This window comes from Pinus tabuliformis, chromosome 1_1 (genome assembly GCF_031772625.1).
Source record: "Pinus tabuliformis cultivar Carrire ecotype Pingquan chromosome 1_1, CPIR1, whole genome shotgun sequence".
NCBI classification, from domain to species: domain Eukaryota; kingdom Viridiplantae; phylum Streptophyta; class Pinopsida; order Pinales; family Pinaceae; genus Pinus; species Pinus tabuliformis.
In genome coordinates, this window is record NC_142297.1 from 629,031,611 (window position 1) to 629,103,699 (window position 72,089).

At 39.0% G+C, this 72,089-nt stretch overlaps 1 pseudogene; it reads right to left on the reverse strand.

The window, feature by feature from the left end:
- Positions 1-2,675: 2,675 nt before the first annotated feature.
- Positions 2,676-46,905, reverse strand: LOC149214893 (uncharacterized; annotated as a pseudogene).
- Between the last annotated feature and the right edge of the window lie 25,184 nt (positions 46,906-72,089).

A 72,089-nucleotide genomic window follows, 5' to 3' on the forward strand; every position in this document is an offset into this window, starting at 1 on the left:
TAGGAACCAAAGGTCCTGGCTCATATTTTTCATAAACTCCATTCTCCCAAGACTAAGGCACTAATCTAACAAAAGGTGGTCACCTAAAATCAACTTCTTTTCAAATTTTTCTAGGCCTAGCCAAGTTGGGTCACCTAGGGCATCATTTTACCGACAAACTATACCTCCAAAAGGTTTGATCTCCTTGCCTCTCCTACGATGGTGTCTCCTCAAGACCTCCTCCAAATTTGAGGTCATTCTAATGGTGGAGTTGTGAGAAAATCCAAGCCCTAGCTCCGAGACCAAACTTTGCCCTAGCATCCCTAAGTCTAGTGCCTCATAAGATCAATTTAACACCTTTGAGTGAATATTCTTTCCTTGATCCTTTCCCCCACCTTGTCTAGGTTAGGAACATCATTGATGCTAAACTCTAACCTCCTAACCTAAGTTGGGTCCACCTGGTCCTATGTGGTCCCACTCCTTTGAAAAGACAATTCTTCAAGAACCACCTGGGATACCAATTTCAATATGGATTTTAGGGATTGGGAAACTCTTTCACAAATCATATCCCATAAACCTAGCCCTCAAATTCCCACATCGTTCTCCTAAAATACATTGTACCTTGTTTATAAATCAAGCAAACACCATTCTTCAACCTCTTCTGGAAAGGGATTATTTGGGTCACTTTATATCCGTTTGTCGATTTATCCTTCATTTGTGACTCCATATATACCAAGTCTCCTCCCATCGGTGAAAATCCATAAATAGTAGGGAGCCTTAGCTGAGGTGACAGTGGTCTCAGTCTCCACTTGTTGCTCTTGGTCTAACATTTGACCCTTTAGGAATCCCCTTTAGGTCCCCTACTAGTTTGAGTGGTAACAAGAACCAAGCACTATTGGAGAAATAGGATTATGCCCAAGGAAGATAATACTATGTAGACAAATTGTGGAACCTACAGGCAGCGAAAAGACATCCAGCAAGATCCACCAAGAAAATTTCAAATGAGTAAAATAAATTGGACCAACAATGTAAGAGGTGGTTCGATAACTGGTACATAGCACAAGACAGTTGCTTCGTATACAAATAGAAGCTAAAAATCCACATACAAGAATGTCACAGTGAAGGTAAGAGGAAAATCAACCCCAAGGGGAGGCAACAATGCTACAAGCATAATTTCATCCTTTAGGGAATTCATGACTACTTGAAACTAAATCTCCAATGGAGAGAAAACCAAATTTTGCCCTGAATAAGCACCAACTCACACTAATTAATACGTGAGATAGGAAGATGGAAAGAACCCAATGGACATATGAAAAAAGGAGTAACATTTCCTACTGAATTGTGATGCATATAACTACATCCAAAAGGGAGAAAAAATAGAGAGCAGTAGTTCTAAGGCAACATTCTAGGAGCATGTGTAAAGGAAACACCAAGAGAACTTGAAAGATTTACCAAAAGCGAATCTAGCTGGGTTGGGAGACCTACACATGGGGACAAATCCAAATTACTAATCCGAAACTTCTTTGTACGACACATTGGATCATGGGCCTTAAATTTGTTTTTCTTTCCATTATACAACGGAATGTTTCACTAGTTCTAAGCCTTTCTTTCCCATAGGCTAGTTGTTGTCATTGACATTTTAGCAAACTTCACTCCCACTTTTTCTCCATGTATAAATTTAGTACATGTCAAACAAATGAAAGTTACAAAATCATTGCATTCAAAGGTTAATCATCTACTATCATAGAACTTGCTTTAATTTATTTGTCATGAAAAGTGGCTTTTGAAAAATGTATTTGTTGCAGCCAAAAGTCCCCATAGTCAGTAACGCAAATAGATACCTTCAACTTCATGGGTTTGAACCTTTCACTGAAAGTAAATTGAAGCAATTCCATGGACAACTCAAAAAATTCATGGCAATTTTATAGGACTTAATTTTATATATCTGCCAGTGAGAATTGACCCTCGCGGCTCGTAGTTGCTAAGTCAAGGGTTCACAAGTTTCTAGTGATTAGACCAATATTTCCGAAGTTAGTATTCATTAGTTGAAAGAATTTTATATATATGCCAATGAGAAGTGACCCTCGCGACTTGTAGTTGCTAAGTCAAGGGTTCACAAGTTTCTGGTGATTAGACCAATATTTCTGAAGTTAGTATTCATTAGTTGAAAGATATGAAACAACTTAACAAATTGATTCATTCTTCCAATGAAGATTTAAGTATTATAGGAGCCATACTATAAAACAATATTGCCTCTCTACCCCTGTAGATTAAAAGCATATTAATGCTCTCTCAATAACAGTGCATGCTTTAGGAAGGAATTCAAAATAAAATCAATATGCAAGGTGAGTTTTGGAGTTTAACTTAAAAAGTTCAAATAAACAAGACAAGCACGCATGTTAAGATATTAAACTATTTACCAAATCTAACAACAGACACAAAACAAAGTGATATGCTCATTTCCAATAACATTGATAGAACAAATAGAATTAATGACTTTGTTAATTGAGCTATACAATTTTTTATGGAATGGCCTTCTAGATTTATGGGGAAAAAAACTACATGCCTTGGAAAGATCCCCCACACAGCATTGTACTCATAACGTACTCAATTTTCCTTCAAAGAATGGCAGTGGTGAGAAGTTATATTTCATTTAGTCATTACTTGCTTCTCAACAAAAAAATTGTAGCTACTCATTACCTACTTCTTGACAAATCCGCACCCTAAATAGTTAACAATTTCAATGTAATCTGACAATAGTATGTCTACTTGAAGCATCCATGAAATGTAGTGACGAAGCTTCTTTTAAGGCTGATAAAATGTCCTTTTTTGCTTCAGGAGGTAGGTCCAGACAATCCGGACCATTACTTGCCAAAGTCAACAACCTGAATGTCCAAAATAAGAAACATAAGTAGGTTTACATTTAAGAGCACAAAACAACACATGTCCTCTTCAAAGAATAGGTTTGATTAAATGAATGACCTGTTGAATCCAAGGGTTTATGCTTCATCAAGAACTACACGATACTTTGCAACATTTCAACAATGGTCCTTTTTTACAAGTGCTCCACGACAGGGCTAGTCCAATTCATAAGCCTAAACAATAAGAGATCATCCCTAGTATAGAGGACTTCAACAAATGCAGAGTCTACATCTCATGTTTGCAGAAGCTTTACAACACATGTCCAAACACTCCAAAAAATAGTACCATGTTTTAATCTGCTAGAAGATAATTTTTTAGTGATAGTGTCCAAAGTATTTGGTCTTGAATATTCTTTTACATATCCCAACTTCGTTTTTCCATCCTTCCTCGCAACCCATATAGTAGAGATACCAAATATCCTCAATTTAGTCTGGAGATTGACATCCAATTACTGTTTGGGCAGATTCCGTTGCATTCGTCGGATATCCCATTTACGAAGGATGATCCACGTGAGTTATTTTGGGGTTCAAGGATTTGATGTAATGGAAATCCCCAACCAGTAGAGCAATAAAAACACACTTGTGAGGTATCGTGTTGGTAGTCGTAAGGGAGAGTGTCGAGGAAGGGATAACAACTATACAACCTTGGCCAAAGGTATTTGTACCATAGCTCAATTTAGGGCTATTAATCTCAGGGTCATTACCTAGGCCCACATTTTGTTCAACCCGCACCTTCCAGATTCCATTTGGGGCACAACAATAGACACAACACACGTCTTTTGGGGTGGGCCTCCTCTATCTATCATCCTCTCTTCCACTGCCCTCGAACAAGAACTAATGCAGCGTCGACCAGGGAGAGGCACAATCAAACGATAAATGCAAACCCCTGAAATACGAGATGAATTAAACCATAGAATGGTAGAAGGTGAATTTCCAACAATGGTAGAGGGAAAAATAACCCCTAACCAATGCCATTTCTAGAAATCAGGGCAATGGGAAGAAAATCCCACCTACAAACAACTTTTTCAAGGCAAATCGGGGGGACTTGGAACGAAATTTTGGAGAGGCAAAATATGTTTTATCAGACATATTTTCCATAATATTGGTGGCTAAAATAAATATTTATTTTTTTTAAATAATTTTTGGGCAAACTATAGAAAAAGGATGTAATATAAAAAATTCGCCCCTCCAAAATATAAAATCCCTTAAATTTTACCCTTGGGTTAAAATTTCCGATGGAGCCTTCCATGGAACCAAACCATCTCGATCCTTCCTGGCCCTTAACTTTACTGTGACTAAAAGTTTGACGATACCCAGAATGCAGAATCCAAGATAATCCCCCTCTGTCGCCATGGAAGAGAGTAATCACAACATCCTCTAACCTTGGTATCCTACAAGAGATGGCGACTTCGCTCCCTTGCTTGTGACCAACAACGACATCTAGCAAAATAACAAATGGGAACAAAAACCTAACAAAGCTTGCGTTCTCAATGATTTAGAATACCAAAAATGCTTAAAAATTAGAAAGGAAACTTTAATATAATGAATAGATTATTCAATATTAAATTTTAGATCAATGAGACTTTGTGAGGATATCTCTATTTCCCAAAGAATTGAACACCATTATTGTTTCAAAGATTGAACTTTCTTATGAGTTCATTTAGGTCTCAATGATAGGTTTCAGTGGCACATTGCCTCACCCATGCAGAAACACATTGCACGGTCCAGTTCTTGTTCCAACACCTCTTCCAAATAGTGTCTTATCCATCATTTCCTCCACTCAACCTTGAATGTTAAGGGATAGTTATAAAAAGCACTAACATATTTGCAATATATAACATAAATTTTGAATCCACTTTTTTCATTTTTCCCTACCCATTGCTTTAAATAAAATTGTAATGAAGAAATCATCTTTATAAATGAACCTAGATAACAATGAATAAAAAAAGAGCCAGCAAGGGGAATGACGAAATAGATACTTTTTAACAATTAAAATATTAATGAAGAAATAGATACTTTTAACAATTAAAATATTAATGAAGAAATAGATATTTTTAACAATTAAAATATATATTAATAACACTATCTACCATTTACACCACCTGCATATAAACATTTAAAAGGAAACATAGTAATTTAAAAAATATAATATTATAATAAAAACATTTTTAAAATATATAATTTTAATAAGCACCATCCACTATATACATCATTCATTCCTATGCTTGAAAAGAAGCATAAATTTCCTGCTTTAGATAGACTCCATTTAGATCATCGAAGGAGGAATCATTAAAGGGCTATCAGAGAGGGGAGAAGGGCAAGGAGTGAGTTAACATACAAACGAACCGGGTGAAGAATCTAAAAAATAAATTGGTGCGGTCAAAATTTTAGAAGATGCGAGGGAGGAACTTGTGGACATTGTGCATTTCCTACATCAAGGAATTCAAGAACAAGAAGGGTTCACTTGGAAGTCCACATAATCTGGGTAAAGTTAGGTTGTCTTTACACTATGCAAATCTTATCAATCAAATTGACAAGTTGGTTTCACGCCCAAGCTGTCCTTGTCCCTGCAAACACTAAAACACTAAAGACAACTTGTATCAAGAATTGCCACCAAGCATAAATTCATCTTTGTGTTCAAAATTAAATTCGACTTGTGTCAAAGAGGAGCTAACTATCAAACATTATATCCCAAATCATCCACACGGCAGTTCGTGGTGAATGGAACTGTGCAAAACATATCAATTTAACAATCAAAGCCCCACGCATATAATATAAGATAAAAATAAATATTTAGTTGATGTACGATTTATTCCTGAGAGAAAATAAAAGAAACTGCAACAGATGCAACATTCTAGCTTCAAGTTTGTGACAGATCGCACTATCCAGGAGGAGTCACCTGCAACATGTATATGGATGGACTATTTAATCTTTCCATCGTGGTGCTTGTTGCTGTGAACATCAGACTGATTATTGAGAGTATGATGAACTGTGGGCTTCTGATTCAAACTCGATACTGATTCAACTCCAAATCTCTAAGAGATTGGCCACTTTTCATAAAGGTGTCAAGGTTGTAACCGATTGTCATGGATGTTGTTTTCTTCAACCATGTGTTGATCACTCCTCTGGAGCACAACAAGATTGTTTAGTGACAGAAATGGATGCTTATGGAAATGTGCTAGTTTCGTGCCAAGTTGTAGAAATGGATGCTTATGGAAGCGAATTCTTTCACGTGCCAAGTTGTAGAAATAATATTCTATAATGTAATTAATATGCGATTTTGAAGGATTCCTTTCTTTTGGCTATGGAGAGGAAGCCTCGGTGGAAAAACTTGATTTAGAAGGCTACAACTTTTTTGTAATCTGGCAGATTTCCACAAAAATTACAGGACAGTTTAGATGAGCTAGTGGAATGGGATAGATGGTAGAGAACGTGGCAAGGAAGGGTTATGAATAGTAAAAAAAATTAAACAAATTCCTTGAAGGAGACAGTGCACAAACCTGACGTGTCAAGACTCCTAATTTTTTTTTACTTTTAATTCTATTTTCAGGAAATTCTTTCAGGAAATTAGTTCCAAAGAAAGGGATGCACTCCGCATTCAAGAAGCATAAAAATGCCAGCTTAAGACTCGAGAAAAGGGGGTTAGAGAATTTTTTTAGAGGCAACAAGGGGAACCTTTGTTTTGGAATGAAGCCCAAGGGGTTCTTTATAAATTTTGAAAATTAATAAATCTTCCTTGGACTCATTGTTTGTTTGTAGAGCCTTGTTTTAGATTTAGATTACGTCAAGTTTCTTAGGTTTTCACACCTTTTTCTTTCTTTACATCCTTCTAATCATGCAGTTTCAGAGTAGGTTCTTTATATATTTAAAGATTGACAAAGTCAAATTTGTGGTATTGATGTCTCATGTCATTGTTGGTTCTGTATAAAGTATTTATACAGTACACTGTGTATAGGGAAAGAACATTTATTTGAATTTTTCCTGTACCTTTTAAATATATATTAAAAACTACAAGTGTTATGTTCTGTATTTATTGGATATATTTGTTCAACGCCCAGTAAATCCATTCACAGATCATGAGTACCTGAATTTTCTGCTAACTTACAAAGTATCTGTGATTTTTCCTCATCTTAGATTAAGATGAAATTTCCTTGTTCACTGTCAAGTGAAAGATTCATTATCCTTCTCTTTTCTTCCACCGTCAATTATTAGGTGCTATGCTTTGCAAGCCAAGACACCAGTGCCCAATGGAAAGGCCTTTGACATGAAGTTTGCAGTCTTTATTCCAGTGCCTTGCCTTCTCTATCCTCAACCCTATTTCTCCTATTCCAATCTGGCCACTGAGCTTGGTGACAGTGAGCAACTACTTTCTTGAATCTGATGAGGAAGCTCCCTAAGACCTAATGGCCGGCTTGAGGTCAAAAGTAGGTTTATGATGCCTTTCATAGCTCCTAAAGAACCAAGAACATGTCAAGAAATAACAATGTCAAAAGAAATAGGTTGAACGTAAATCGAGAAGAGAGCATAATTTATTTTTATTACAATTTGTGATTGCTGTCCCATCACTGTGAAGAGCCAAAGACAAATAAGGACTTGATGGTTTGGGACAAGAATCCAAAGGAGGATAATTTGAAAGATGAAGTGTTGTATTTAGAGTAACTGGAGGATGCTCTTATCCAAGATGATATTGATCATGTTAAGATGTCATCCCCATCCAATGCCATGGTCCCCATGTCCAAGACTTTCATAGCAACATGAGCTTCATCTTCAATTCCACAATCACCATCTACTTCACTACCAACACCTGGAGGTGCTAGTTTTTGTAGCATTGGATGTGTTCTAGCCACGAAATTTTGTGGAGAAACTAGAATAAGCAGTGTTCCACGACGTCGCGTCCCCCCACCTACGGGTCAATATTCCTAGATCCTTTGCGCTCCAGGGACTTGGGGACGAGAGGGGGTCGTTTCCCCACGCTCCCAAAAAACAAGGTACCCGAGGAAACTTGAAAGGGGTCATTTCCTCCATTTTTGGGGTTGTTTCCTCCAATTGGGGTCATTTCCTAGGCGAAAGGGGTCTTAAGGGGTCTTGAGGGGTCGTTTATCGCAATTATTTTTTATGAAACAAAAAAAATTGTAATTTTTAATATTTGTTGACCGACCGAGAAGGGTTTACATAATGTTCATTTCACATTTGATTTTCTGTTTGCTCTTGATTTTAAGGGGCATTACCTTGAGCAATTATGCTCATTTATCTTTTGATATGTTCTTATGTTATTTTGACTCTATAAAATTAAAAGTTTTGACTCTTGATGTATCAGACTTGACTTTTATAATTTTATTTCAATATTGAGTATTCAATGTTCATAGTTGGAAGTGGAACATCAATATGGTTTAAAGTTTAAAGTTCAAAACTTTAAACGTTTACAATCTTAAAATTTATTTTCATTGTGCATTGTTAGTAAGTTAGTAGACTAATAGTTACACTGTACAGTTACAAACTTACATGTATGATGTATGATGTATGATTATAACTTATATGATAATGATATCAATGATCATGCTTTTCATTTTAAATTTGTTTCAGTTGTATCATTCATCAATTTATATTTTATATTTGCAAGTTTTTAAGACCCCAACGCCCCCCCACGTTTCCTAAAAATTGGTGGGGAGCTTTTGGATAGGCCACTCCTGCGTATCCCCGCTCCCTCACCTCCTCGTCCTGGAAACTTGGTGGAACATTGAGAATAAGTGAGATCTCCAAAATCCACAAATAATTTTTGGAAATTTTGCCAATAAGTGTCTCAATTAGATTAGTAACCAATTTTTAAATATTTCCATAGTCTAAACTTAGAGAATATGGTTCATTAATCAGTGTTAATTGAGATAAGACGCGAATCATCTAGAAACTCACACGGATCGACCTAGAAACGATCCTAGCCATTGATTATGTTTTAATATTGGTCGTTGGTGTTCCAACAATGGATTATAAAATAAACTCGATGTGGTGATGGAGATCATCTAGTGCAGATACTCAGTTGCCTAGGGAATTCGATTTTCTCAGTAGCAACAACTCAACAGAGAAGATAGAGCCAAAGGGTGAATAGTAGGGGGAACAGGAGAGCAACAACATTATGGGAGAAAGTTTTCAGTTCCCAGAAGAGTGGATGGAAGGAAGGCCGAAATCTTAAAAGGGCCATCGTAGGGACTACATAGAAGTTGACGCAAACATCTCACGCAGAGGTTGGGGAAGTTATTTCAAAGTCAAAAAATAGTTGTGGTTTGAGAGAAAATTTTCACAACATTTTTGCTAGTGTTTTCTTCAGATTAGATTGTCAGTTGGGCATCTAAATCATTGTACTCAGATTTGCTGCTGAACATTAATAATAAAAACCTCATTTGCTGCACTGTTTTCCCAAGTTGGGATTTTTCGAGGACAATTGTCCAAAAATAACTGTCTATTTTATTGTGTGTTGCTAGAATTTCTAAGTTTCTAGTATTTTATTTTCCGCAATATTTGTATGGTGAAAATAGCAGTTGTGATTTTATTCGTTATTTGTCGTAGTAAATAAACTACATAATTAATTTATGAGTTAGAAGAATAATCTCTAGTAGCTACAATATATAGGATTTTCACATGGTATCAAAGCTTAATTGATCAACCAGGAAGCTCAAAAGAAAAATAAGGAATTTCTTTGCTCTGAGGGAGCAGCAGATCGAAATTCCCAGAGAGACTGCACAGAGCCCAGAATAGGCAGTTCGAATTGTTGAAGCAACGGTTTGATTTTTTCGGTTGAGAAGAGGCAGGAAAATTGAATTGCCCAGTTAGTAATTCCAATAGTTAGAGGGAGTAGTTGCAACTCATTTTTTTTGCTGAGCAGAATACTGGTTGGGCGCAGAGAAGTTTTGCTGCGGGGTGCAGAATTCATGTGAAGAGGAAAAGAGAAATAACACACTAAATTTGTCCTAGTTTAGCCATGGACAAAAGTAACATCCAGAAGACTTTAGATTTGCCTTCCAGATTGGAAGACGAATTTACTTGCTTAGCAGGATCAGCTTCACAGGGACTCTGATACATACACAGTGGAACTTGAACTCACATGACAAGGTTTAGAGAATATTTCTCTAACTAAGAGGAGCAGATAGATTTCCAGATTACTATGGGAAACATAACAAAATGTACTCCAGTAGGGAGAGGTACCATAGATTTTCAGCAGGTGTCAGGAGCAAGCTCCAGTGCTTCAAATGTATTTCATGTGCCAGGATTGGGCATGAACCTGATTTCAGTATCCTACTTACAGGATAAAGGGTAGGATGTTCACTTCATAGGTAGGAAAGTGTACGTCAAGCACCTGAGCTGGAAGAAAGTAAGACAGATTGGAGTTTGAAGTAACAATTTGTACATATTACAAATCGATTCTCCAATGGCACTAGAAGGTAGCATCAGTAGCAGTGGGAAGAAGCTAAATGAATTATGGAACAAAAGAATGGGACATCTACATCATGGAACACTTAGGGTGCTCAAGGAAACCATGACAAGGGTTCCTAAACTAGGGACTGAACATGATGATGTGTGTAGAGGGTGCATACTTGGGAAGTATGCTAAGGCAACATTTCCAAGGAGTGACAACAGAGTTGATAGCGTGTTAGGACTTATACACTCAGATATTTTTGGTCTGATGTCCACTAGATCTCTCAACGGTGCCAAGTATTTCATCACCTTTATTGATGATCATTCTAAGAAAACTCGTATCTACTTCTTAAAGACCAAGGATGAGGTCTTCAATCGTTTCAGAGAGTTTTAAGCTCTCGTGGAGAATGCGATAGGGAAGAAGATCAAGGTACTTCGCTCAAATAATGGTGGAGAGTATATTGATAAAGACTTCACAGATTTTTGTGCGAAGGAAGGCATCAAGAGGGAATGGACAACCCCATATAATCCACACTAGAATAGTGTAGTAGCGCAGAAAAACAGAACCATTGTTGGAGCTGCAAAGGCTATGTTATATGACCAGGATCTTCCCAGATTCCTATGGTCAGAGGCATGTAACATGGCAGTGTATATTCAGAACATGACTACTCATAGAGCATTGAAGAAGAAAACACCAGAAGGAGACTTCATGGGAAAGAAGCCTGAAGTTAGCCACCTCAGAATTTTTAGCAGCATTTTTTATTATCACATTCCAGATGATAAAAGGACCAAATTGGATCAGACTGCCTAAAAAACATTCAAAATCTGCATTCTTAGCAGTAGGAAGATAGTAGAGGACCGAGCCTTCAGGAGGTCTTGAGAGATGCCTGCCAATGATCAGAACCAGTCAGTAGCAACTCTGCAGCCACAGGAGCAGATAGTGGGACAAGCAAGATCATAGTCACAAAGGTCAAGTACTGCGACCAGTACCAGTATTTCCTCAGGGGAAGGAAATCCGGAGAGTTCTCAGCAGATGGAGCAACAGAGACAGGATGAGGCACCCAGCGGAGAGGTTCGTCAAACATTAAGGGATGCAGAGGATTTTATTGGGATTCCTAGGACGAGCAAGAGACAACGCAGACAACTTGACAGATACCAAGCATTGGTAGCTCAGGTTACAGAACCTTCCAACGTTCAGGAGGCTGCACAACATCAGGTGTGGATGGATGCTAGGGTAGAAAAGTATAGTTCTATCATGACGAATGATGTTTTGGAGGTAGTGCCCAGACTAGAAGATAGATCAATTGTAGGTTCCAGATGGATCTAGAAGATCAAATATACGACAAACGATAGTGCGGAAAAGTACAAGGCTAGGTTCGTGGCAAAAGGGTATGCACAAAAGGAAGGGATAGATTATGAGGAAACCTTCGCCCCAATTGCCAGATACACTTCCATCTCATCAGTTATATCTCTAGCAGCTCAAATGGGATGGCAGATTCACCAGATTGGCGTTAAGGAAACCTTCTTGAATGGAGTGATAGAGGAGGAAGTGTACATAGAACAACCATAGCGATTTGAGACTCAGGACAGACGCACACGCGTGTGCAAATTGAAAAAGGCTCTATATGGGCTCAAGCAGGCTCCTAGGGCATGGTATGGTAGAATTGAAACCTACTTGCAGAAGATGGGGTTCAACAAGAGAGACACATATCCCATCCTCTACTATTTGATGGTATAGGATGAGCCCCTCATTCGAGTTTTGTATGTGGATGATTTATTCTTGACAGGATCATCAGGTCTCATAGAGGATTGCAAGGGGAATCTAGCAACATAATTTGACATGAAGGTTTTGGGGTTGATGCACTATTTCCTTAGGATTGGAGGTGTGGCAGAAGGATAGGGAGATCTTCCTTGGGCAAGGCAGATACACTACAGATATTCTGAAGAGGTTCAAAATGCAAGATTGCACACCCATGTCTACACCCATTGATTACCAAATGGAGGAAGATAGATGCATCATATGACAAGTATGTCGACCCCACTTTGTATAGACAACTCATTGAGTCTCTCATGCATCTGGTCAACGCTAGGCCAGATATTTGCTTCGCAGTCAATACCGTTAGTCATTTCATGGTGAAAATGAAAAGGGTACAATGGGCAACAATGTGGCATATTCTGAGATACATTCGAGGCACAGTCAAGTATGGGTTGAAATATACTCGAGAATATGACGTCATACTTTGTGGGTACACAAATGCAGATTCGGTAGGCAGTTCGGTGGACAGGAAAAGTACCTCCAGGCAATTTCAGTGTTGAATCAGGAATGGTTTCTTGGTGTAGAAGGAAGCAGAAGTCAGTAGCGTTGAGCTCTACCGAAGAAGAGTATATGGTAGCTAGCACAACTACGTGTGAAGCTATATGGCTTCAGAAGCTGCCAATAAGCTTGTTCAGGGAGAGGACGGAGGCAACCAATGTATATTGTGATAATCAGTGTTGCATAAATCTCTTTGAGAATCTAGTGTTTCATGATAGGTCAAAGTGCATCGATATTCAATGTCACTTCATCAGATATTTTGTACAACGAGGAGCAATCTAGCTATAATATATTCCTATAGAATAGTAGGTCGCAGATATACTCACGAAAGCTCTAGGGAGAGCTAAGTTCATCTATTTCAGAGAACATATGGGTATGGTGGAGAACCCATTTCAGTAGCAGGGGCAGGTTATTTTGGATATTGCAGTTGCAACAGCGATAGATGAAGACGGAGCTGCAAAGTTGGCAACAATTTTGCAGAGTCAGCAACAACACAAATGTAGCGTATATCAAAGTTGCGTAGTGGTTGGTGGACAATAGCAACCAAACATCAGCAACGTGACAGGAGATGATGCAGAGACAGGGTGTTGCTACAGGGCACAACAACGCGAAAATACATTACTTGCTAAGAGGGAGTGTTAGTTTTTGTAGCATCAGATGTGTTCTAGACACGAAATTTTGTGGAGAGGCTAGAATACATGAGATCTCCAAAACCCAAAAATAGTTTCTGGAAATTCTACCTAGAGGTGTCTCAATTAGATTATTAACCAACTTTTAAATATTTCTGAAGTCTAAACTTAGGGAATATGGTTAATTAATCAATATTAACTGAGATAAGGCGTGAATCCTCTGGAAACTCACATAGATCGACTCAGAAATGATCCTAGGAATTGATTAAGTTTTAATCTTGGTCGTTGGTGCGCCAATAGTGGTTATAAAAGAAAGTTGATGTGGTGATGGAGATCATCCAGTGCAGATACTGAGTTGCCCCGGAAATTTGATTTTCTCAGTAGCAGCAGCTCAACAAAGAAGATAGAGACAAAGGGTGAGTAGCAAGAGGAGCAAGAGAGCTACAACATTACGGGAGAAAGTTTTCAGTTCCCGAAAGAATCAAAGGAAGGAAGGTCGAAATCTTTAGAGGGCCAGCGTAGGGACTGCGCAGAGGTTGACACAGGCATCCCACACAAAGGTTTGGTAAGCTATTTCAGAGGCAGAAAATAGCTATGGGGTGAGAGAAAATTCTCACAATATTTTTGCCAGTGTTTTATTCAGATTAGATTGCGAGTTGGGCATCTAAATCATTGTACTCAGATTTGCTACTGAACATTAATAATAAAACTCTCATCTGCTACACCGGTTTTCCCAAGTTGGGTTTTCCTAGGGACAATTGTCCAAAAATAATTATGTCAATTTTATTGTGTGTGTGCTAGAATTTCTCAGTTTCCAGTATTTTATTTTCCGCGATATTTGTATGGTGAAAATTGCAACTGTGATTTTATTCTTTATTGCCATAGTAAATAAACTGCAAAATTAATTTCTAAGTTAGAAGAATAATCTCCAGTAGCTGCAATAGATAGAATTTTCATAGGAGGCCTACACAATGGTTGTGGTGGTGTAAGGAGAAGAGAATAGTAGAGAGATTCACAACTTTATTTGAAATAATCTATTGATGATAGATTACACTTTAGTGTTTTAAATTTTGACTTTTCAGTCTTCCTCTTTCAGGGTGAAAATGGCCTATTTTATAAACATTACTATTTTCATCTTCAATTCAACGACTACCAATATGTGGAGGCCCACACAATGGTCGTGGTGGTGTAAGGAGGAGAATAGTAGAGAGATTCACTACTTTATTTGAAATAATCTATTAATGATAGATTAGACTTTAGTGCTTTAAATTTCTACTTTTCAGTCTTCCTTCAGTGTGCAAATGGCCTATTTTGAAAACATTACTATTTGGACATGTTGATAGTTGCTAAATAAGTTATTTCAATGTTTTAATAGTATACTTCTATTATATGCTTACAAATTTGATACTTTCAAGTTTCTATCTTCTATTGTAGGTGATATGATTAAAAATTTGATGTTTGTTTGTAACTGATAGAATCTCGAATAATTAATTATTAATTTGCTATGGATACCATTTGTATCTTGATTTATCTACAAATATCCATGTTTTCATATACTCTGGAACCAATTTGGCATCTTAAATTTATAGGGTACATTTTCTTCTTCATTTTTTGGTTATTTTAAACCTTGGATTTTGGTAAATAAAGATATATTTAAACCAAAAGTCAATATACTTATTGCTTAAGTTTTATTTCCACATCTTATTCATGCGTATATTCAGTTTTATGTTGCAAATTTGTGTTAAAACATTGTTGTGACACAATAGAATCTGCAGATTTTTCAAGGTACCAAATGTGCTCCAAGTTACATCACTAAGACCTTGTAATTGTTGGAAGCAATTTTCATTGATGTCGAAGGGTAAATGGGTCTCAACACTTGTTTGATGATATGTGTGCACAAGTTAGTGAATTTGGATGCAAGAACACCCTTGATTGGAAAACCTTTTCATGCCATTTTGTTTGCTAGGTGGTACATCTTGTGGATCCTCTTGGTTGAAGAAATATTCAAGTTTGGAGATTGATGCCCCAAATGGATGGGTGTATCATCAATTCATGCCCCAAGTCCATGGTCTTAAAAGTTCATCATTACCCATAGAGGAAGGCCTAATTTGTAATTAAAAATTCCCCTAATCCAAGTGTCCAAATTGACCTTTAAAAGAGTTGTTATAAAGATCCAAAATTAATATTTTTATGAGGTCTAAAGCCTCCTCTTACTGGCGGGCTTTTCTCTCTCAAGTCAACTCCAAAAAGTAAGTGTTGTTTCAAAATAAAAATCTCTTTTTTGGTTCAGGGCAATGCCAAAATAGCACCTTCTCCAAATCAATATAAATATACCTAGCTGTGAGCTTTTAGAGAAACAATTTCGGTGCATATAAGGTATAAGGTGATCTAAGGAACAATCCAAAGCTAATAGAAGATAGATTCATGGGATATGAAGCATAATGACCAAGGCTAAGAGAACAAATCCTTCAAATGTTTTTTGAGATCGATTTTGTTAAAACAAGTTGGTCGATCAAGGTTATTTTGAGGCAAATCGAAATCCTTCTTTTACTGGAAAGGATGAGTTTTTTAACAAAACCACAGGCCTGTTCTACGGCCCTACCCGAGATCAATTGAGGAATTTTATGAAGCTTATCCTAAGCAAAATATTCAACCTATATAAGGCTTGTCTAAGGGCTAGTGCGAGTTTCAACAAAGGGCAAATTTTCTGAATGAAAATTCTCTCTCCCGAGGTCTGATCAAAGGCCTTTTACTAACCACAAATTCACTCCTATTGAGGCTCTTTCTAGTTCGAGCCTGCGACAGTCTAGGCTAAGTTTCTATGGAAAAATTGTAAGTTGTCCTATGGCAGAGGCAAGGTAATTTGGTCCTATAGCAGAGCTTTCTGATGCAAGAGGTAAACAATTGCTCTTAGTATTTTTCTAAGATTGAACAAAGTTTGTTTAGAAGTACTTCTTGAGGTAACTTGTCCGTCTATTTGAGGAGCATTGCTAAGGATTGAATGAGGCTTTTTGGAGGTATGAATTATAATCCTTTGTTTGTTAAAGTGTATGCTTTTGAGCATCACTATAAGTCAAAGTTATAACAACATACATATCAAATTCAAGGAGAAGACCTAAAGTTGGATGTGATTTAGCAAAGGTAGGAGTGATTTTGAATTGTTGTAATTGGATCATTGTCCCTGGTACGAGAGCCCAAGAGTTTTGTTTTATTTTTTATTGTTAAGGGTGGTAGGGTGGTGCCAGGAAAGGAAATTGTAGCTTCCTCCAGGAGGTTTTTTCCTCCTTCCAATGGGAGATGGTAAACCTGGGGTTGTAGCCCTTCCAGTTGTAACTGGTAAATTGAAATTTGTAGCTTCCTTGAAAAATAAATAAATTGTTAATATAAATAGTGTGTATTCTTGATGTGTTGTGATTGGTAAATTCTTGTGATACTAAATTGGAAGAAAACGTGAAATACTGATTCACTCCCTCAGTGTTTCCAACAATTGGTATCAGAACAAGTTAACCCCCTAATAGTCTAATCACCAGAGGGAATATCTTGAACAAATATGGATCTTATGGAAGGCATCTCTTCAAGGACAATTCTGGTATTTGATGGAAATACTGAGGAGCAGTTGCATGGAAACCTACTCGAGGGCCTTAGGAGTGGATGTTTGGCTCTCCATTATAAATGACTTCAAAGCCCCTAAAAACCCTCCAACTGATCTTGATAAGAAGAATTATTTAGCTATAATTCAAGAGCTCTTCATCGAATCACAAGTGGATTATCCAAGATTCATTGAGTCCAAGGTGATGACATACACCACAACCAAAGAGGTTTGGGATAAATTTAAAATTGTTTATGAAGGTGATGATAAAGTCAAATAGGTTAAACTTCAAAAATATAAAGCTCAATTTGAAAATCTGAAAAATTGATGAAAATAAGATATTGCAACTTATTTACTCAAAGTAGATGAAGTTGTCAAGTCTATCAGAGGATTAGGAGGAGAAATTAAATATCCCTTGATAGTACAAAATCCATTGAGAGCACTTCCTTTAAGATACGATGCCAATGTATCTGCCATAGAAGAAACCAAGGACCTGACCAAGATGAAAATGGGAGAATTACTTAGCACTCTTATAGCATATGAAATTAGAATATAAACAAAAGACGGACAGTCAAACATAGAAGCAACCATTAAAGCCACAAAGAAGACAAGAGACAAAGAACTCAAAGTCGAAGGAACTCCAGATGATGAATTAGATGTAGAAGAAGCGAATTTCATCAAGAAGCTCAAAAGCTAAGTTGCATGAAATGGGGAAACGTGTACGAGTTTCCGAAATGGGCACGGGTACGAAATGTGAACCCCCCAAATTTTGGAAACGGGGAAACGCAATATATATATATATATATATATATATATATATATATATATATATATATATATATATATATATATATATATATATATGAGGGAATTTAAGAAATATGTGCAATCATAAAGCATATATGATACATTCTAATTTACTACATTATGATTAAATTGCCAATTGTCAATGCATAAACTATAAGTCTCTAAATTTACATCACATTTACTCATGAATGATCACATAATGAAAATAGCAATATCCAAAATCAACCACGAGAAATTTCTAATTTCTTGTCTCGTGCTTGATTGGGAGTCTCCTCCTAACATAGTCGAACGACCTTAGTGCTCTTGATTAAATACAAGTTCCATACCCTAGTATCCTACGTGTTCTTGATTATTGGGAGTCTCCCCTGCATAGAGGGCTTGGTTCTCTTGATTAAATACAAGTTCGATACCCTAGTATCCTACGTGTTCTTGATTATTGGGAGTCTCCCCTGCATAGAGGGCTTGGTTCTCTTGATTAAATACAAGTTCCATACCCTAGTACATGACAAAATCCAATGTAAACATTGCAATCCCCCCAATCCTGAAATCCTGAAAAACAGATAAGTCTGCTGGATTTTGAGTGAGATCTAAAATTCTACTTTCTCCCTATGAAATCCAATGAGGGTGAAACCACTCTCAAACATCCTGAGTCATTTCATGGTAATGTTAAAAATTAGGTAAAAGGATGAAAATGAAAAATAATTCTCCTTTATTTTTCATTTTCATCCTTTTACTTTAAGGATTTAACATTACCATGAACTGCATATCAACACTAGGGCCATAGGCTTGAACATTAGGTTGTCCCACTCAAAAAAATCCTCTTTTTTATAACTTGAGAGGCATCTAGAAGATATTTTAGTGGCCCAATAAAAAATTAGAAGCGAAAAAATAAAATAAAAAATACAAATAAAAATGATTCTCCTTTATTTTTCATTTTCATCCTTTTACTTTAAGGATTTAACATTACCATGAACTGCATATCAACACTAGGGCCATAGGCTTGAACATTAGACTGCCCCACTCAAAAAATCCTCTTTTTTATAACTTGAGAGGCATCTAGAAGATATTTCAGTGGCCCAATAAAAAATTAGAAGCGAAAAAATAAAATAAAAAATACAAGAAAAATTCAAGTTAGAAGAGGAAACTCCATCGTACGGCCTGGAAACGCATTTCCGGCCGTACTGGCCACGTTTCCTACTCGAGAAACGGGCCAGTACGGCTGGAAACACGTTTCCAGACCGTACGGTATGAGTTTCTTCGTTTACGTTTTGTTTCCAGCCAGAAACGGGCCCTTCTCCAAGGTTTCCTGCAACTTAGCTCAAAAGGGGAATTGGAAAGCACAAAGATAAGATACCTTTCAAATATTTCAATTGTGGCAAAATAATTCATTATGCTAAGAGATTTCATTTTGGGGAAAAGAAAATCTTCCATAAGAAAAAATCTTTATTCTAAAGAAGACAACAATTCTTCAGATGAGAGTGGCACAGAAGAAGGGGATGCAACAAAAGTTCTCTTCACAACCCAAGAAAATCAAAATAATGATCATGATGACGAAGAGGTTATTGATCCAAATGAAGAAGAACCAAACATGAAAATAGATCCCTTTTGGAGACTCAAGAATGATTCAAAAACTGAACAGGAAGATGGATATCTTAAAGAGAAATTGAAGAATAATGAAAAAGAAAATGTTAAGCTTAGAAAAAAATTAGAGAATTGAAAAGCCTACTTGAAAAATGTGATCAAGAAAATATCTCTTTAAGGGTCCATCTTGAAGAAGCAAAAAGAGTTGAGGAAGTAATGAAGATCCAGATGATGAAGAAGAAAGAAAAGATTGTAAGAAGCTTGAAGAAGAAGTTGTGTCATCAAGGGTTGAAGTTGAAATGCTTAATAAAAACTTGAACAACTTGCTAGTGTTGGATAACATTCTTAGCTATAAAAAACCATCATGCGATAAAACCAATGTTGTCTATACAGGGGCATCCCAAAGAAAAGAAGACACAAGCTCCAAGTCTCCAAAGAAAGAAAGTGAAAGGGAGTCTAGAAATGCTACTACTTCAAAAAAAATTATTTATCAACAATGGATTGAACCACCTCCAAGACAAAACAACTTTAGAAGATCATCCTACTCTACTAAGTATGAAAATATTTTTCTTGGTCATTGTTACTCTTGTGGGGATATTGGACATCAGACAATTATACAAGATGCAAGAATGATTATGGATTTGCAATAAATTACCGTAGATCAGGAAACGTTCATGGATCTACCAACATAAACTACAACCCATTTGAACCACTAATGAATCAAAACATTGTATTCGACAAGTGCAACAATCTTGGTCACAAGGCACTATTAAAATATGCAACTGCTGTCAAATTCCACTTTGACAACTCATTTTATGGAGATAATGGTTTGATTTAATTCCTCTTTTCGAGAGGACCAAAATCGACCTAAATATCACTCAAATCGGATAAGGGAAAATGTACTTATGAAGAAATGTCCATGTGCATATTTGATAAGATCGGCCCTAATGCAAATTTTACACCCTTGGAAGGTTATAAATACAAGTGACCTCAACCTCATTTGGACATCATCATGAGACATTATTCTATTCTTTTTCTTGGTTTTTCGCTTGCACAGTTCTGAGGCATGTCCACAGAGGAATGGGTTTGCTCAAAGACGAAATTGTAGGGTCTAAAGCTCGCATCTATGTTTTAGGGTTTTGGGCCTTAGTCACAGGAAGAACTTCACCATAGTTGCATGCTAACCAGTTCATTCGTGTGACTGATTCTTTTCATTAGCGTGCAAGATTCAGTCGCACGCTCAGCGTCTCTTCCATGCAATCGGCATATGGGGAACACCTAGTTGGGGTATGTACCTGAGAGGTGGTAGTGTCCATGCTTCCCAGCATTGTGCTCTAATCTTGTGGAGAGATAGAGTTTACCTGTCAAGGCCTTAGTATTTTTTACAATGTTGGTTATGATGTTGTTATCATCATTACAACTTATCAATCTGAATCCTTTCTTATATGAATATTTCAACTTAAAATTGTCCTGAAAATACATTATGAATACCTCCCTAGTTAAGAGGGAGTGTTGAAAATGTAACTAGTTCCGGTCTTCATAATGTAATACAAATTTATCTTTGATGTATTTATTTTGTTCACTTATAGTCATTAATACAATTCATTTTTTTGGTCAAAGCATGTTCTTCATGCTCATAGAGTCAAAAGAGTCAAAAAGAAAATTATTTTGATTCAAACAAAAATGTACTTGAGTCATGCCCCATTTGGACATTTATCAGAAAAAGAATTTTGAATTTAGTATTGAGTCAAAGTCCACCAAAATGGTCAAAGCCCACCCTCCTTGGGACAAGTTGGGCTAGGCTTCCAAGAGACACCTATTCAACCTCCTAGAATAGCATATATATAAGAAGCCAGTTCGACCTATTGGAGATCATATATTCAACTGAAAAGAAATTTGAAATCAAAAAGAAAAGAATTCAATATAAGTCAAAAGAGAGAGAAAATTGCAACCAAAGACAAGGAGAAATTTCCAAGTTTGACCAGAGTTTCACCAAGAAGAAGCTCGCATGTGTGGATTGTAATTATGTGTATAGGGCTAAAATTCTGAGGTTTCCACAAGGCCGAATTTCAACCTCCTGCCCCAGGTCTGCAATTTCAGTACGTTGAGAAAAATTTGGATAGTTTGACTTTCGTTGACTCTAACTAGAGCTGACTAGTTTTGGAGGAAACTTGTGTTAGAAAATCAGAAAGGCAAAAAGATTTTGTTATATTGATAATTACTTGTGATATTCTTGTAGTCTTATTAACTTCTCTTTATGTTCTTCTTTTATCTTTTTTTCATCAAGCAATCATCAAATCAAAAACATGAAGATCAACGACACAAGATGTACGCACCCAGTCAGGGCTAAAACCCCTTTATGGAGGAATACCCAGTGAACCTCATTGAGTAGCAAATTGAAATTGAGATAGAACAAGACCTTCGACTAGACCAAATGACCTTTCTCCTCCACCAAGTCAGCCCTCAAACTATCCTTCCAAAATTCAATGATCAACTACAACAACACTGGATCAATACTGCATCAAAAACTGAATTTCAGCCCTACTACTTCAAAATTTCAAACCATCTTCAGGGCCGCAACTTCGATCCTCCTGCATCTTCAACTTCTTTGCACATGTGAGACAAAGAGATAGAAAATTCAATTTCCTTTGCTTGACAAATAGTTCCTTCTCCTTCGCTAGGTTTTCCTCCTCCTTCCTTGAATTTTGCTCCCTTTTCCTTCTCCTACAATTGCAGATTGAACTTCTTGAATCTATCTCCAAATGAGGTCGATTTGCTTCATTTATATGGTGGATTATGTCTCCCAATTAGGCTGACTTTTCCAAGTTGAGATTGACTTGGTGGAGGAGGCCTAGAAGACATAATTTTACAATAAAATAAATTTCTTTCTTGACGGATAAAGCCCAAAAAGGGTCTTTTGCATAATGACAAGGACACGAACTCTTGACACAAACCCTAGAAGCCTACAATGGAGGCTTTGAGTCATTAACCATTGACCAAAGCGTGAAACCCATACTTTAATAAGTCCATTTCTTTTACAATAAAAAATAATTTTCTTTCTTTTGACAAATACATTACATTGTGACTCAAATACAATTATGAAGACCAACATTAGTTACATTCTTCAACACTCCCTCTTAACTAGGGAGGTTTCATAAATTACGTATTTATAGAGGTACATGGAAGATCTCAAAATGATATGCTCTATGAAGAGTCATAATACACACAATCCTGTGGATTAGATACCTTACCAAGGTACTCTAATTGGGTGGGGCTAAGATGTACTCAGGCTTTAGCCACTCTATGTACCATCAGAATTTTAAGCTCTAACACCAACCTAGGGATTTGGGTTCGTATCCAAGGTCGGAGTTCCATGACCAATGCCACCCTCCCTACTCCGGGATCTAGACATCAACATATAGGCCGACCAGATTTCCTCCCAAGCATCTTGTTGCCACAAGATGTTTTATCTCTCCTTATTAACTAAATTAGATATATATCCACCAATCTAAGCACGTTTCAAATGTTGAACTTATTTACGGAGAGATCCTGCACACTCACAACCCCAATCAGTAATAAACCTTAAAAGATATATATATATATATATATATATATATACAAGTAAACACAAACCTTCGAGGTACTCAATAATACTAATGCTACTTATATCAGCAAAGTTATCCAGATACAACTTGGAAGCTTTCTTATTTCACTTCTTTAGTAGCACCAAACACAACCATAATGCATCTCAAGTATTTTGTTTTCAACTTCATGAATCATGAACGTTTGTCTGAAATACTTTCATTCATTCTTCTTCAAGGTATTTACTATGACTATCATAATATGCCCTCCCTCTTAATTGCGGAGATATACCCTTTCTTATATCCAAGCTCACTCTTAACTCAAAAACTTCCTTCTTTTATATCATTGTAGAGACTACAATATTTCAAGGCTTTATTTCTTTCTCATGGCATCAAGGTCGTATTGATCATCGTCATGCTCATGATTATTATCATCTTCAATTACGAACATCTTCAACATCTTGAAGATTATGTACTTGCAAAACTTTAATAGCAAGTAAAACCAATTACAAATATGCAGAAGCATGAAGTCAGCTATATCAATATCATGTCATTACAATGGAAGCATCAAAACATTCAAGCTTTAGAAATCAAATACCTAAACCTAGTTAGGTTCATAATTAGCAAAGGTCACATTTTTGTATTCTAGGGCTTCAATAATATGTCCTAGAATTCGTACCAAATTCTACTAGGGTTTTGTTACAAACCCTAGATTTCATTAATCAACAATCAAGTTAGCATACATGCATATACATATCTAGTATTTCATTATCATGCACTAGCATCTCATATCAATATCTACAAGGTAAACCCAATATACTAACATCGAAGTTAGATATGCAACAAGTTTGACCAGGCTAGGGTTTCGATCATACAAATGAATATACACCTAGGATTTCATTCCTACGACATTACTTCAGCTATTACAAAGGTTTTGTTAAAAAACCCTAATTCACCAAACCCCAAAAATATAGGGTTTCATTATGTAACCTAGACATTAACAGTAAACCATAAAGGACTAGGGTTTTTACCACAACATTATCAAAACTGTAAACTACAAAAGAATAGGATTTCATTATAGGTTCTGAACTTTATCAACAATCCCTAAGTAAACTAGGGTTTCATTATTAACATTGACATACCCTTAGCATCAACAGGGGTTTTACAGTGAACTCTAAGGAATGATCAAATGACAAGAGATAGTATAGCAAAGGTAGATTCAATCTAATGATTAATCACCCTAACATTAATCTTTATGATTCAAAACCCTAGACATAAAGATGTCAGTAGTGTAAAAAAAAATTAAGTGATAGTGATCATACCTTTTATGACAAAACTTGTAATCTAAGACATACCTTGAGTTGTTATTTAACAAACATTGTAGGACATTAATTCCTGAAGAGATTCCTTTACAACATAATGATGAGCCCCAAAAATGGACAATTATTTGGGCTCATTCAACCTCCTAAGTTGACTAAATCCACCATTCTCATTGGTTTATTGCATGTTTTTGATTATTTTTATGTTAATAGAGTGAATTTGGTTAGTCATTATGCCAACAAGTCTAATGGGTGCTTTGTGTAGCCTTTTTGGTCCACTTGGAGACAAAATTGAAGGTCTTAATGAGCACTTGGCAGCCAAATTCGTGGGAGAACAAGCTAGAGGATTTGTAGGAAGGTGTCCCCCTCATTTATGGGCCCTTACCTCGAATTCTCCACCATCAGCTCGGAGTTCAAGGGCCACCGAATCAATCAGCACAAGGGCAGCCAAGCAAGTCAAGTAGGACTGCTGTTAACTCCAAGTTTTGGGCAGCCGAGTCCCTAAAGTTTAGGAGGACTGTTGGGTCCTCAATTTGTATAAATAAGAAGGCTTAGGGCCTCATTTATGTTAGCTAGTGGATAGTCATTTTGTAGCTGGTAGTTAGTCCTTTCATAGTCTTGTTGTAGTCATGTTGTAATTCGATTTGTAGGCAATAGATTAGCTTTGCTTTCAGCTCATTCTCAAGCTCTCCTTGTGGACAGTTTTGATGTAACTCTTCATTCTTGATTAATAAAGATGAATCCAGATTTGCACCAACTCTAAATCTCTCTTAGGAGGCTGTAGCTCTTGGGGTTGGGCCCATCTCAAGCGCCCAGTGCCTCCTTCGTTTATCTTTATGTGTTTGCTGCATTCTTAGAATAAACTCTGTTATTTAGAGCTAAATCTCGTTTTGTTATTTAGTTTGTTTTTCTTGATGAGTAAAATAGCTTTTCATGCTTAGATTTAGTTGATAGGTTGTTAACAGGAAAAGCTTCAAGAAAAGGGCCAACAAACATCTGTGGCTCACCTCTCCCTCAGTGGGATCAGGAGCTGTGACTAGGATGACTTTGCTGCCCACAAAAACACTGATTTTGCTTTGCCATGCAATCACTAGTGTTTGATTTTCATGTGTAGAAGTTGGTTACAAGTTCAAACTTTCATTTTCTTATTTGCATGAGTTAAAATACATGGTTTCATTGCAGGTCACACTTCTGTTCATTCTCTTTAATAACAGCTAGCAAATTAGGTCAATGTAACTAGGTCTTTGAATTCATAAGTCTTTGTTGGTTCAGATTGGAAAAACGACTTGCAGAGCGCCTGTACCACTCCTTCATCTGCTTATTCTCCATCAGCACCATCCACTCCACCCTCTACTTAGAACCCTTGCTTCACGTTTGCCATTCACTCCCAAAACCCTAATTTTTGTGCAACATTGCTTCACTCTCCCTTGAACAAATTGAACCATCCTCGCCATTCCTTAGCTCCATCCATCAGTTCCTAGGCCACTTCAGACCCCTATCCTACCTCCATATCCACTCATGCATCTTCCCTCACTCACCCATGCTCCAAAATCCCATTTCAGAACATCCTGTAGAAATCTCTGAACATCCTGTAGGATCCCCTGCAGACATCCTGTAGAAGCCTGCAAACTCGGTTGCTGAGCACCTGAACGTTGTGGACTTCTGTGGAATGATGTTTTGGATCCCCTGGAACCTTTCCTAGCCCTCCTGACCTTTCCCAAGCTTTCTTTCCCTTCGAACTACCCCTGCACAGTCAAACCCTAATAAGAAACAAAATCATAATAACTCCAACCACTTAAGCAAAAATACAAAAACAATGTTCTTTTCAGTAGAAGTAGTTTAAATTCATGCATCTCATATCACTAGAAGTAATGGCATCATTTCTAGAAGTTTTCACTCCCACCATTGCATCATAGAGATTAGACTAGTCAGATTAGGGTTTACTAGGGTTTCCATGTTTTGTTGGCTTTCAGTTCATTCTTGCAAATTAGGTTAATTTCCTTTCAGATAGTCTTCGTTCATCATCTATAAAGCTTCTTCTGAGAACATATAGAAGTTGGCTTGAGCCCTAGCGGACTTGTGCCAGCTGACCAAGTGACAGCTGCGACAAGAGCTAGTACTTGTGCATACAGCACCGTCGCTTCCAAGTTTGTTACGAACTACCGGGTTGATAAAATTAGAGATAGGAAGCTCCAGGAGTTGTAGCATTATTGCTACAATACTGGAGCCCACCATCTTTTTGGCGTCGTTGCCGGGGAAGCGTCAGAGTATTGGTGATTGTCGCTTTTCTTCTATTTTCCACTACAATCTTCTGCTAAGTAGTTTATTTCATTTCCATTATGCAATTTCATTTATGCAAAAGTAGATTAGCATTTCCCGTTTTCATAGATTAGCATTTCAATTCCATAATTTCATTTCTGCAAGCGTAGATTAGCATTTCAATTCCGCAATTTCATTTCTGCAAGCGTAGGGTAGCATTTCAATTCCGCAAGCGTAGCCTAGCATTTCATTCTTGCAATTTGATTTGAGCAAAATAGATTAGTCCTTTCGTGCTTTCATTTCAATTCCGCATTTTCATTTTAGCAAGATAGTTAGTTGCAGTTCAATTTTTTTTCCAGTTTTGCATGTAGAAGTAGAAAAAAAGCAAAAATCAACCAAATACATTTCATTTCATGCCTTGTAGGAGTAGAGATAATTTAGAAAAATATTTGCACAACACCCCCCACTGCTTCACACAGCCAACCTTCTCTCTTCTTCGATGGCTGTGACTAAGAAGAACCCCTGGGTGGACATCAAGGCATATTTAAAGAACCTCTAGGGGAGAAGAAGAAGGAACCATTCCTCTGGAGCAAATGGCTACAAGCAGACATGTTGGGAGCAGTCCCTTATCCAAAGATGAATTTGAAAATCAGATCGAAGGTTTCAAGAGTGATATGAGGCAGTTTCTTGCCATGCAACTGGATACCTTGCGGATCCAAAAGAAGCAAGAGGAAGCCAAGAGGGCTTTGGTCATCTTTTGTCCCAGGTGCACTAGAAAGCATCCTAGGAACGAATGTCCAATGCACTCCCTATAAGTGTGTTTCATCTGTGAAGAATACCATCCTACAGATCAGTGCCCTTCCTTACCCAGAATCAAAGTTGCATATCAGAGAGCCAAAGGAGCCACTTAATCACTCTATTACATGAACCAAAGTTGGCCGCATGAACCTATATCTTACCAGCAAGAACTGCAAGGGACACCCGAGACCTATTATGATCCTTATCAAGCCACCTTCATGCCTTCTTGGGGTCCCCCTGCTCATCCTTCCTGGTTCACACCTCCTCCTTATTCCTTCACAGATCCATACTATGCCCAACCAGATGCTCATTCATTTCACTCTTATGCTTAGCCACAGCCTCAGTGGAATGCACCTTATCAGGAGTGGAGGCCCCAATACAACACTCCTCCCGCTTATTTTCCTCCACCACCTGCTCATCCACAACCATCGCCTCCTCCTCCACCAAGGCAACCCCAAATGCCTACCCAACCACAATGCCATCCATCTCCATCTCAATTTCACACCTCCACTCAACTACCCGTACCATTTCCAAAGCCACACAATGGAGCAGCTCAACCCCATTGCAAATATGAGGCACAACATGTGCAAATGACTCCTCTTGAGCTCAATGATGTTCACCAAAGCTCAGGAAGAGTGTTGCAAAACAGAGATTATATTGACAACATTGAAGGACCAAAGGAAAAAGAAGATTCCAAAGAGGAGATCAAAGAATCATGGGCTGCACTTGATGAAGAGAATAGATCAGAATCAGAGATCGAGAGAGTTCCCTCATGGTTATCATCAAATCCTCCATGTACTCAAGAGAAAAATCAACAAAAAGAGGAAGATCAGAAGGTCATGATAGAAGGTGACATGAAGAATGATCCAAATCAGCAAAAGAACCAAGGATATCAAAGCTATATTGAGATATGGTTTCAGAAGGTCACTAAGTTGCAGCAGTACTTTCTTCCTCAGCTTTGTTTGATCCCTTCAACGCCAGATCATTTGGTGTCTGAGATCTGGATACTTGTCCAAGCATGCATTTCGAGCCTTCACATCATTTTTTCTCTAATCTCGATGTGCACATGGCTCCATTGGAAGTATTCTTATACTTGAAAATGATTTTGTTTTTCAAGTAGGGTAGGGTAGAAAAAAAAAACAAAAAAAAAAGAGAAAAAATGAAAATAAGAGAAAAATAAAAATCTAAGGTGAAAACCTCCTTGGAGGTGCCTTAGATTGGCTCATTGATTGAAAACCTCCATGAGGTGGTCAATGGGTTGAAAAAAAAAAAAGAGAAAATAAAAGGGAATAAGATCTTTGGGTGAAAACCTCCCTTGGAGGCGCCCAAGGCAGGCAATTAGGGTGAAAACCTCCATGAGGCACCCTAGTTGTTTTTCATAAACAAAAGAGAAAAAGAAAAAAGAAAAATAAAACTAATTCCATTGGCTAATTGCAGGTTGCAAGAAGTACGTTTCATGACAGGAGGAGCACTCAAATCAAGGTTAAAGGAATTTTTCTTGTGCCTTCTACAGGAAGCTCTGTATTTCTACAGGAAACATCCTGTAGAACCTTTGGACGAGGAAAATCCAATTTCAAAGGTGAATCTAATGGTGGGAATCTGTTGATTAGGCCTACAAGCACTTGTGTGTCCATCCCTTGCCTTTCTCCATCATTTTTTCCACCTCATTGTGCTTCTCATTGTGCTTCTACAGGAACTTCCTGTAGAAATTGTGGGAAACTAGACATGGATTTCAAAAAGTGGTTTGGCGAACATGGTAGCTTCCTCAAGGGTTCAGAAGTCCTCATGCAATCTTCCAACTCCTCCTCCATCATCTCCATACCTGCATCACAGCCCAAGCTCAGTTTTCCCTTCCATGCAAACACATGCAAAGTGCCTTGAAGCAAAAACACATGGAGCAAAATTTGTTTTTGCCATAACTTGAAAACCATGCATCCATTTGACAAACCGTTTTATGGGGAATTGTACAAGGGTGATGGCAACATGCTTGAGCAGTTTCAGCCAATTCCGGTGCACGGTTTCCAAGAAATCAGCCTCCATCATCATCAGACATTTTTGCATTTTCTCCATATCCGTGCATTTGTTTCAAAACCTGTTTCATAGTGATATGCATGTGAGTAATGGTAACCTACCCAAGCAGTTTCAGCCGATTTTGATGCACGGTTTTCGAGAAATCGAGCTCTGAAATCTTCAGCCATTTTCCATTTTTCTCGAAATCCGTGCATCCATTGATCACGATTTTGCTATGGGAGATGCATCATGATGATAGAAACATGCTCATCAAGTTTCAGATCGATCCGCTTTGCCGTTTGGGAGAAATGGCGAAAACAAGTTCTGGTTTTGTGACCATGCAGCAGCAGCAGCTTGAAGGTGCAGATCTGGACGTGGAAACAATTGCATGCAGCTCAGATCCGGCCAGAGGACACCTGCACAAGGAAAAGAAATCAAAGATTAGCAGCCAAGCCACATGCAATCAGAAAAACCAAGCATGCAGCAGCAGAATCAGAGCAGGCAGCAGCAAAAAGCTCACGGCAGCCATTCAACTTCGAGGTATGTGACTGAAACTCATTCCTCTATTGCATAAATTTAATTTAAAAACTGCATGAATTAATGGAATGGTGGGATTAAGACACGAATTAGCAAGGTTAAGCTGATTGTCTTCTCTAGAACTCAGCTGGAAGTCACGCAGTACACGTGGATAGCTGACTTACGTGAAAATTAAAGCAACAAGGAGTGTTGGTTGTTTAAACTTCAGTTCAATTCACAGCAGTGATTACAGGGGGAAAACACAGAGTTCAGGAACAAAACTTCTAGTTGCATGTGGCCACGTACACTTGGCCACTTCACTCCCTCACCACAAATCATGCCGTAATTAAAAAATGCTCGGCTGACTCTCACCATCCGCTGATTAATTTGCATCTGTGACATTCTTAGCTGAAGTATGCATCCTCTGCTCCCACAATTGGTTAACCTATCAACCTCCATGGAGATTTGCGGCCTGGTTCGAATTTCTCTAGTGTATCGGGCTCACTCAAAGGCAGAATAACATTCTACAGGAAACGGGTGGGGTCTCCTACAGGAAGTATGGCACAGCATTCTGGACCAGAGAAGCCTGGACTTTTCTTCATCGAATTTGGAGTCCCGAGAAAGGTAGGATCGAAAACACTCTTCCATGTATGATATACTCCAAAGGAGTGGTGAATTGAGTTGTTTTGAGTTGGAATGTGACCATGCATGAATTTGCTTGAAAAACACTTGCTAATAGAATCTGTTTTAATGCCTGAAACAAGAGGCATCACAGCAAATGGGTAAAGCAGATCTGAAGTAGTGCGCTCCCTCTACCCAGTTAGCAGGCATCAGAAACAATGGTTAAGAATGCTCCCTTGTATGTTGTAACTAAGGCACATAACAACCCTGGAAAATGTGCCCAGGCTGCTGGTTATAACTCCTATCAGATGTGCCTCATCTCCTGGTGTAGATATTGTGCTTGGTCTTCCAAAAAGCGCCTCATATGCTCCTCTTCAAACAACACTCAAATACCATATAAATTGGTTAAAGAACTGCACCTAGACATGTGAAATCAGGGGCTACATAGACCAACATAAAAATGCCTTTCATTTTTTGATCTGGAACTGATGGGAAAACATCATCCACTTCTCTCAAAACAGTGTCTCTTCAACTTGAAATCTGCCCAATCATACAAGAACAGCACCAACAAAATAAAATGCTCATATTTGTGTTATAATCCACCATGACTGTTGATTTGTTTGCAGGGCTTGCACCATACGTATTGAAATATATGCGTTGGTTTAGACTCTGACTTTGATTCAAAAACAACAAAAAAAAAAAGGAAAAAGAAAAAAGGGTCAAAAGTCTCATGGAAGTGCTCCTCTGTAAGCTGGTATAATTCTGCACCCTGTTCAAAATCTGATTTGAACTTTTTCAAATCTGAAATATCTCCCAGAATCTTCAAGGTGCCTTCCTATGCTGAACAAAACGTCTCAGACATGTAGACTTATAAAAACATTGGATTTATCTTATTGTGTCCATCTTCTACTCGGGAATACTGCTACTTCATTTTCCAATATCACCCTATATATGAAGTTATTGTGTGCTGGAAATAATGCCTCTGCAAAGATCAAAATGCACCGGCACTTATCTCTTCCTGGTTGTTTCCGGAGATAACTACCACTCCCTTCCAATTCGATTTCCCGCATTGCTTATTATATAGAAAGGGGTATTTTATTGTAGCTTGAAGCTATTGACGTTGGAGCTCAAAATGATCATGCACAGTTGGCCCTACGAAAAGCTAGAGAAACTGAAAAAGGGTATAACACAAATGTTGACAAGCTAGCCATTGAATTAAGCGCAAAAAAAAGTAGCATGGCAGAGCTTGAATGGTATAAAGAGAGATGGAAGAAGGTTTAGTTGCATGGCGAACATATCATAGTCCAAGGCCTCAAGTACCAGCCTCTACACCACAACCAATTTGTTTCTCAGCATATCCATCAGGCCTATCAGCATATTGATGAGCCTCGTCATTGAGTTTTTGGGAGAAAATCATGGCAGTTTTGGCTAATTAAGAGCAGGAACTTGAATGAGATAAGGAGGAGAGATCATAGGAGATAGATCCTCCTCATTAAATCCTCACTCATTCAAATATTACTTAATCAAATCGCACTAGCTCAGGGTTGCAAGCAGCCAAGCTGAAAGGAGAATCGCCCACAGCCAAGCAGGATACAGTGGTGCTGTCCGTTTCTACAGGAAGACAGAGGACTGTTTCTACAGGAAGCCAGCGAACTGTTTCTACAGGAAGTTTGAAAAGAGGGAAGCCAAAGGAGAAAACAACTGAGATGTTAGCCAAAGAAGCCACCAGGGCCATCAAAGACGAGGAGAGAGATTGGTTGCTCAGAGGATGAGCAACACTTTCAGTAGGGGGGTGATGATGAGCCCCAAAAATGGACAATTATTTGGGCTCATTCAACCTCCTAAGTTGACTAAATCCACCATTCTCATTGGTTTATTGCATGTTTTTGATTATTTTTATGTTAATAGAGTGAATTTGGTTATTCATTATGCCAACAAGTCTAATGGGTGCTTTGTGTAGCCTTTTTGGTCCACTTGGAGACAAAATTGAAGGTCTTAATGAGCACTTGGCAGCCAAATTCGTGGGAGAACAAGCTAGAGGATTTGTAGGAAGGTGTCCCCCTCATTTATGGGCCCTTACCTCGAATTCTCCACCATCAACTCGGAGTTCAAGGGCCACCGAATCAATCAGCACAAGGGCAGCCAAGCAAGTCAAGTAGGACTGCTGTTAACTCCAAGTTTTGGGCAGCCGAGTCCCTAAAGTTTAGGAGGATTGTTGGGTCCTCAATTTGTATAAATAAGAAGGCTTAGGGCCTCATTTGGGTTAGCTAGTGGATAGTCATTTTGTAGCTGGTAGTTAGTCCTTTCATAGTCTTGTTGTAGTCATGTTGTAATTCGATTTGTAGGCAATAGATTAGCTTTGCTTTCAGCTCATTCTCAAGCTCTCCTTGTGGACAGTTTTGATGTAACTCTTCATTCTTGATTAATAAAGATGAATCCAGCTTTGCACCAGCTCTAAATCTCTCTTAGGAGGTTGTAGCTCTTGGGGTTGGGCCCATCTCAAGCGCCCAGTACCTCCTTCGTTTATCTTTATGTGTTTGCTGCATTCTTAGAATAAACTCTGTTATTTAGAGCTAAATCTCATTTTGTTATTTAGTTTGTTTTTCTTGATGAGTAAAATAGATTTTCATTCTTAGATTTAGTTGATAGGTTGTTAACAGAAAAAGCTTCAAGAAAAGGGCCAACAAACATTTGTGGTTTCACCTCTCCCTCAGTGGGATCAGGAGCTGTGACTAGGATGACTTTGCTGCCCACAAAAACACTGATTTTGCTTTGCCATGCAATCACTAGTGTTTAATTTTCATGTGTAGAAGTTGGTTACAAGTTCAAACTTTCATTTTCTTATTTGCATGAGTTAAAATACATGGTTTCATTGCAGGTCACACTTCTGTTCATTCTCTTTACTAACAGCTAGCAAATTAGGTCAACGTAACTAGGTCTTTGAATTCATAAGTCTTTGTTGGTTCAGATTGGAAAAACGACTTGCAGAGCGCCTGTACCACTCCTTCATCTGCTTATTCTCCATCAGCACCATCCACTCCACCCTCTACTTAGAACCCTTGCTTCACGTTTGCCATTCGCTCCCAAAACCATAATTTTTGTGCAACATTGCTTCACTCTCCCTTGAACAAATTGAACCATCCTTGCCATTCCTTAGCTCCATCCATCAGTTCCTAGGCCACTTCAGACCCCTATCCTACCTCCATATCCACTCATGCATCTTCCCTCACTCACCCATGCTCCAAAATCCCATTTCAGAACATCCTGTAGAAATCTCTGAACATCCTGTAGGATCCCCTACAGACATCCTGTAGAAGCCTGCAAACTCGGTTGCCGAGCACCTGAACGTTGTGGACTTCTGTGGAATGATGTTTTGGATCCCCTGGAACCTTTCCTAGCCCTCATGACCTTTCCCAAGCTTTCTTTCCCTTCGAACTACCCCTGCACAGTCAAACCCTAATAAGAAACAAAATCATAATAACTCCAACTACTTAAGCAAAAATACAAAAACAATGTTCTTTTCAGTAGAAGTAGTTTAAATTCATGCATCTCATATCACTAGAAGTAATGGCATCATTTCTAGAAGTTTGCACTCCCACCATTGCATCATAGAGATTAGACTAGTCAGATTAGGGTTTACTAGGGTTTCCATGTTTTGTTGGCTTTCAGTTCATTCTTGCAAATTAGGTTAATTTCCTTTCAGATAGTCTTCGTTCATCATCTAGAAAGCTTCTTCTGAGAACATATAGAAGTTGGTTTGAGCCCTAGCGGACTTGTGCCAGCTGACCAAGTGACAGCTGCGACAAGAGCTAGTACTTGTGCATACAGCACCGTCGCTTCCAAGTTTGTTACGAACTACCGGGTTGATAAAATTAGAGATAGGAAGCTCCAGGAGTTGTAGCATGATTGCTACAATACTGGAGCCCACCACATAACTTCTTGCATGATTCAAGTCTTTCCTTTGAAATCTCTTCCATAACCTTTGTGTATCTCGCAAGCTTTCCTACCAAGGAAAATATAAAGAAAAATATTATGAGTATACAATAAAAACAAATCTCGATGTGAGGAGGAAACCAAACATGAAAGATGAAATAAACAACAATATACTTATCTTTTGGTAAAATGGTGAAGGCTCCCTCTTAATCTAGTCTTTTTGAGGGATGCCTACAACTTAAACAATCCAATAAATTCTAACAAGACTTATTAGATCTATGAACTCTAGAACATAAAATAAAACATTGCAAAACTTTAAAGTAGAGGGATATGCAAAAGATAGTATCCCTAAGAGGCTTTAGCAAATAAGTCTTTAACTTCAGATTATTCAGTCATATTTTTCTTGGGTGGAGCTTCATCGACAAAATTTGCATGTTCTCTTTCTCTCTTCCTATTTCTTGGGTTTTTTGGATATTGGCTTTTGTAATGTCCCATCTTCTGACAATTGTAGCATTCAATCTTTGATAGGTCAACCTTCTTCTTTGGTCCTTTGAACATCTTGTATGCTCCCTTCTTCTTGTGATGAGCAGAGTAGGAATTTGAAGTGTTGTTTTCTTCATCCTCCTGTTCGCTTACTAGTGAGATGCATGCTTCTTCTTCACTGCATGCATTCCACATTTGTTTAAAGTTTTGTGTGTCATTCCAACTATTTATTCTTGATGCAAAAGATCTCCAAGATTTTGGTAGACTTAGTAGGGCAGCAATCATGAGTTCTTTCTTTGGTACAACTTCATCAATAGCTTGGAGTTCATCTCTTATTCTAGAGATCCTTACAAAATAGGATGATATAGTGTCATCTTTTGTCATTTTTATTGTTCTTAGTTCATTTTTTAGACTAGCTATCTAACCAATGTTCTTGATGTTGAACAACTTGGAGAGGGATTCATACATCTCTTTTGCAGATTCTATATTAGATATGTATGGGATAAGATTATCCTTCACTCCATCTACAATCAAATTCATGGCCAAGATTTTAGTTTCCTTGTATTTTTATTTTACCGCATTATCTATTAGATCCTTAACTTTTCCTTGAACAAAATCCAAAATTTTATGCTTAGCAAGAATAAGATCTATCCTCTTTTTTTATGCCCTATAGTTGGAAGCTCCTTCTAGCTTACTTTTTGTTTTCAATGAAGTTGCCATAGACTTTATAATGTCTCATTTTCTTGATATAAATAGTAGGTTTTTCTTTTATTATATCATCCTTTCCTTAATGATCTTCCTTTGTTCCTACCTTCTTGACCCTTCTTTCAATAGACCTTCTAGCTTGCTTTTTCTTTCCTCCTTCACCTTAGATCCGATACCATGTTAGAAAATCAAAAAGGGAGAAAGATTTTCTTATATTGACAATTACTTGTGATATTATTGTAGTTTTATTAACTTCTCTTTATGTTCTTTTATTTTCTTTCCATCAAGGAATCATCAAATCAAAAACATGAAAGTCAATGACACAAGATGTAGGCACTTAGTAAGGGATAAAACCCCTCTATAAGGGAAAACCTAGCCAAACACTTCCATTAAAAAATTCAAATTGAGAAAGACCAAGACCTTAGACTAGACAAAATGACCTTTCTCCTCCACCAAGTCATCCCTCAAACTATCCTTCCAATCTTCAACGATCCATTGCATCAAAGACAAAATTTTGGCCGAGCTTCAGGACTGCGACTTTGACCCTCCTACATCTTCAACTTCTTTGCACGTGTGAGACAAGAGAAAGAAAATTTGATTTCCTTTGCTTGAAAAATTCTTATCCTTCACTAGGTTTTCTTCCTTCTTCCTTGAATTTCACACCCTTTTCCTTCTCTTACAATTGGAAATCGAACAGGACAGGGACTCTTGACACAAACCCTAGAAGCCTGTAATGGAGGCTTTGACCTATTAACCATTGACCCAAGCATGAAACCCAAGCTTTAATAAGCTTTACAATAAAATTAGTCAATTTCTTTTACAATAAAATTTCTTTTCACAAATACATTACATTGCGACTCAAATACAATTGTGAAGACCGACACTAGTTACATTCTTCAACAACTTGGAGGAGGGTTGGACTTGACATTTTGGTGGCAATTTTTGGGATGTGGTCTTGAAGTCTCATTTTGATTTGATTCTATAAGACAAGGATTGGTTGGGTTTTTACCCTTGTGGGGTTTTTCCCTGGCTTGGAGCCTAAATTTTTGTGCCTCTTGCTTCTTTGTGATCTTTATATTTTCTTGGAAGACTGAATATTGTATAATTGCTTGATGAAGAAGACATAATAAGTAATAAGAAAAAGATTATCATTCACAAGTAATTATCAAGATAGAGAAATTAAGTTCAATCTATATTCTACTTGGTTTCTCAACACGAAGAACCCATAGAAGTCTCATATTATCACATAGCTTCCCTTGAGAGGTCTTACCATATCACCTAGCACCATAGAACCTAGAATATCTATCAAAGGTGATTATCCATATTACTGGGACTCCTCCCATCGGTGAAAGTCTGCAAGGAACAAGAGACATTTTTTGTGGTGACAGTGGGCCATTGTCCTATTGTTATCACTTAGTCTAGTTCTTTGTCCTATAGGCTTTCCCTCCTTCGAGCTTGCTAGATTTTGTGGTAACAGACCCACATTTGTAAAAATTGAATATACACTAAAAAAGCATGTCAACACATTTTTTTAATCTATCTTCAATTTTTATTAATGTGTGTCTTCTCATAAGTATGCATAATTGGTACTCCTTAGATGTGGAATGTAATTTTGCAACCAATGAGAGTCTACAATTGAAATTTGAGTAAAACTATAAAGAGATAAGACAAAAATACAATTAAATAAACTAGTTTTATTCTTTTCCCTCTAAAATATTTACATGTATCTCTTTTTAAAATTAAAGGATTTTTAATGCTTTACATATTATTCATGGAAATTGCATGAAAATTTCATGGGCACTTTTACGCTGAAATTTCCTCTAATGTGCTAGCAGCGAATACAACTTAGGCTATTAGGCACCTTAGAACATAGCTTGACTCAACCACAGTGTATTGAAGCACCCCTTCATATCGCAAAGTATCCCATATTTAAACTTCTAACTTTGCAATATAGGAACAAGGCATAAAATGCAACTGAGGAGCAGGCAATAAAACGATTTTCAATGATATAGGATAAGTTTATGCATTTGGGAAGGACTCTTTTAAGGACTCAAAGTATGGGGTTAAAGCCTCTAGTATTTCAACTACCCCACAACTGGTGTAGTCTAACAAAGGAATTTTAGCAGTTCCTATAGTTGTTGAGGCAAATCTTGGTCGTCAAATTGAACCATGTGATTAGGAACCACATTTGCTAAATGGTGATTTAGAGAATATTCCTATGGTACAAATTGCAACAGGCTATTTTTATTTGTTGGGTCTCACCTGTCAACCTAGTAGCAAGTTATCACTATATTCTATTGGTTGTGACCTATGAGCTAAGCTCAGATATGATTCTAGAACAGATGGGCTTATGGGAGGAATTTTCCAATACAAACATGTTTTTCACACAAAAGGAGCCATGCGGTTGGATACTACTCTAGAGAAGACTTATTTGTCCATTAGTGTTAGGGCCAACCTCAACAAGTCCTATATAGTAATGACTATTTTTATGATGAAGGCCGTTGCCATTAGTCTCATTCATAAATGACTCTGGGATTACTATTGTAGCAGGTTGAATCTATGAGGTTAGATAGCAAGCTTTTAAGAATATCTCCAAACAATGTACATGTGTAGTGGTCAAATGAGTAGCTAACAGTGAGAAGGTCACTTGCCAGTGTGAAAAATCGGAAACCCGATTCCTATTGGAGCAACTAAAAATAATTCTCCTAATTATTAAATTAATTCTTAACAATTTATTTACTGTGTGCTACAACAAATATTGAATCAATCACACTGAAATCTACACAAATAAATTCCGAAAGAAATAAACACTGGAAGAAATACTAGCACACACACATAAAATGACACAATTATTTTTGGAACAATGTCCCAAGAAAAACCCAAATTGGGAAAACCGATGCAGTAGCTGAGGTTTTATTATTATGTAGCAATAAAATAAACAAAGTACAACTAGATTCCAAAACTAGCAATCCTACAGAGAAACACTGGCAAGAAAATCTAGTGACGAGAACTTCCTCACTCCACAGGGAAATTCTGGAACTGACCTCGACTCAAATTGAGCCATCCAAACTGCCTCTACACAGTCACTCCATCATCCTAGCACAATTGTTGCTGCTCTCAGCTTGGAAAAGCTTCTCCTCAAGCCGTCTGACCAGCTGTTGTCTGGGAAAATGTCTCTCTTGGCCTCTGGAACCTCTACCCAACTTCTGGCACTAAAATTCTGCTTCTCCCCAACAAATCGACTTTGCCTTTAGAGGTTACTACAATGCATTGTGTCAGCCTCACTGTGGCTTCTTTGCCTCTCTACAAATGCACTCATCGAATCAGGAAATCTTCCTTCAGCTTCACTGTCCTTGCCCCTCTCTCACTGCTTCGATTTCTCTAGCTCTCTCTCCGGCAACTGAATGCTGCTACTCACGAAATCGATCTGCTCATGAAGTTGAATTGCACAAGTGATTTCTCCAAGCCCCATCAACTTCTTCTTATAATCCTGTGTTTAGAATTCAACGGCCAAGATTAAATCTTAATTGATGGTGAGGATTAACTTGAAGTTGTTCCATCTTAGTTTCTAGAAGATTCACACCATAACTTAATTAATTCTGATTAATTTAGTCATAGTCCCCAAGTTTAGACTTAGGAAATATTTAAAAAATGACTAGTAATCTAATTAAGTCATTTCTACGTGAAATTTCCAGAAACGATTTACAAGTTTTGGAGATCTCATGTATTCTAGCTTCTCCACAAAATTTTATGGCTAGAACACATCCGATGCTACAATAACTAACACTCCCTCTTAGCAAGGAATGTGTTATAGTGTTGCTACCCCCTGTAGCAACACCATATCTTTGTACCATCTCCTGTCACGTTGCTCATGCTTGGCCATACTACCCACCAACCACTACGCAACTCTAATATTAGTTACATCTGTGTTGTCGCTGACCTTGCTGAACTGTTGCCAACACTGCTACAACTGCAACAACCATAACTGTGAAGCATCCTAAATACTGAATCAATTATGATTAGTATGATGCATCTGTCTCCCAAGTTTCTGACTACTGCTAGTATCTGTGTTGTCAATGAGGCATTTGCACTGGTGCTGACTCTGAATTGTGCCACTCTACATTAATGCCAACTCTGCACTGTGCTTCCCAGTATCTAACTATAACTAGACTCTACATCTGCCACTCTGGCATCTGACTACATCCACTGCCACTGATCCATCCTACTACAAAACACTATAGGCACCGTAGCAAGGTATTGATTCAAGAGGTGGACCTCCTCAAGAATCCTGCACATCTATAGCATAGCACTCTGGGGCTACACCACCAAGCCACCCTATTTCACTCCTGGGGGTATGTCAGCAAACATGGCGATGTCTTCCTCCAACCTGGAGGAAAACCTATCAATCTCTGTTGATGCTACCTGTTGGTCCTACTTCTCCTCCTTGTCCTTCTTCCTAAGAGGATACTAAGTGTTGTAGTGACCAAGCTCACCACATCTGAAGCACTTGACCTTTGACGGGTCCTTCTGTTGGAAAATTAGAAAGGCAGTAAAGATTTTCTTGATCTTGATAATTACTTGTGATGTTTCTTATTATTATCATTCTTTATATCTTCTTTCTTTAGTTCATCAAGGAACTACCAAAAGAAACAACACATAAAACAATAGACACAAGTTGTAGGCACATTCCAGGGAAAAACCCCCCTCGAGGGGAAAACCCAATCAAAGTAATTCTTCCTTTCAATTGTATTCTTTGAGACTCTTCACCCTAGACCAAGACCAGACCTTCCCTCCACACCAAGTCAGACTCCAAAAGTTTGGCCTCTTCCCAACAAATTCGTTTATTCAACAACGTGCAGTAGCTAACAGCATCCAACAACAGTCCAACTTGGAAGACTTCGATCTCCCAATCCAGAGCATGAAACAGAGAAAGACCACCACCAAACCTTCGATTTTACTTGACTCCTTAGACTCACCCAGACTCGCATTCACTTCGACTTCCAATAACAAACTTTCCCAGCTACCCACTTCGTACTTCTACCCAGCAACAATATTTTCACACTTATGCCCAGTAGAGAAAATTCGAACTTGATAAGAAATGATGCTCCAAATGAATTCAATGTCCTTCCTTTTATAGGCTTCTTGTGGGGTCGAATAGGGTCTTAGGCCGACTTGATCTTCCCTTAGGTCGACATGGTGTGGAGGTTCCATAATTCATATTTGACTCAATATTTAACCTTTTTACATGATTCAAAGCCCAAGAAGGGTCTATTTAAATGTACAATAACTCTATAGACTTAGAATAGATCTTAAAAGTCCTCAATGGGGACTTTGACCTCAAACATGGTGACCCAAGCATGAAATGTGAAAATTCCTACACTCTAAAGGAACCCCTACTACAGCAAATCTGAATCTACTTCACCTACTTGACTTTTAAATTCATTCATCATGTTATTCTTCCAAATACTGAAGTAAATTACTTCTGCGGCCTACACTAATTAAATATTTGATCTCATGAAACAAAAAACAGAGGAAAGAACCAGATACATAGGGCACACTTATTTTTGGACGCCATAGTCCCCGAAAAACCCAATGCAGAAAAACCGGTGCAGCAGTTTTGAGGGTTTATTATTATGCATGAGAAATATTTGAATACAACTCTAGGATGCTAATCTAGCAATCCTTTACAAATAAAACACTGGCAGAAAATCTGAGTGAGTTTTACTTCACTTAACACGGCATAATTCTAGGTGATCTGACACAAGACTGGCTAACCCAGGCTACTTCTGCGTTGGCTCTGCGTCAGTCTTGTGTCACCTTCTCTGCCCTCTGCGTCAGCGCTCCCAGCTGTTCCGACAGTTCCCTGAAGTTCCCAGCAGTTTCGGCAGTTCCGACAGTTCTGGCTGTTTCGATAGTTCTGGATTCTGCACAAGCAACTTTTCTTCTCTTCGTTGGCTCTTCTGGCTCTGCGTCAGGACTGCGTGGGTCCAGACTAACCTAGCGTCATCTCTCCTGGCTACTGCACTGGCTCTATGAAGCTCTCTCCGCACCTCTATCAGTATTCTCCAGAAATTCCTTTCAGATTCACTCTGCCCCTCTGCTACTGAATGGTCACTTAGTTCGAATTTCTCACCTTCCTAGCCCCAGAAATCGTACTCTAGATCAATTTTTTCTCTCTGTGTGTGTTTCCAAATGAACTCCAAGCCTCCATTTTATACTTTCCCTGTTGAGTCTTCAACGGCGAATATTAAGTCTCTAATCAACGGCTAAGATCAAAACATGACTTGATCTGCCTTCTAGATCATTCTTACCCATATTTTGATTAATAACCATTAATATTTTAATTTCCCAAAGTTTAAGCTTAATAAAAATATTAATTATTTTAGTAAAATACAATCCGGGTGGAATTTCACCAAACGGTTTTTGGATTCTTTAGAACTCATGTGCCTTATCCTCTCCAACAATTTTCAAGGCTAGAGAACTTCTGATGCTACCAAAAACTAACACTCCCTCTTAGTGAGGAAAGTGCTCCAGCAACAACAATGTCCACCTGCATGCTGCTCTGTTTCTAAAGCACTTCCTTTCTACACTGTTGCTCCCACCAACACCCTGTTTTGCTGCTACTATACTACTACCCATGACACTGCCACTGCCATTGCCACTGCTACATCTTTAGTACAGGTCCCTCTCAAACGCTGCATCTACTATGCTGGTAGCACTGCCACTGCTAACACTGCATCTGTACGACAACTTAGTTGCTGAGAGAAGCAACTGAAAAACATCCAAAATTAACTGAAATTAACTATGATCAGCATAATACAATAAATATTGGAATCTGACTGCTACTAGTCTCTAACCCTCTGAATCTTCTACGTTGCTACTGACTTCTACATTGTGCCAACTGCATTGCTGCCAACCTTGCTTTGTGCTGATCAGTCCCTGGTCCCAAGCTACTCCATCTATCCTCCAAAGAATCCACTGCATCATCTAACACTAAGTCCACCTCGCTACTGCTGAATCTTGGGCTCCCGTAGCAAGGAATTGATCCAAGATTGATTGCGCTGCTAGATTGGCAGAGTTTAGGGAATCATGGGAACACACTGGATGCGCAGTCATGTCATATGGATGGACTAACTAGAAGGGTAGGACCCTTGTTAACTTCTTGGTTAGTTGTCCCAAAGGGACAATGTTGATGAAATATGTTGATGCATCTGCGCACATTAAAGATGCACGTACATTATGTGAGTTGTTGGACATCTTCATTCAGGAAGTAGGCCCAAGCAATGTTGTCCATGTCATAACGGACAACACTGCAAATTATGTTGCAGCGGGCAAGACGCTTATGGAGAGGTATCAAACTTGTTTTGGACACCTTGTGCTGCTCATTGCATTAACTTCATGTTGGAAGATATAGGTAAGATTCCTACTGTGAGGGATATTGTTGAATCATCCAAGAGCATAACAAAATTTATATATAATAATGCATCTGTGCTTAGCTTGATGAGAAGATTCACCAACAACAAAGAGTTGGTGCATCCTGCCATTACATGATTTGCCACTACTTTCATATCTCTTCAGTCTCTATTGAATTCTATGTGGGCTGTAAAGAGCATGTTTCTCTCAGCAGCTTGGCGTTCTTTATCTATTAGCCGCAAACCAGAGGGAGAGGGAATATGCAGACTAGTTTCATATGATCAGAGCTTTTGGTCAGGAGTAGAGGAGGTGTGTGCCATTTCAAAACCTTTGGTAAAGGTTCTTCGGTTGGTTGATGGAGACAAACCTGCAATGGGCTACTTGTATGAGGCCATGGATAGGGTCAAAGAAGTCATTCATGCTTATTATGTAGATAAGGGAGACGAGGGGTTAGAGAAACAAGAGGTCATATGGAGAGTGATTGATCAGCGATGGAACAATACCCTCCATTGCCCCATTCATGCTGCAGGTGTCTACCTTAACCCTGCATTTTCTTATGCTTGTGGTTCCAGATTTGATGCCGAGGTGATGGATGGATTCTTCACTTGTGTCGAGAGGATGGTGTCATCTGAGCAAGAAAGTGAGGAGATTTATAAAGAAATCGAGGTCTATAGGATGGGAGGTCGCACATTTGGTTTTAACATGGCTATTAAGAATAAGACGACCAAAATGCCTAGTAAGCTTCAGTTTGTTTCAAACTTTCAAGTTTAGAATTTCAATGTTTTTTTTATGTTTCTCATTTTTCTTTTAACTTGTAGATGCTTGGTGGACAAGCTATGTTGCCAGAGTACCCTATCTCCAAAAGCTTGCCATTCGAGTGCTCAGCCAAACATGCAGTTCCTCTAGGTGTGAGCGCAACTGGAGTGTATTTGACAAAATACACAACAAAAAGCGCAACAGGTAAAAAGATTGCAAATTAAATTTTTTGAATTCATTTGATTAATTTTAATATTTAAATTTTCTAAGTACTAATTTACAATCTATGACCCTAATACAGATTCGAGTCCCAACGCCTCAATGACATGGTCTACGTCTACTACAATCTTTGATTGTGGGTGAGACAGCTTCAGAAACCTACTAATGTGGAATCCATCTCATTGGACAATATTGATACCACCTCTTCATGGAGAGTCGAGATTGAGAGGCCGATCATGGACTCGATCCTGGATTGGTTAGGTGTGGATCTAGAGGATGTAGCAGTTGCAGGGGAGGGAGAGCCAGAGATAGAGGAGGAGGAGCAACATCAGGGTCAAGAGGCAGTAGCAGATTGGATGAGGATGCTGAGGAGGAGGTGACACCATCTAGGATGGGCAGCAGCAGCAGCATAACACAGAGGCCACCTCTTCCATCAGCTTCTAGAGGATGATTGAGTCCACTTGATTTTGAGGACAATTGAGTCTTCAAATCCTAGATAATTTCTTTGTCATTTCAAACCAACAACATATCATCCACGCACAAGACCAGATAAATAACACGATCACCAATTAATTTAAAATACGCATAGTGTCCATCCAAAAAATCATCATGTAACGTTAAGCACAAGAAAGATATAAGCTCTTCATTTATTAACTATCCTAATAACATTAAAAACACAAATCTAACTACAAAATGAAACACTGAAATAACAGGGTACAAGGTTAGAAATACAATACAAAGATGCCCCATGGCATCAGATGTGTTCAATATAGTGCATACTGAGCATTTTCCTGCTTTTAGGAAAATATGTCAGTTGTTCCTCAGATGTGCCATGTCCAATCCTGCACACGGTAGGACTGTTTCCTATCCCAAAATCAAGTTGCTCGCGGCCATCTGATGCATCAAATCGATTTCTCATTCTTTTTCTCTTGCGTCTTTTCTTTGTGGCAGGTTGTATCGCTGATGATGTGGAACGTTTTGCTTCAAAACTCTCAGATGAAGTATGTAAGATATGCATGACATGTCTTTCTTCATTTTGCATCTACTATGTCAAGAATGATGAATCAGTCTCATATGTGTCATGAGTTATAACTTGATCTCTTATCACCGGTGGATTAAACATGTGAGCATCAACATGATTCTCATTAATTTTCATTTTATTCGGGTCACCTTAAATTAGCCACTTTTCAATGGAACAAATGACCTCCTCATAATAAGATGGAGCTTGCTGCAACAGACAGGGAGGCTTGTGATCTGTTGACGTTTCCTTGTTTCTTTCATTCTCTAACTAATGCTAAAATTTCTATACCTGTATTGTTATGACATCCATCTGGTTAGAGTGTTCAACCTTCATAGCACTAACTTCCTTAGCATTGTAGATTTTAACCCCGTACATAAATTACCTGCATACGAATTCTAAAACATAGAAAATAAACAATGCGATAGCATAACACATAAAACACATATACGTAGAGATTTCCCCTAGATCCCAAAATCGGGACTACCGGATTGATTTTTCATTATGTTCCTTTCAATGTTACAATACATATTTATACATGCCAAAGCATCCAATACCATGGACCGAAAAACATCATGTCCAAAACCATGGACCGAAAACCATTGCGTCTAAAACAATGTGTAAAAACCATTCACAAAACCATAGGTAGGTCCGCCCAACCTAATATAGGGTCCAAAATTTTTTTGCCAGGGGCGTTGCGCTGAACCCCGTAGAAGGGGTCTACCCGCCCCCCCCGCTGTGTAATCGACAGAATGAAGGAGGGGCACCACCCCCCTTTAACCCCCCGATTAATTACGTAGGCTAGTCGTGGAAAGAATAGAACACAACCCAACATTCTCCCACTTGTTGCTTTCTTTCTACATGGGACCACAGGAAAGCGTAGTCATTTATCCAGCCATGAAATGCCCATTGTTTCTCGACACCAAGAGAACTTCTCAAAGCTCACAGATTTTGTCAATGCATCTGCAGTATTCTTCAAACTGTCCGCCTTTACCAGAAACACCTTTTTGTCTTCTATCATATACCTCACAAAGTGATAATGAACATCAATGTCCTTTGTCTTCGAATGATAAGCAGGGTTCTTTTCCAGGAAAATTGCAGTTTTGCTGTCACAGTCTATCCTTATATCTCCCTGTACTAACCCCATACTTGAACACAATCTCTACAAATCAAACTGCTTCCTTGCTTGCATGAATAGCTGCTATGTATTCTGCCTTTGTAGTTGACAATGCCACTACAGATTGTTTCTTTTTCATCTAGCTGACTGCACCTCCAAATATGTTAAACACATACCCACTTGTAGCAATGTGGAAAAAGTCGAAGTCGGGATTAATTCAACAAGGGTCCAAAAGTTGAAAAACTAGGCAAAGTCAGGAGTTTTTTGAAAAAGTCGGCAAAATTAAAAAACACAAAATTATTCATTTTTTTTAACATCTAGAGTATCCACAACATCAAATAAATGAATTCCACATAAAAATGTAAAGAAAGCTAATATATAATATGTATATGAAGTCTAGTGCTACATCACATATCAAAATAGTGAATCAACTCCTGAATTTTGAGTCCTGTTTGAGTCTCAACTCTCGAGAGTCAAAATATCAACCAAAAATATAATAAATGTATATCATGAGTCATCTAAAAGTCATCAAGTAATGAGTCACAGAGATCCTCTTCCCATTTTACGGGAATAGGGAATGGCTTTGCCTTTTCATCTAGAGGAAGAAGGCCTTGCCCCTGGGGATACAAAATCAAATGGACTCAATCATCCTCTAGAAGCTGATGGAAGAGGTGGCCATTATGTTATGCTACTGTTGCTTCCCATCCTAGATGGTGTCACCTCCTCCTCAGCATCCTCATCCAACTCTGCTACTGCCTCCTGACCCTGATGTTGCTCCTCATCCTCTATCTTTGGCTCTCCCTCCCCTGCAACTGCTACATCCTCTAGATCCACACCTAACCAATCCGAGATCGAGTCCATGATCAGCCTCTCAGTCTCGACTCTCCATGAAGAGGTGGTATCAACATTTTCCAATGAGATGGCTTCCATATCAGTAGGTTTCTGAAGCTGTCTCACCCACAATCAAAGATTGTAGTAGACGTAAACCATGTCATTGAGGCATTGGTACTCCAATCTATATTGGGGTCATAGATTGTAAATTAGTAATAGCTATGCCTATTACTAATTAGCATGCATAGTACATACAAAATTCAAATAAATGTTAGTGGTACTGGTCACATAAATGATAAATTTATTGAAAATTTAAATCATGATTCATAATTCATAACTGAAAGACAACTTACAACTACAAGATAGTAAGATAAACACACTGACAACTGTAGTTTTCTCATTAAGTCATCAAATCAAAATCTGTTACATAAGTAGTGTTGGTGCAATGCCAATGGCAAATAGAAATAGAAAATATAAAACAACTATAGGTATACAAGCCTCAAGGCATCAATCAGCATCAGAATCAGCATCACTGTCCCCATCATCATGGTCCCCACTACTCTCCTCTGCATCCTCCTCCTCCCCTGTATCCATAGTCGCCTCTGCATCTGCTGGTATGGAGGTTGACCCCTCTAAGTCATCAAATCTAACAGGCTCAAGCACTGGATCACTGAGATCCATGTTGGCCAATGCCAACTCAACAGTGCTGTCCAGACCCATATCATCAGGAAAGACATCCCACATCTTTGTCTTTCCCCTCAACCACTCTTCCCTCTGCCTGTAAATAAGATGAAGGTTGGTGTGCACATACACCATTTTCTCTGCCCTGGACTGCTCAAGCCTTCTCTTCTTCACAGTATGCAAATTCCCATATGTGCTCCAATTCCTCTCGCAACAAGAGGATGAAGTCACCTGAGAGAGGAGCCTCATGGCTAACTGCTGAAGAGGAGGGCTTGTTGCCCCATGATTTGCCCACCAAGAATAGGGCTTCTTAACCCCCCTGTCTCTAATCACATCATAACCTCCAAATCGACCAGTGCCAGTGGAAAACTCTACAAAGGCATCCTCCACCTCAGCAAGCAATGCACTATCCTGATAAATCCGCCTCAATGCCTCTTTCCTCCCCTGTGAGATTTCACCATCCATGTGAGGAGGGAATCTGCGGGAAGGTCCACCATTCAACCACTCATGGCTGTAGTATTTGGGGTTCAATGAGTGAGCCAAACAATGTAAAGGTGTACGATTCTTGTCCCATCTGCGGACAAGAATATCATGTATGGTATCGCAAAAGGCCTCTGGTGATGTCTCATACTGGGGGCACTCACTTTGTAGAATAATGCTCCTCACAGACTCAATCATGGAATCCCATCCCTCATAAACCTCTCCTAGGATGGGTTTGTCTGTATCTGCAACTCGAAGCAAAGAGATGATAGGGTCCATGATCCGAATAATTAGATCTACCCTCTCCCACCAAGCATCATCTAGTACCGTGTCCTTCACTCTTTTAGAGGCTGCCTGATCTGTCTTTCTCCAAAAGGACCAAAACTCAAAAATAACCATGGACCCAAGAGCAGTCTTGACCTCCCTCAACCTCTTCAACATCATGAATGAAGATGCAATCCGTGTATCAGCATTCTTCGATAATGATAGATTGTTGTACTCCTTGTAGATAGTGAGGACATTTGTATGATTTTGCACAAAGTTACGGATATGTCTTGCATCCTCAATAATGCTTCCAATCTAAAGCACATCAGAAGCAATGGATTTCAGTGCTAAGTTCAATGAATGGACAATGCAAGGTGTCCAAAACACTTGTGGATATTTAGCTTCCACAATCATGCCAGCCGCCTTGCAAACAGGTGCATTATCGGTAATGATTTGCACACAAGATTCAACACCTACCTCTTCAACAACTTTAATAAATAACTCACCCATAAATTGTGCATCCTTGTATTCGCCAAGTGTATCCACTGCTTTCAGGAAAACTGGACCATTCAAGGAAGACACCATGAAGTTGATGATTGGGTGTCGTGCTAGATCTGTCCATCCATCAGAAACAATGCTAACCCCAGATGTTGGCCATGATGCCATAATAGGCTCAAGCATTTTTTACACCTCTTTTTTTCGTTCGTTAACAATGTGGTTCTCAGCTTCTCTGACCCAGGAGGCACATACCCTGCTAGAGCCCCTTGAGTTAGAGCTCGGCACATCTCAACAAATAAAGGTGAACGTGCAACATTAAATGATATGAAGTTTTGATAGTGTTAGTGTCAGTCTTTCCAGCCTTCCTACAGTGATCAAATATGCTCTTACAAAGTGGTCTCAGAGTGTCAAGGTCAAATTTTGTCATTTCAGTGAGTCTTCAAGCAAAATTTGGTCACTAGGCATTAGGCCTAGGGTTTGCCCAAATGTCAGTCCATGTCACCATTCAGATGAGTCTATCATCATTCATAGGGTTTTCATTATCATGTCAGTGTCTAATGAGTCATTTTACACCTTGTTCATGCTTCAGTTGTGCCTAGGCAAGGTCATTTCCCTCTCCTCGGGTTTTGAAGGCAATTTCTCTTGGATGGTCAAATCACCGGCAAAACTTGTTTCCTGATGTTCATACACCTTCCCCTATCCTTAAAGTACCTTATCAAACACTTCCCAACACTCAGATCCCCCAAATTCCTCATTTTTTCACAAACCTTAGTTTCTAGCTACAACTTGGCAATTTTCTAGGTTGGGCCTGTGTTTTGCCCTTTTGGACCCCTTCCCCTCACTCGATCTCCACGATTCTACTTTCCCCTACTTCCTAAAATCCCTCCCTACTTCCAAAAATTTCCCCAAGAATTTAGAAGCCCCTTATCCCCTTCATTTCGCTTCATTTCGACAAAATTCCTTGTTTCACACATCGGGACAAGTTTCACTCAAATGATGTTTCAGAGCACTCAAAGATGAATTTTGGGAAACTGAGAGAGGTTTTTGTCCAAAACATGCCAAGGAAGAGAAACATCCTTCACTTTTTGCACAGGTGTCGTGGTTTGAGAGAAATGTCAAGAATTTCGTTGCCTCAGGAGAATCAAAGACACCTCTGAAGTGACCTTGGGAAAATCAAGTTTTCTCCTAGTTTGGTTGGCCAAATGATTTTCTTGATGGGTAAAATGATAACTAGGCACAAAGAGCTTTCCCATGAGCTCAATTTGGGGTTGAGGTAGGCATTCAAAATTTGACTGCACCAGTACTCTTCTTTCAGGCAGCCTCATTTGGCACTTTTTGACCAGTCTTGGGAGATTTGATTTTTGACAGGTCAAATCAACTCCAAATTGCAAAATTTTACTTGGGTTGGAAAGTAGACTCAAAGACCTTTCCAACGAGCCATCCTGCGCCTGATTCTGACACTGGAAAGGCCTCCAAAAGCCTCCTGCAAAAGCGCGACCCGTTGGGAGGTGCGCGACCCGTTGAGAGCCCTCTTGCAGTGTAAAAAATCAACGTGCGCAACCCGTTGGGAGGGGCGCGACCCGTTGAGGATTTCTCCACAAAAACTTGCCAGCGAGCTGCCAAGTGACCACAGACTTGCTCAATCTTCCTCCAAATCATCAAATTTGTTTGAGGTAGGCCTTGTACACTTCAGTTGGTGGTTTGTCATGATTGATGGCTCTCGTGTGCAAAAGTTGAATTGGGCAAGTGGATGAAATTTTAAATGGCTCCTCAAACATGTCAGACACTGAAACATATGAGCAGAGTGATGACCATTCATCATCTTCAGAGGTTCAGGTACAGAGGAGGCCCCATAGAGGTGGAAAAGGTGGCCATCACAGGAGAGAGGAGCCTACTTCTTTGGCAGGTCTACAAGCTTGTCCTTTGGCAGTTTCTTGCTTTCAGTACATGTCCTGTTATGAGTTCTTTGTCTTGCACTTGCATGAAGGACATGTCAACCTTGCCGGGGTGGATTTCACTTTGACACCCGAGGTGATTGCACAGGCTACAGGGATTCCAAATGTTGGGGAGATATGAGAAAGTCCTTGATGAACTATGGAGGATTCGAGGAGACCGAATCTTGAAAAGAAGGAGGCCCGGTGACCTATTGCTTGCGGAACGAGAGTCCATGCTCATCCAGGTGAATGCACACTTAGAGAGGCTGTTGTCTAAGGCCAACCAAGACAAAAAGCTGCTAAGGAACATGAAGAATCACTATTGGGCGAGGATGCATGTTTGCAAGGCAAAAATGAAAATGTTCCAAAGGAGGTTGACCGAGGCACTAAAACGGAGAAAAAGGCCAAATCCACTCCGTATCTTGGCTGAGGCATCCCTCAAGGATCATGGCACTCACTAGCATCATCTACAACACAAATCCCAAAAATTTTAGAGAATTTTGGGTAATTTTGGTATTTTTGGGAAATTTACAGGGTTTGGCTTCTCAACGGGTCTCACCCCCGGTGAGACCCTTTGTCATCGTAGCTCCGTTTTGTAAAAACTTAACATTTTTGGATTTTTCATGCAAAGTTACACATGCCTATGGATGGACTTGAGAGTTTTCATGGAGTTTTGGGCCTCCAAAAGGTCAAAATACAGCCAAATTTTGACTTTCTGCCCCTTTTTTGAGCTGCAGAAGTAGTCTTGGGAGAATTGACTTTTGACTTGGCAAATGACCTCCAAATCCAACAATTCCGGTTGGGTTGAAAAGTAGACTCAGAGACCTTTCCAACGAGCTATCCTGCACCTCATTCTGACACCGGGAAGGCCTCCAAACAGGGCTCCAAAGTGCGCGACCCGTTGAGGAGGATGTGCGCGACCCGTTGAGGGAACTTTGCCAGTTTTGACCAGTTCAGCCCATAAATTGCAGTTTAGCTCTATTTTGACTTTCTGAGGTCGATGGTGGTCCTCTTGACTGTAATTATGACACTTTTTGGATACTTTTTACTCTTTTTTAACTCTTCTAGAAGTTTCTCTCATGTAAAGGGTAAAAATTGAATGTATGAACTGGTTTCCAAGTTTATAGAGGCAAGTTGTTTTGACTGCCTATTTTCTAGTGCTTAGTTTAGAAGTGGTTCAAACAGCTCCTAGGATAGTGAGCTCGACACCTAGAGGCAAGGGAAGAGGTTGGCTTGCCTATATTATGTATTTTCTTAATCATTTTCAGAGGTTGGAAGGTTGGACTCTTGAGGGAGGAGCTATCATTGTATATTTCACATGTATCTCTGCAATTTTTAGCTAAGGAAGACCAGGGTTTTGCAGTCATCTTTGGGATTCTTGTGGACTCATATGTTGATGGTGTGTTTCTACATGTTATTGTAAGCTTTTTTATGTGATTCATTTCCTTTCTATACTGCTGCATATTAAACAAATGAAGTGATAAAGTTAGAATTCATGCTAGCCATGCTCTGCTTTTAAATTTGTTTAATTTCTATGTTTTCTGCTGTCTAAAGAGAATTCAAATCCATTGTTTGCTCTCTTTAGCTTTCTTATCTTTCTTCCTAATCATCCACTTCAGCTAAAGACATCAATACAGGCTCCTACCTTGCCCCAAAGACCCCCCTGCAGAAACTGTGTCCAATCCCCGCACCCTAAATTGCAGCTCCTCAATTTGCCACCAAAAACCCCCAAATCAACCTTTATAATCAGTTTACTAGCCTAATATTAGTGTTACCTTGTTGGTCAACTCATCCTATTGAAAATCTACCGAGATTGACCGGAGAGAGCCTTCTCCTGCCCCGTAGAGCTAGCTACGAGGCTGAATGGTTTGATGTAGCTTTGAGGTTTGCCTTTTCAGCGTGAGGTGAAATTTCAAGTGCTAACATACTGGTGACCATACTGGGGAGAACAAACTTGTTTGTGGGTTGATGTGTTTGTTTCATAAGTCTTAGACGGAGCCTGAAGTTACGCCAGGTAGCCTTTGAAAACGCTCTTGCTTTGCATCAACGCAAGTAGATACACGCTGCTTCAGTCAATCTCCGTGAGCTTGTGAAAATAGCACTTCGATCGCATTTTACCCCAGTACATGTATCAAGTTAAGATCTGATTGTTGATGGTGAACAACGATCAGACACTTGAAAGGCTGAAATCATTCACTTGGCGACTCCTTTCACTGAAGAAATCCAGCAACCTATGCTTCATGGTGACTTCACTGCAGGAAGATCAGTAGCTGTGAGATTTTCATGATGGACCTAATTGCAAGAAGATATGCTCCCATGAGCCGAGATCACATTCCAGGTTTTCCGAATAAGATTCCCAAGGTAGATTGGTCAAGGAATTTGCCTACATTTAAAGATGATGGTAAGAAGGATGCTGCTCTTCATCTAGTTAGATTTCATATGCATATTCGCAAATTGAAGGTCGATTTTCCTGAAGATTGCTTGATGAAGATATTCTTGGCCACTCTGGAAGGTACAGCTCAATCTTGGTATGAAAGTTTGCCATCTGCTTCAATTTATTGTTTAAGGGATTTTCATACCGTGTTCTTTGAAAAGTATAAAGAATCATATCCATCTTTGATTTTAGTTCAGAACTGTTGTAGCCATGTACATAATTTTATTGAAAGCCTTGAGAAGTTTTATGAAGATGATAATTTCATGGATGAAGAGATCATGGAAGCCCTGTATGAAAAGCCGTTTCAGCAGCACATAGAAATCTTAGAGGATACTTGTCAAGATCAGCAGGTTGAAGATGGCCATATGGCTGTAATTGATGAAAGAGAAGAGCTTGTTTCAGATCTGCCCACAGAAGAAGACAACATGCAGATTGAAGAATGTGATAATGTTAGGACAGTGACTTCAGTTCTAGATTCAGATCATGGTGACCAAGAATACCTTGTGCCAAATCCTGAAAAGGAGAGTTTTGTTGTTGAGATCATGGACAAAGTTCTTGATCCAAATGTCCTTATGCCATCAGAACAGAGCCTGCATGAGGAGGTAATTCAGCGAGCTCATGAACATCAAGATGAGATCTTTGTTCAAGTAAGTGAAAACTCTTCTTTCAATCATAATTTGGATAGTTTGATTGCCATGTCATATGAAGATGATCAACAATGTTTCCAAGTTTCAGAAGATCAAGACTGTCATTCAAATTTTTCATGTTTTGAAATGTTATTTCAAGAAGACAAGACTTGTTTGAGCAAAAGGAAACAGAAAATCTTATCTCCTTTGTCTGAAGAGGAGATAGATCAGCTTTTGAAAGGTCATGCTACAACCCAAGCTAAAGCAAATCGGCAGTGTGCACATGGTCACGAAAGTGTTGGTGAAACTTTTTCCTCTTTTGAAAATGATGACAGTCTTGTAATTAGTTTTATAGATCGGCAAACAGATAATATTTTCTTTCATGAAGATGATGAGGCTGTCATGCTTGATGATCTTGAGGATTGTTTTCTGTTTAAGAATGACCTAGACCATGAAATTGAGGAAAATAAGCTTGAGAGAGACAATATGTCAAAATTTCTCACGGCCAAGGAATTTACAGCCAACACTCATATGGCAGAAGCTTATACCTCTCTGTGCCTTCCTATCAATCAGCAACCCACTGTTTTTTCAGATCAGAATGAAGCGAGTACTTATATTTTTGCAGCTGGATCTCCAAACAAGATAGTGCTTCAGGATTATCAAGATCCCTTTGGCATTCTTCTGCAAGCATTAGAAAAGATAAATGTTGCCTGGTTCATTATCATAAGCTTTGGTTTCAGTGGTTATTTTGAGTTGCCTACAGGTTCATCGTTCCGCCTGCTCGAGATAAGCGAGAGTAGAAATTTGGTATGTAGCCATCTGCTGGATTGGTTACATTGGAAAGCTCATTATACATGATTGTACATATTTCATTACTATGCAGGTGGTTGTCATCATGATTCCAAATCTTGATGGACTGCTGCCCTTCTCTTGTTTTAGTTAAGTCAGTCATGAGTCATTTGTGTTTGGTCTATTGAGTGAGTTTTTTCAAGTTATTTCAGTTTGCCATCGAGTCGGTTTGAGTCAAGCTTCAGTTAAGTTTCAGTCAGTTTTCAGTCAAGTTTTCATTCAATAAATGTGTCAAAGTTTTGTGTCAAAGGTGTAAATAATGACTCCATCGCCCAAAGGTTGAAAGCACCAGTCTGCTCTCCCAGAGGTCTGAGGTTCTTGGCACCTCCAAGGAGCTACCATCCCCATTGGAGCCAATGTTAGTGTCAGTCTTTCCAGCCTTCCTACAGTGATCAAATATGCTCTTACAAAGTGGTCTCAGAGTGTCAAGGTCAAATTTTGTCATTTCAGTGAGTCTTCAAGCAAAATTTAGTCACTAGGCATTAGGCCTAGGGTTTGCCCAAATGTCAGTCCATGTCACCATTCAGCTGAGTCTATCATCATTCATAGGGTTGTCATTATCATGTCAGTGTCTAATGAGTCATTTTACACCTTGTACATGCTTCAGTTGTGCCTAGGCAAGGTCATTTCCCTCTCCTAGGGTTTTGAAGGCTTTCTCTTGGATGGTCAAATCACCGGCAAAACTTGTTTCCTGATGTTCATACACCTTCCCCTATCCTTAAAGTACCTTATCAAACACTTCCCAACACTCAGATCCCCCAAATTCCTCATTTTTTCACAAACCCTAGTTTCTAGCTACAACTTGGCAATTTTCTAGGTTGGGCCTGTGTTTTGCCCTTTTGGACCCCTTCCCCTCACTCGATCTCCACGATTCCACTTTCCCCTACTTCCTAACATCCCTCCCTACTTCCAAAAATTTCCCCAAGAATTTAGAAGCCCCTTATCCCCTTCATTTCGCTTCATTTCGACAAAATTCCTTGTTTCACACATCGGGACAAGTTTCACTCAAATGATGTTTCAGAGCACTCAAAGATGAATTTTGGGAAACTGAAAGAGGTTTTTGTCCACAACATGCCAAGGAAGAGAAACCTCCTTCACGTTTTGCACAGGTGTCGTGGTTTGAGAGAAATGTCAAGAATTCCGTTGCCTCAGGAGAATCAAAGACACCTCTGAAGTGACCTTGGGAAAATCAATTTTTCTCCTAGCTTGGTTTGCCAAATGATTTTCTTGATGGGTAAAATGATAACTAGACACAAAGAGCTTTCCAATGAGCTATCATGAGCTCAATTTGGGGTTGAGGTAGGCATTCAAAAGTTGACTGCAACAATACTCTTCTTTCAGGCAGCCTCATTTGGCACTTTTTGACCAGTCTTGGGAGATTTGATTTTTGACAGGACAAATCAACTCCAAATTGAAAAATTCGACTTGGGTTGGAAAGTAGACTCAAATAACTTTCCAACGAGCCATCCTGCACCTGATTCCGACACCAGGAAGGCCTCCAAAAGCCTCCTGCAAAAGCATGACCCGTTGAGAGCCCTCTTGCAGTGTAAAAAATCAACGTGCGCGACCCGTTAGGAGGGGCGCGACCCGTTGAGGATTTCTCCACAAAAACTTGCCAGTGAGCTGCCAAGTGACCACAGACTTGCTCAATATTCCTCCAAATCATCAAATTTGTTTGAGGTAGGCCTTCTACACTTCAGTTGGTGGTTTGTCATGATTGATGGCTCTCGTGTGCAAAAGTTGAATTGGGCAAGTGGATGAAATTTTAAATGGCTCCTCAAACATGTCAGACACTGAAACATATGAGCAGAGTGATGACCATTCATCATCTTCAGAGGTTCAGGTACAGAGGAGGCCACATAGAGGTGGAAAAGGTGGCCATCACAGGAGAGAGGAGCCTACTTCTTTGGCAGGTCTACAAGCTTGTCCTTTGGCAGTTTCTTGCTTTCAGTACTGTTGTGCCCTACAACAACCCCCCATTTCATAACATTTTTATCACAAACAATTTACATATGAAATGGGTCCCTTTTAAAATTTTTTAATTGGCATTAATAAACTTGTTCAGATAAGGAATGATAATCAAATGAATTTGTGCATAAAACCCTTGTTGAACAAATAATGAACAATTTTTGAGGTTAAGTCCGAAAAAAGCAATCGCAAAGTTGGTTGCCATCTTGGTTCTTCCCGATGCGATATCGCTATCGGCCATCGGCGATAGCCAATGCACACAAAGAAAAAGTACATACCTTTTCCCCGATGCGACACGATATCGGCGATCAACTATCGGCGCTATTTCTTGTGAAAAATGTTTTAAAGCTCCGACCCGATGCGATATCGCTATCGGCAGTCGGCAGAATCCTACGCATTTTCATAAGACGTTCACATCTTTTCCCCGATGCGACATCGCTATTGGCATTCGGTAAACCAATTGATATACATTTAGGGATTATGTTCGCGCGCTAATACAATGTCGCAATCGGCGTTCGCTAAAGATCTTTCCCAAGTGATAATGTCACTTACACTTCCGATGCGATGCGATGACGCTTAATGATGACCTCAGTTTCCAAAAGGTGATTATTTCAAAGCATTAAAGTTATATTTAAATCCGATGTGACAAAAGCTCAGATTTCAAAATGCCGTTAAGTAAAGGGATAAGGTAATGCATGCGTATTTAAAGCTTTACCCCTTCGAATTAACGAGCAATTACGATTAGACCTTTGAAAAAATCTATTGCACGCTTTAAGGGGTCATTCGGTTTAATAACTTAAGTAATGGTCATTTATGGAGCTGCAGGCCGTAAAATCACCATCATTACGTCTACGGTGCCTTCTCAAATCATTAGATCCGCAACCTCTTTTAGAAATAATCTCACCACGCTTCAAATAATATATCTATCCCGTTATGGATTGTCATTGTTATTTCTTTGTTACGATTTCTCTTGCATTTGTGTAGAATTCAACTGTCGAGAGAAGTCTGAATATGATGGGAAAGAAGTTCAAGAAGGTGGCAGGTTCTACTGCGACACCTGCCTCAGGCCAAACTGCTACAGTTTCAAAGAAAGGCTTAATCTCAGATACTACATGCACTGGTCTTACTGGTACTACATGGCAAGGGACATACAATTTGCTAGAAGCAGAACAACCAGAAACGACAGTAACGGAGGCAAGTGTGGATGAACTAAGAAAGTCTGAGGCAACTCTTAAAGATTTGGCTGACTCCTTTCTGCACAGAATAGCAGCCAGAGAACAAGTCTTGCCTTATACTGATGTGGTACGTTGGGCAATTGAAGAAATTACTCTCACTAATAGAACCTTCCATACTAAGGATGGAAGGATTTTCGGTTCCTTCAAGCCTGACGACTTGAGACGGATGTATCATTTGCCCAATCCCGAGCAAGTCTATAACAGAGCCTTTGTGGAGAAATTCGCCAGAGAGAATGAATCACCATCCGAACCTCTCCGAGATTGGAGGCAAAATCCAGCAAAACACAAGCAGGATATGTCGGGTAAGTACTCCAATGCTTCTTTGGCTTCACCTTATTGCTATGCTGGAATTATGATGTGTAGATTGTGGGGATTTCATGATTCTGCAAATATCCATGTTGATATGGTTCCCTTAATGGAAGCGGCCGTCAATAGTATAATCATGGATTGGGTCACTATTCTGTCTGATAAGTTGGTCTTAGCTATTCGTGAGTTTAGGGCCAAAACCAGAGTCACCGAGAGGAAAATCCCACCCTTCTATTACTCTGCCTACATTATGGATACCCTTTGTTTTAATTCTGAGTTTCCTGTCCTTGGTTGGAGATGGACAACCCATGACCCAACACCTATTCATTTGTATCATCGTAAATTGTGGAAACCCTCTCACAAAGACCATTTGTATCAAATTTGCAATGGTTTTATGGTTCCCGTTCACTATTCTATTTTTGACAGACCTATCCCCAGAATTTCTTATGAAGCCTCTTTTGACCTACCAGCCGTAGCCCATTGGTTCGGCGAAGAATATTTTTCCTATGTCAGAGTTTTTGGAAGCAAGGCTAGGCCACATGTTCTCCCCTTGTACATCCCAGACAAATTGTTAGCCCGAGAAATCTCTTATCAGATCATGTCTGAGGGTGTCACACAAACTCTCAAAGAAGAGAAGAAGAGAGGATGGCCATCTTTTCCTTTGAGAATTGGAGTTTACACGCTGCTAAATTATAAGCATGCAGAAAAGGAAGCAGCAAAACTCCAAATGGTATCTCTAGCTTCTATTCCCAACAGACTCTATGACCTGAAAAAGACTGCTTTCATTGCCTTGGAACAGGCTAAGCTGACAAAGGTTGTTCATCAAGAAGACCAGTTTGACGACCTGTTCATGGGTGCCGATTCAATAAGCCAAGTCAAACAACTTGCTGCAATGAGATATGAAGATGTGGAATTAACTGAATTTAATAAACTTAGAAAGCAAAGGTTGCAAACTTTGCCTCTAGATTTATTATCCACAACCCCAGCTTCATCCTCAAGCGAGCCTGATCAGCTGGAAATAAATTCACCTCCTGTTACAACTAGAGAACAGGAGGAAAGGCAAAACAAGCTGCAGGCAGAAAGGCATAGAAGAGAACAAATAGAAAGGCAGCAAAAAGCACAAATTGAACAAGAGCAAAGAAGGCAAAGGGAGCTAGAAGAACAGAGGAAAAGAGAGGAAGAAGAAAAAGCAAAGAAAGAACTGGAAGATAGGCAGAAAAAGGAATTGGAGGAACAGCAACGAAGAGCACAAGAGGAGCAACAGCGGGAGGCATTCGAGGAGCAGCAGAGGATTGAAAAAGAGAAAGAACAGAGTAAGCAAATCTCTGTTGATACTGAATTGATTAAAGAATGGAACCAATTCGATTCCATTATAAGTGGTAAGGAAGCCTCCAAAGACTCAGATGCCTCAAAGACTCCCGATACTATGTTTTCTCCGGTTCTTGAAGGAACCAGCGGCCCACCCATGTTACAGAATGTTGAGGAAATTACTCAAGAATCATCTGATCAAATTGATCTTCAGGTAGAGGAAATTCCTCCCCTAGACATTTTCTACAGCCCTAAGCATAGAGCCGTTGTAAGGCGCTCAAGGAAGAGACGAAGGATTGATCAACTTTCTGTTTCAACTGAGCAAACAGTCACGGGCAATGTCGTCTGGAAGGGAGAATTAGATCCCTCTGAAGATTTGACAAAGTTGTCGCAATTTGCGGGAGCTTATTCAGCGGAAACCATTGACAAAGCATCCGAAGTGAGTCTTCTTTTGAAGACTAAAGAGCATGAGGTATACGCATTGCAAGCAGAAGTGATAGAGGCAAGGAATAAGGCAGCACAGGCAGAAGAACAATTGCTGGCCCAACAACAAGAGAATCATTTGTTAACCCAGCAAATTGAAAAACTGAGGATAGACCAAAGTGACATTCAAAAAGCACAAGAATTGTCAGAAGCATTATCCCAGTTGGAGGCATCGAATGAGCTGTTGTTGAAATCTAAAGAGGAGCAAATAATTCAGCTGTCAACACAGCTTGAAAGTATCAAAGGTGCCAAGAGTATTGATGATTTCAGAACAGAGGCAACTCTCATAAACGGCGCATTGATATCTCAGACCAGACTCTTGTGCCAACAACTAGTTGAAGCTGAGATACTTTGTGACACATCTACAGCAGTATGTGAGCAAATCGAGAAAGCCAGGGGTAACTTGGATCAGGCCGAAGAAGATATAACAGAGTATATTGAATGGCAAGACACTCTAGAAGGGCAAGCGGCAAATTTTTCCCGAATCTGTGTAACATACAAAGACATACTGTTCATGGAGTGGAACACACAGGGAATGAAGGCAGAAAGGGCAGCATCCAGATGTAAAACGATTGCCAGAAACATGATCAATCTAGTCAATGATACATTGTACCTGGCAAACATGATTTCACAATGCACACCTGGAAACATAACAACCGCAAACATGCTGGAGCACAGGAATTATCCTGAGCTGGAGACACAAGGGCGGTTAATTGCTGGGGTGAATACCTTGACCGCCGACGCATACTGGCTTTTCCTGATTAAACCACATTCTCAAAGGTCGGCTCTTAACTGCCTAACAGATGCTCTCCGATACCTGATTGCCGATTTCCGAGATGCCACATACGATGCACAACTGACTTCACGCCTCAATACTCCACCAGAAGTAGAGCCAATGCTGGCGATATGTCAGCGAAGGAGTAAAGGCAAAGAGACCTCTGACTGAAGCATCGCCGCCGACTGCCGAATCACCCAAATGCACAATGATATTTGTTAATGCCGATTTGTTAGTTTTCAGTTTTAGATATTTTTAGATTAGTATAGTATTTATAGACCCTTTCATTGTTTTGGAAAGGGTCGTAAAATTTTGTAAAAGACTTAAAGGCTGAAGTTTGCACTATTGTGCTTCAGTCTATATTCTTTTTGAAACTCGACCACTGGTCCTTAATTTTACTTGGAATGTTGTTTTAAGTAAATTGTGCACTATTGTCGTTTGCTTGGGATGCTTTCTGGTTGGAAGGAAGGACCGCGACATAGCGATTAATATATTGGATTGATCAAACAGCTTGCATGGTACTATTATCTGTATCTGTTCTCTTTTCTGTTATATAAATTGCTGTGTTATTACTTTGCTATTATTGATTACATGTATGCGATATAACAACAAATCTGCATTTCATATCACTATTGAATGTTTTGTGATTTGTTATCTCTTTTACTCATGTATGTAACAATGATATAAATGACTGAGTGCAGTAATTCGCTATTATCGCTCTGCATAACTATTTATGCAGAGCAATCTTAAATGGTTTAAACATTTATGCTTACTGTTAGTGACATCTATATGCCTGCCATTAAGCATAGGTTATCAAACGCTGCATTATCTGAATTGATAAGTCCCGGGATTAGTTTATAGTTATTATATTTCTTTTATAGTTTAGTTATTTGTTTATTATCACTTCATATCATAAATCATTCATCCATCCCGTTTACTTATAATCTTTGGGAAACTGGTCCCATTATCCCCAGTCGGAGCCACTATTCCAAACAGAAAAGGAGTTGCACTAAGTTCCGGACCGGTTGGTTTCCCCGATGTTGTTGCAACGAATTTCGGGGCATCAACATTTTTGGCGCTAGAAGGAGGGCCATCAACTGTGAATGGCAAGTAGGTCCAAGTCCACAAACCATTCTAAGAGTAATTCCCCCTCCAAACCCTCTTCTCCTTCTCAATCACATGCTGGTTCTCCAGCACATGATCAAGAAAAAGAAGAATCAACCACCACTGCTCACACCCATCACATTTCAGAACATTTAAGTCTTGAATCCCCTGAAGTTCAGTCTCTTATCCATAAACTTCAGAGCTTCTCGATTTCGCCTCAGAAATCTGAAGCATCACAAAGCAGTGTGACTTCGCAGTTAAGCTTATCTCATCCACTTACCAGACTTCAAAGTGAAAAACTCGGTATTGAACCTACTGAGTTTCCTTTACCCAAAAGGAAAAAGGCTAAGAAGATTACTGAAGTATCTGATAGTGAAGATATTTCTTCCATATCCTCCATTTCCACTCCTCCTCTGCGAAGCCAACCATCCATTCCTTCATTACACACTGTTGTTTGTCAGGGAATAAGTACTACAACATCTCAAGCTACTCTCTCTCCAACAACTTCTTCTCCTCAGTCATCTGGAATACCAATAATAGTAACAACTAATATCGCCAGCATAATGGCAGATCCATGGACTACGCCAGGTGCAGTCAATATGCCCGGACCATTACATGATCTACCTGATGCCCCCGAAAAATGGTTGCCTAAATTCAATCCAGATAACGGAACACAAGCTGAAGAACATATTAACAATTTCATGTTAGCAGTTAATTTAAAAGGAGTGACAGAACAAGATGTCGTTGTAAGACTTTTCCCCTATACTCTGCAAGGATCGGCAGGATCCTGGTACTTCTCTTTACCTTCTGGTTCTATTACCAGCTGGACTACATGCCAAGAGCAGTTCCTTACCAAATATGGAGATGACAGGTCTCTGGCGACTTTAATAAATGACCTCTCCAATTTGAGAATAGAACATAGGGAACCAATAAAGGAGTTTAATGCTCGATTCAACAAACTCCTAAATAAAATCCCCACCGCTTCGAAGCCAAGTGAACAAATCAGGAGCGAATGGTATATTACTGCCCTCCCTTCCAACATAGCCATTTTTGTCGACAGGGCTGGCAAACCTACCTTAGCCGAGAATATGAAGGAAGCACTTGCCGTCGAAAAGTGTATTAATGCTCTAGAGAAAAAAGCAGTCTTAGAAGATAGAAAATCCAAAAAAGTTTCATTTAAAGAAGATTCTAAGAAAAAGACCCCAAAAGACCCATACGACATGGAAGGTTTACAAAAGGTCCTTAAAACATTGTCTAATGAAATGGTTGAGATAAAAAAACAGGTGGCTGAAACTTCGAACAAAAGACCATTTAGAACTTTCAAGAAAACTGAAACAAAGCCACCCAATGTTATATCTAATGCAGACTCTGAACAGGAAGAAGAAGAAGAGGAATCAACCTCTCAAACGGATGATGAAGAAGAGGTAGTTGAGTGTCACGGCATGTGGGATTTCATACTCCCAAATTCTGACACCGAGAATCAAGAAGAAGCTTTTCCTGTCACTACGAGAAGCAAAATTGCTTCTGAACCTATTCAAACAACTACAAAAAAGAGGAGTGCAGGTGCTGCCACACCAAAAGAAAAAGTTCTTCCAAAGAAATCTCCGGTAGCAGCCCCTCAAAACCAGCCTCCCATTTCTAACTCTCCTTCAACATCCAAGACACTAGTAGTATCTGACTCCATGGAGTATAATATTGTTGATGATATGAAAAAGACTAAGGCAAACATAACCATGTTTGAACTAAGTAAGTTAAAACATCAACAGAAATTGCTCCTAAGAGAATATAACGCTGTCCCCTCTTCCCCTCTTCCCAGTTCAAAAGCTGCTAATGATTCAGGACAACCCCCTCCAGATATGGTCGAAGCTACCGATTCGGTTCTGATCGGAGATAGATCCAATTCTCATACCCCACCTTTCTTGCTCACCTATGAAATCTATAATCGAAATCTGCATAACTGTTTAATTGATTCAGGGGCTTCATCTAATATTATGCCAGCTTCAGTTTGTTCTAAACTGAACATAGAACCTCAAAAGTCCGCAATTCATATTGTACAGTTAGACAGAACTAAAGTGCAGGTTATAGGAGAAATTAATTCCGTGACTATCAGGTTGTCTGCTGATCCCAGAATAGTACAGAGAATAGATATTTTGATTGCTGACATACCTGAATTCTATGGTTTAATTCTGAGCAGAGATTGGTCTGAGAAACTGCATGGATACATTTCCACGGATTGGTCACATATGTGGCTCCCCTACAAGGGTAAGCCAAATCAAATAAGGATCGACCGCGAGAAACACATGACTCACACAGTAACCGATTTCGAACAAGAAAACCAGCCTGTGGCCTTCAACAACAACATTTTGGGAAATTATTCCTCAGAATCATTCTTTGGCAACTTTCTTGCCCAAGCTTCCCCTTTTTCAGTTAACCATTGTACATCTCAAGTAGAAAATTTTTCACAAACCAATTTATCCAAATGCTTCAACGCAAATAAAAAAGATGTAAATATTTTTGTTGATTCTCCTTTATTTTGGTCTTTGTATTTTGATGGCTCTAAGTCCAGTGAGGGGTCGGGAGCAGGTTGCATTTTGGTTAGTCCGCAAGGCGAAAAAACAATGCTATCCTGTCGATTAGAATTTGAATGCACCAATAACACGGCCGAATACGAAGCTTTAGTGCAGGGACTATATAAGGCAATTGACCTTAAAGTCCAATATATAAAAGTATTCGGCGATAGTGAGATCATTGTTAAACAGGTAAGAAATACAATTCATTGCCTTTCAAGCCACCTTAAGCATTATCAATCGCTTGTGCAAGATCTTACTTTGCATTTCTCAGCATTCAACATTTCTTCAATTCCAAGATCACAAAACTCAGCAGCTGATTTATTAGCCAACGTAGCTTCCAAACTCCTCCCTTCCGAAGACTATAGTCTTGATAGATTTTCTATAGAATTAATTTTTAGACCTTCAGTTCCTGATAACATCACTAACTGGAGGGTTTTCAACCATGACGAAGATATCTTGCAATTCTTAACCTCTGAAAAGTCCTATGACAATCAAATCATTGAAGAACATGACCATGATTCTCAAATGAAAGAAACATCTCAAGATAACGCGATTCCTAAGCCTGTAGTAAAGCTCGAAGACCTTTATGACATTAAAGATAGGTTCAAACCTGTAATTAATGCAAAACTCCAAAGCTCTACTCTTAGGTTTGAATCGATCAATTTGGGAACAGATCAAGCTCCTCAAAATATTAATTTAGGACTAGGACTTTCTATAAAAGAAAAGGAAGCATTCATCAAACTCTTAAGGAAAAACAAACAAGTTTTTGGTTGGAAGTATGACGACCTCAAGACATATGATACATCTATCATACAACACACTATTCCTATGCTTCCTGATCAAAAACCGATCCAGCAGAAGTTAAGAAAAATACATCCAAATTTGGAAAGCCAGATAAAGTCGGAACTTAATAAGCTCTTAAAAGCTAAGATTATCTTCCCTGTCCGACACTCAAACAGGGTCTCCAATATGGTACCAGTCAAGAAGAAAAACGGCGACATCCGAATCTGTATTGATTTCAGAAACTTGAATAAGGCAAGCTTGAAAGATAACTTCCCTCTGCCTACCATGGAGCAAATCCTTCAATCGGTAGCAGGATCTGAATTGATGTCTTTTCTTGATGGTTTCTCAGGATATAATCAAGTTTTGGTTCATCCTGATGACCAATTAAAAACTACATTCAGAACAAAATGGGGAACTTACGCATATCAAAAGATGCCTTTTGGACTCATAAATGCAGGAGCAACATTCCAAAGAGCTATGGATACAGCCTTTAGAGGGTTAATTAACCGGACAGTAGTCGTCTACCTCGATGATATTACTGTGTATTCTAAAAAGAGATATAATCACTTGCATGATTTAAATCAGATTTTTCAACGATGCAAAACATATGGTATCTCTCTTAACCCGAAAAAGTCTTTCTTCGCTCTTAATCAAGGTAAGCTCTTAGGGTTTATTGTTTCTAAAGATGGCATTTATGTAGATCCTGATCGAATTAAAGAAATTTCTGAGATTCCGTTTCCACATAATAAAAAATCGATGCAGTCGTTTTTAGGACAAATTAATTTCGTTAAACGATTTGTTCCAGATTTTTCACAGATTGTACTACCACTGCAAACGATGATTAAAAAGAATTCAACCTTCAGATGGGGATTAGAAGAAAAGCAAGCTTTTAATGATATTAAGCAATCCATAATCAATGTCCCAGCTCTGAATACTCCAAATCTTTCTAATCATTTTACATTATATACTATTGCATCTGACTTATCTTACGCAGCAGTACTCACACAGTTGAATGATGATAATTTGGAAGCGCCCATTTCGTTCTTCAGTTCAAACTTTCAAGGCGCCGAATTGAATTATTCCGAGATTGAGAAACAAGCTTTTGCTGTCTTTAAAGCAGTCAAACATTATCGACCCTTTCTTCTAAAAACCCATACTAAAGTAATAGTTCCTTTCTCAGCAGTTAGGCAACTATTAATCCAAAAGGAATTGGGAGAAAAGAGGGCAAATTGGGTCGCAGCCCTCCAAGAATATGATCTAGAAATAAAGCCAGCAAAATTTGTTAAAGGTCAAGGTTTTTGCAGGATATTAGCAGGAGCATCAAACATTCCTGAATCAAGTGATACAGAGCAAACCCAAGAAGTTAATCAGCTAAGTATACCGGATTCCGAATCTCAATATTCAGATCTGATCTTTTATTTAAAGAATGGTTATGCACCTACCAATTTGTCCTACAAGAACAAAAGAGCCATTAGATTGAAAGCTAAGAGTTTTTCCCTTATTAATGATGTGCTCTTCAGGAGAAACTATGATTCTGTCCTATTAAGATGCCTTGAGAAACTTGAAGCTCAAAAGGTTTTGCAGGAGCTACACGATGGACCGGCAGGAGGACATTTTGGAGCTGATACAACAGCTCATAAAGTCATTCATGCTGGATATTATTGGCCTACTTTGTTTAAGGACGCTCATGAATATGTAAGGAAATGCATCAAATGCCAAATTGCCAGTGAAAGATAACAAAAGCCAGCTTTCCCTTTGCAACCAATCAACATTGAACAACCTTTTGAACAGTGGGGATTGGACATCATTGGAGAAATAAATCCTTCTTCTTCCAAGCAACACAAGTATATCCTTACAGCAACTGATTACTTTACAAAGTGGGTAGAAGCAGTTCCGTTAAAGACAACAAACTCTGAGGCGATCATTGAATTTATAGATCAGTTCATCATTACCAGGTTTGGTGTTCCAAACGCTCTTGTCTTCGATGATGCTTCTTATTTCTCAGGCAATGCAATGATTGATTTCGCTATCAAAAGAGGGTTTAAATTAAAGTATTCTGCTAACTATTACCCTCAGGGCAACGGCCTAGCAGAATCAACTAATAAAAATCTAATCAAAATCATTAAGCGAACAATTGAAGAGAATCATAAGAACTGGCATAAATCCTTGGTATTTGCATTATGGGCCGATAGGATAACACAGAAAGCTTCCATAGGGACCTCTCCGTTTAATCTTGTCTACGGAAAAGAAGCAATCGTACCAACCAACCTTCTTCTTCCATCTCTAGCCTTAGTGCAATTTATCGACGAAACTCCTTCTTCTTCGATACAGTTTAGATATGATCAAATTCTTAAACTTGAAGAAGAAAGGGATAAAGCCAAGGTTACACATGCAAAACATCAACAAGTCATTAAAGCAGCTTTTGATCTAGCCTCATCTAGCCCTAGACAATTCCAAGTCGGAGATCTAGTCCTGAAATGGGACAAAGCCCATGAAGACAAAGGTAAACATACCAAATTTCAAAAACTGTGGCTAGGACCATTTCAAATCTGTGAAAAAGTAGGCCATTCCACGTTCATACTACAAAATCTATCAGGGGTGAGGGATTCTCTCCCTGTCAATGGTCTAATCTTGAAGAAATTCTTTAATTGAGGAGGTAACCCCTTCTCTTTGTAGCTTGATAGTTTTTATATAGTTTGTAGGATTTGTAGAAATAAGAATGTGGGACATTTCCCATTGACCTTTCGCTGTAATTAAAAGCTGTCTCGCCATGACAATATTAGTATTTACTTTTGGATAATAGCGTCTTAAACCAAGAGAGATCATTTCTAGGAAATTAGATATCTTTTTATTCTGAACATCACAGTCTAACCTTTGTAAACTTCACTCTGAACTAAGTTCTATGAGTCATCTTGGGTGTTCGAAATTAGTCCCCAAAGGTTATCTATATGAAAATAGGAGCCAATTCATCTTCAGTATCTTTAACTCTTAAACCTGTCATCCATTTATTCTTAAGAAGATAGTTGTTCATCCCATTCACCAAAAAGTTTATGATTACTCAGAGTGTAATTCTAAAATATAAAAGATTAAAGATAAGAGGTCTTATTACAAGCCTGCTTACCATGTTCATAGGAAAATAATTTAACTGACATTACCAAAACTGCATATCAAACAGGGTAATGGCTTGAAATTTCAAGACAAGGGGTCTCATCACGAGCCAGCTTGTTCAGTTTAAATTACTACCCGTGAATGGCATTGTCATTTATCTGGCCACCAAACCAGGACAATGGCTTTTATCTTAAGCAAAGAAGAAAGCGAAATTCAAAAAATACGAAAATATCTTTTGAATTCATTCTGTTTAGTCACACTCTAAGGTGAATGGAACAATGGATAACAATATGGTTAAAAGGTAACCCTGCCGAGACTATGAATGTTTGCTGGCAGCAGAGGCTCTACCTGTGACAGAGGAGTTTATTTTAAAAGCTGATATGGAAAAGTTTTCTATTTTTACCTTTATAAACCAATAAGGACTTATTTTAATACTCAAAGTGCATTTATAAAAAGAGGAAGTCAAATGAAGAAACCTGTTTTATTCAGAATCAATAGACATCTAGTTATATTAGAAATTTCCTTTCCTTTATAAAGATTCTATTTGAAAAGGTGTAAGTATATTTATTAGTCCAGAGATAATTGGTTCTGCCAGCGAATCGCCAATTGTTGTGCCCTACAATAACCCCCCATTTCATAACATTTTTATCACAAACAATTTACATATGAAATGGGTCATTTTTAAAAATTTTTAATTGGCATTAATAAACTTGTTCAGATAAGGAATGATAATCAAATGAATTTGTGCATAAAACCCTTGTTGAACAAATAATGAGCAATTTTTGAGGTTAAGTCCGAAAAAAGCAATCGCAAAGTTGGTTGCCATCTTGGTTCTTCCCGATGCGATATCGCTATCGGCCATCGGCGATAGCCAATGCACACAAAGAAAAAGTACATACCTTTTCCCCGATGCGACACGATATCGGCGATCAACTATCGGCGCTATTTCTTGTGAAAAATGTTTTAAAGCTCCGACCCGATGCGATATCGCTATCGGCAGTTGGCAGAATCCTACGCATTTTCATAAGACGTTCACATCTTTTCCCCGATGCGACATCGCTATCGGCATTCGGTAAACCAATTGATATACATTTAGGGATTATGTTCGCGCGCTAATACAATGTCGCAATCGGCGTTCGCTAAAGATCTTTCCCAAGTGATAATGTCACTTACACTTCCGATGCGATGCGATGACGCTTAATGATGACCTCAGTTTCCAAAAGGTGATTATTTCAAAGCATTAAAGTTATATTTAAATCCGATGTGACAAAAGCTCAGATTTCAAAATGCCGTTAAGTAAAGGGATAAGGTAATGCATGCGTATTTAAAGCTTTACCCCTTCGAATTAACGCGCAATTACGATTAGACCTTTGAAAAAATCTATCACACGCTTTAAGGGGTCATTCGGTTTAATAACTTAAGTAATGGTCATTTATGGAGCTGCAGGCCGTAAAATCACCATCATTACGTCTACGGTGCCTTCTCAAATCATTAGATCCGCAGCCTCTTTTAGAAATAATCTCACCACGCTTCAAATAATATATCTATCCCGTTATGGATTGTCATTGTTATTTCTTTGTTACGATTTCTCTTGCATTTGTGTAGAATTCAACTGTCGAGAGAAGTCTGAATATGATGGGAAAGAAGTTCAAGAAGGTGGCAGGTTCTACTGCGACACCTGCCTCAGGCCAAACTGCTACAGTTTCAAAGAAAGGCTTAATCTCAGATACTACATGCACTGGTCTTACTGGTACTACATGGCAAGGGACATACAATTTGCTAGAAGCAGAACAACCAGAAACGACAGTAACGGAGGCAAGTGTGGATGAACTAAGAAAGTCTGAGGCAACTCTTAAAGATTTGGCTGACTCCTTTCTGCACAGAATAGCAGCCAGAGAACAAGTCTTGCCTTATACTGATGTGGTACGTTGGGCAATTGAAGAAATTACTCTCACTAATAGAACCTTCCATACTAAGGATGGAAGGATTTTCGGTTCCTTCAAGCCTGACGACTTGAGACGGATGTATCATTTGCCCAATCCCGAGCAAGTCTATAACAGAGCCTTTGTGGAGAAATTCGCCAGAGAGAATGAATCACCATCCGAACCTCTCCGAGATTGGAGGCAAAATCCAGCAAAACACAAGCAGGATATGTCGGGTAAGTACTCCAATGCTTCTTTGGCTTCACCTTACTGCTATGCTGGAATTATGATGTGTAGATTGTGGGGATTTCATGATTCTGCAAATATCCATGTTGATATGGTTCCCTTAATGGAAGCGGCCGTCAATAGTATAATCATGGATTGGGCCACTATCATGTCTGATAAGTTGGTCTTAGCTATTCGTGAGTTTAGGGCCAAAACCAGAGTCACCGAGAGGAAAATCCCACCCTTCTATTACTCTGCCTACATTATGGATACCCTTTGTTTTAATTCTGAGTTTCCTGTCCTTGGTTGGAGATGGACAACCCATGACCCAACACCTATTCATTTGTATCATCGTAAATTGTGGAAACCCTCTCACAAAGACCATTTGTATCAAATTTGCAATGGTTTTATGGTTCCCGTTCACTATTCTATTTTTGACAGACCTATCCCCAGAATTTCTTATGAAGCCTCTTTTGACCTACCAGCCGTAGCCCATTGGTTCGGCGAAGAATATTTTTCCTATGTCAGAGTTTTTGGAAGCAAGGCTAGGCAACATGTTCTCCCCTTGTACATCCCAGACAAATTGTTAGCCCGAGAAATCTCTTATCAGATCATGTCTGAGGGTGTCACACAAACTCTCAAAGAAGAGAAGAAGAGAGGATGGCCATCTTTTCCTTTGAGAATTGGAGTTTACACGCTGCTAAATTATAAGCATGCAGAAAAGGAAGCAGCAAAACTCCAAATGGTATCTCTAGCTTCTATTCCCAACAGACTCTATGACCCAAAAAAGACTGCTTTCATTGCCTTGGAACAGGCTAAGCTGACAAAGGTTGTTCATCAAGAAGACCAGTTTGACGACCTGTTCATGGGTGCCGATTCAATAAGCCAAGTCAAACAACTTGCTGCAATGAGATATGAAGATGTGGAATTAACTGAATTTAATAAACTTAGAAAGCAAAGGTTGCAAACTTTGCCTCTAAATTTATTATCCACAACCCCAGCTTCATCCTCAAGCGAGCCTGATTAGCTGGAAATAAATTCACCTCCCGTTACAACTAGAGAACAGGAGGAAAGGCAAAACAAGCTGCAGGCAGAAAGGCATAGAAGAGAACAAATAGAAAGGCAGCAAAAAGCACAAATTGAACAAGAGCAAAGAAGGCAAAGGGAGCTAGAAGAACAGAGGAAAAGAGAGGAAGAAGAAAAAGCAAAGAAAGAACTGGAAGATAGGCAGAAAAAGGAATTGGAGGAACAGTAACGAAGAGCACAAGAGGAGCAACAGTGGGAGGCATTCAAGGAGCAGCAGAGGATTGAAAAAGAGAAAGAACAGAGTAAGCAAATCTCTGTTGATACTGAATTGATTAAAGAATGGAACCAATTCGATTCCATTATAAGTGGTAAGGAAGCCTCCAAAGACTCAGATGCCTCAAAGACTCCCGATACTATGTTTTCTCCGGTTCTTGAAGGAACCAGCGGCCCACCCATGGTACAGAATGTTGAGGAAATTACTCAAGAATCATTTGATCAAATTGATCTTCAGGTAGAGGAAATTCCTCCCCTAGACATTTTCTACAGCCCTAAGCATAGAGCCGTTGTAAGGCGCTCAAGGAAGAGACGAAGGATTGATCAACTTTCTATTTCAACTGAGCAAACAGTCACGAGCAATGTCGTCTGGAAGGGAGAATTAGATCCCTCTGAAGATTTGACAAAGCTGTCGCAATTTGCGGGAGCTT